This window comes from Amblyomma americanum, chromosome 10 (genome assembly GCF_052857255.1).
Source record: "Amblyomma americanum isolate KBUSLIRL-KWMA chromosome 10, ASM5285725v1, whole genome shotgun sequence".
In the NCBI taxonomy this organism is placed as follows: Eukaryota; Metazoa; Arthropoda; class Arachnida; order Ixodida; family Ixodidae; genus Amblyomma; species Amblyomma americanum.
The window spans coordinates 89,108,101-89,179,148 of NC_135506.1; the positions used below are offsets into that span (position 1 = coordinate 89,108,101).

Below are 71,048 nucleotides of genomic sequence, written 5' to 3' on the forward strand. Positions count from 1 at the left end.
TACCACATTGAGGAAGGAGTGGGAGTGCCAGAACCTTAGACACGCGCCCTCCGGGACTGACTCCATCCTCGCAACATGTCCAGAAAAGACCATAGCGGTCCTCGTCAGGCGAGCGCGGAAGCGTTGGAGCGACTATGGTCGGCAACAAGTGTAGTACGTGGTCGTTGCCGGGCCACGCCACGGGGGGTGGTACACGGCCGCAGTCGTATACAACACAAACACAGTGTGACGTTCCTTGTGTGTGCTACGAGGTTCCGCATTCGACGGCGCGGCGTAGACAGAGACCCAGATGACAGCGGCATCATCAATTACCCAGCCATGCTCTCTTGTGAGTGACGACCAGAACGAAGGGGTTTAAGCCCAACCGGACCCAACCGGACCCGCCGCCGCCGCCGCGGGGAAACGGGCTTTTTCCTCCCCAATTACCGTGGCGGTTCCAGGGGAGGCCTCCCGAGCACATCCCAGGACAAGGGACCACTTTCCCGGCCGGTGACCCGCGGGAACTGTCAGCGGGCCAGAGCGCGCCTTACCTTGAGGAGCGAGTGTCAGTTGATGGATGGAGAGCGGAGGCCGGTGACCCGCGGGAACTGTCAGCGGGCCAGAGCGCGCCTTACCACAGCCGACGCTATGCGCTACCTCGAAGACAACCTTCTTTCCCTCGGACTCAACACGTGAGGGGGGCGAGACCATAAGTGCGGTGGTATGTTTGTGCGCCCAAGTGAAAGCCCTAGCCCCCCCTCCTTCCCCTCCGGCGTGGGCGTCCTCACCCTAGGGAGTGTGGAGAAGAGGATATAAAAATCGACAAGCAGTACGGAAGAGGAACGCTCAGGACGACATCGTTCGCCAAGAGGGCCTTCAGCGCCGAAGCCCGACGGCGTGCAGCTTCTGCCAGCAACCGCTCGAGCCCAACTCCGGAGCCACTCCATCGCCCCCATGAAGTCGTCGGCACGTAAGCTCGGACGCCCCAGCCTCTGAATCTTAATCATGTATAATTATTGAATATATCTGTTTGTTTAAACTGAGCCATACGGTGTCTCTTTGCCTCTCCGTCCCGTGTGGACCTGCGCATTATGGGGGTCATCACAACAGTTAATAGGCTAAATTTCACAGCCCGCAGCTCAACACACGCGGAAGAGATTGCCATCAATTTGGCTCTCAGTAATTCTAAATCGAAACACGTTATCATCGACTCAAGCGGGGCTTGTCGGAACTATGAGCTGGGGTGGGCTACCCCGCTTGCCCGGCGCATACCGCAGTCTAGATGCCAATACGTTGATCCAACTCCGCGTGACCTGATGTCGGCCCCTGTCTACAGGGACTCCAGGGAAATGAACAGGTCGATCAGGCCACTCGCGCACTCTCTCCTTGTCCTTGGAAGCCCACTACCAATCAGACAATCTGGCCCTTACGTGCGAACACATCACTCATTTCTGCAAGGAGGAGCACCGGCGCTACCCGGCCCCTTGTGAGGGACTGGATCGCGCTGACGAGCACCTCCTTATCAAAAATTCTCACCGACACTGTACTTTGCTCAGTGGTGCTTAAGCATTTCAACCCGCCCTTTGATGGCGCGTGCCAGTTCTGTGTAGAGGTAGCTGACACCTTCCACGTGGCTTCGGCGTGCCGATCAAACCCATCTGTCCTCCCCCTCCCCCAACTCCAATCACACCAGAGAGGACTGGAAGGCGGCCATGCTCGGCTGTCAAGACCTCAAGACCCAAAGAGCCTTGGTTCAACGTACACGAGCGGCGTTGCTTGCCAATGGGACCGCGGAATAGGGGTTCCACCTAGTACTGTGAGGGGAAGGGGCCAATAGGGCCCTCACGCCAATCACCTCTCTGTAACCATTTAATGGTTAATGTGTGCCTAGAGCGCAGCAACTAGTGCGCATTGGTGACAGTTATCAAGGCACGGTGATAGCCGTGAGAGGTGCCTGAAATAGGAAAAAACACGAAAATTCGCCAAGGAGAGGGACAAGATCAGCTTAATATGCATGCAAGAGATGCCAGCGCACGTTTTAGGGCCTCCAACGCGCAAATTACAGTCGTCGAATGCTGTCGCTGCTCCGCGCAGAGGCAAAATGTTGCAAGTCGAGCAGTTAAAGATAAAATTGAAAACAGAAAAAAAATGGCAGTACGTATATACTGCCAGCTCCCATCGAATGGCATTTCAACAAAAGTGGCATAAGCAGGCGCAACCTAGAGGTTCGCAACTGAAAAAAAAAACGTTTAGTTAATTGCCCTTTGAAACCTCAATAACATAAAATAGCAAAACACGAGCGACAGTAAAAAGTAGGAGACGATAGAGGTACAACAGGAAACATTGGCGAGGCGATTTTATCACCTCTCTCGCTGGGAACATAGTACCACACGGTGGGTCCTCACAGTAAGGCTAAAAAATTGGCAGCGGCTTAGCTCGGCTATGCGAGGTTATACGTAACGTGAGCTACGCTGAGCCGCTGAGCAGCAATTTCACTCTCCTTCTCCATGGCTATACCACACTGGCAAACGCCCCGCTATATGTATACCCCCCACTGATAACTCTGCGCATTCGCACAAAATGAGCGGCGCTATCAAGCGGCTCCAGCGCAGCGTCACACTTGGCTACTGCGAAACGGAGGCGCACAACTGGGCACGCGCCAGCGCCAGTGCGTCTGCCGCGGCTTTAACGTCACTCCTCTGGAATGCACTGACCGGCGATGCGCGCGCGGCGGCAGCGGCTCCGGCGCGCCAGCTATGCGCCGTGTGACGTCACTGCTCCTCGCGCTTGCGCAACACGCTTCTCTCCAGGAGCCACGCGAAACTGCTCAATCTCGGCCAGTGTAGCTCACGCTACAAAGCAAGGAAGGTGCAGGGAAGCATGATCCCCATACCTCAGTGGAACAGCCGCTTTGGTGCATGACCAGACCAATACAGACGATTAAATCTTGCTGCACCCACGCTTTCCATGAATCCTTGCCATGTTTCCTTGCCAAATTGGCTGGAGCGCTGCAGCTTTGGGAAATTCCCACCAAATTGCATGCTTCCGCACTTGCTGCTTTAGCGGTTGTACAAGCACTCATGAAACTGCTTAGTAATGACTTCTTTCTTAACTAGGACTGCTACTGTCAAGCAGTGATGACGGCCGTCAAAAAGACAGCGAAAACGGCTTCTGAAAGAAAATGTTTATATGCGCCCACAAAAAACTGAATAACTCGGCGGCGGCGTAGCTACAAGCGTGCTCGGCTGTCATCCAACAGATTGCCCCCCGCTCTCGGCCGTGCTCCTGACAGCGAACTTTCCATATGCGACGAACAAAGTAATCACAACAGTATGGAGCAATGTAAAATCGGCTCCGCCTGGATGCGATCAATCGAGATAAATCTGGTCGCGTTTTGCATCGCAAACCAAGTGATAAAGCCGCGTGCCGGCAGCTTGGAAGAATGAACGAACAACCATTAAAAAACTTTGCGTCACTATGAAACGCACAAAGTTATACAGTTAAGTACCCGTTCACATCTGATCGCAGCTTCTCAACATTAATTCCAACGCTGATGCCTTCTGTTTTGCCGCTGTCTGATTGCTTGATGAGTTCCCGCACATAAGTCTGGCAACTTGTGCTCAATCGCCCCAGCCACGAGGACCGCCTTGTAGAGAAGCGAAGGTAGGCACTTCTTCCCAGGTTTCTTCGTACTGTAGAAATAAGTCCGACAGACCACCTTTTCTCCTGACGACAACTTCACGGTCACATCGCCTGCGTCACATGAACCCTGTTGCCCGAGTTCTGGAAGAAAAAGGTGAGAAGACACATTATATTGAGAAACAAAAGAAATTATAAGTATTCTCAAAATTCAAACAAATGCTAAACTTCCTTTTGTCTTGCTGCCATTAAAAACAGATTAAAAAGTAACAGTAAGCATTTGGTTAACACAAAATACATTTCAACCTAAGATGCAGCCCAGCCATACACAAAATGGTTTGGTTATGCAAATTTGCACTGTAAAACTACTTTAATGTAACCACAGTTGTCTTTATCAAAGATGCACCATGGTCATAAGATGAGTTCTTGATTTATGAAAGTCCAAAGTGACGTTGCATACCTGAGGATGCTGCACCACATTTAAAAACCATTCTTCTATTCGTGACGCAATGTAAACTTTTGCTTTACATACAACATTTATGCAAAACAAGCAATATTTTAGCAGTTACTAAGAGTTTTGCTACTGTGACACCTAGCATTTCTCCTTTTCTTATGTATCATATTCATCTTTTGACAGAAAATGAAATGCACGCAATTTACATGCACATCCAAAAAAGATCATCAAGTAGCTAAAACTTCTGCTCATACATAAGTACTGGATGAACAACATTTTAAAAGTAAAGAGGTCCGTCCGTGAAAAATCCATGATTAGAAAACGCGACGCGAAGGCAATATAGTTTTCAGATTAGTTTGGTGTAGTGCACATTACGCAAAGCTTTCACACAGTGAATAGTGAAGGTTTAATGCGCTACAACTAGGAAACTACACACAGGACAAAAGAGAAGACCACACGGCAAGCGCTTGTGTTGTGTTCATTTTTGTTTTGTGCGTAGTTTCTTAGTGGTAGTGTGTCGAACCCTTCAGTGTGTACAACAAGCCGCAATAGCCACCTTGCACTCACACAGCACAGAATGCTTTGTAGTTTCCATTAATTTTATTCATTCATGGTTTGTTGCAAAGCGCGAGCAGAAAATTTGGCACTTTTCCTTGTGGACAATATAACTCACTTGTCGAGGTGCTTTAATTCTTTCTTCAGAATTGTCCACACCACACCATGCGTGGTCCATTGATCCTTCTTCTCGAGTGCGGCACCTGCGCCTTGCTAGCTTTTCATTTCATCAACGAAATCTACGCGATGTCCCTGCAGAAAAAAAAACATTCAAGTTCTCAACTTCCCCCGTATGATTTACCACAAAAGCACTGTCTCATTCATCAGCAAAACTGCTGTAGCAGCCTCCACTAACTTCCATATTACCTCACGTTAGAGACTGTGCCAAAAATAAAAATTTACTGTCTGAGAATTTTAGCGCTTCTACAAACTGGGTCTCAGACAAATAAAAAAATACCGACCTGTAAAGATGGATAAAAAAGAATGAAAAAAAGTAGAAACACCTGGAAGGTCGTTAAAGCACCTTGGAAACCAACCCAGCATTAGAGTTGTGTTCCAGTTGATGTCAAGTTTATTTTGGAACTACCAATGCTTCTTTTGTTATTTTTCTTTCACTAGCACTTTACAGAGTAGCCCAGCTAAAAAACTAAACTTTGTTCTTAGTGTCAAAAATTAGCCACAAACGAATAAAGTATGACGACACTGCTTCAACTTGCTGTCGCAGGCTGCAAATCAGAAAAATACTTGAACAAAACTGACATAAAATTAGAAGCATTGAAATAAAAATGAAAACTTTATCATCATACCAAAATCTGTTTCGGAAGACATCCCCAGCTGTAGCACTTTGCGTCCACTTTGCGTCGAGTGTAGGGCCACCTATGACAACAGACTCACTCGTCTATAGGGTGGTGTGCGCTATGACTCATGTTTACAGCGATCAAAAGCAGGTAACGACAGCTGAATTCCGCAAGACCAGTGTCATGAAATGGTCGCTTACCTCACCTCAAGTTTTCACTTTTGCCCCTGCTAATTAGGGCTTTTTGTTTCTGGATTTTGTACATACATAAAACAGTGCGAACCAGACAAAAGACAAGAAAAATACATACATGCAGCGCACATTTGTATGTCGCCTGATCCGTCGTCTGGTTCGCACTGTTCTGAGTATAAATAACCACCACCCTGCCTAAGCTTCCATACTTGCAGTGTTGCAAATTGCGCAAAAATCAAGTCGGTCTTCAGTAAGTTGGAATATTTGGGGACATGTTTCCGAGCCAAGATAACTACCTACAGGATTATGGTTTGTCGTATGGCATAAAATCAGGTAGTTTGAGATGGCCTTAGCTACTCCAAGATTATAAAAACCTATAATAGCTAGGTTATAGCAAGAAAATCCTTACAAATATTTTTTTTCCATAAACCTTTTTTTCTGTACCTACTGAAGCACTGCATAAACTCTGCATCTACCCCGACTGTGAACACTTTCAAGAACCACAACTGCCAACTTGAATGCTTGACTGCTTCAAAACAACAACGGTTTTCATTTGACTAACCCAGATATGTAATTGCAACGTTATTGTGTTCAGACTTATTTATGAACAAGCGTTATGTGTATTTCTGTATGATGATAGTTGTATACTTACTATCTATATGTATTTTGTTCCCGCTGCTGTTGCCCCCAGTGGGGCCAGGGCCTCGTTAGGAGACTACCTCCTTTTGCCCTGCCCCAAGGGCAGTGCCATGTATAGCCCGTACAGTAAATAAATAAATAAATAAATAAATAAATATCAGCCTGTTCTCCGACCTACATGATGCTTTGGTTTGAGTGACAGAGGTTTAATGAAGGATGACACAGGTTAGATCACATGTAATTAACCGAGCAGGACTGTCTGAAATTATTATATGGCAGCTATCACATTGAATCAGTACATGAGTGCAGCTTATTGCACTGGGCTGATTGCGAAGTACATTTCGCAAATGTATATTTTGGAAACTATTTTAGCTAATCGTGATGTTTCTAAAAAGTTTGGCCGGGCTGCAGTGATCACGAAAATTGGGGTTTGCTCGAAAAGGGAGGTCCAAATGTGTGCAATCGCCTCTGTATAGGTCACTGCGCGATACTAAATAATTTCCAGTCCAGAATTCTTACGCCGAATGCGAACTAGATCGCACTTGCAATAACAAAGCATAACAAAGCCTTCGATTTCCCGCTCGTCCGGTAATAGCACGCCCCGGCTTTTCGAACATTCGTTTCTTATCGGATGCGACATCAGCTGCATGTCAGGCGGCAAATGTCGCGCGGTGCTTGCAAGATTGTTCAAGTCAGTCGGGCGCGCATGCACTTACCTCAAGCTCACCAATGTCGAAGAACTTGGCCGTCGGATTGCGTACGTGCATACGGCTTGACCACATGTTGCTTCCATAGGCGAAATAGAGAATTTCGTCCGGGGTGTGGGTCTTCTTAGCTGAAGAAGTCATGTTCGAACGAGATCTGGTACAGTGCAGTGTGTGGGTTTCGCCACCAAAATGCTCCCACCTTTCAGCACCGTCCTTCAAACTGCTACGAGCGAACGGAGAAAGCTTGTAAGCTCCCTCCGCGGCGATGGCAGACACAGCAACGCCTGAAGCATAACGCGAAGCTGATTTTACAGCTACGCTGTCCGCTAGCGCCTATCTTACATTACAGAGCGCCGTAGACAAAGGCAAACAAAAAGCGCACATACGACGGACACGTACACAGATAAGTGTTGGTAGAGTAGGGCGAAACACCGGCTGGGGGCATGGAGGAAGGAAAGGCAGGAAGAAGGAGAACGAGAAGTAAAGAGGAAGGCATGACGTCACGTCTTGCGAAGCCGCCTCGCAAGCGGAAGTTGCCTCGCCTCTTGTCCTCCGCTTTTTTCCTGGCCTCCTTCCTTCTATGCTGAGCTCCGAGGCGTTCAAGGCGCGAATCGCGTGCGGCTCGGGAAACGCTGTGTCGTATGAAAGCGAAACTTGTGAAAGTGTAGTGGAGAGTTCAGTCGTCAGCGTGCCGCAGCTTGGCAGTGGAGTGTCATAAGCCAGCTGTTGTGTTTCACGCTGTAAGCCGCATACACTACTTATCGGTTTCTCGAGTGAGCATTTCATCGATTCATCGGCTTACGCCAAGCGAAACGTGCTGCGCAACGTTCACATGCGCGCATCAAAAATAAGCTCAATTGAAAGAAGTGGGCCGATGCCGTGCACCCTTCCCATCGTCGCGTCTATTCCGGCTTACGAGTGGTGAAATCCTTACGCCCTTGGTGAGAGACAATATGACATCCAACTGAAATGCATACAGGCATGCATATGCAAACCGTGTCATTGAGAGCAGGATTAAGAAGGCTAGTAGTGCGGAATGTGTGCGCTGATAGTGAAGAACAGAACATCGTGGTGCAAATACGTGTGTCACGCCACGTATAATGCCCTGCTTTGCTCGAGTTAGATATTGTCACCGAAAGCCGGCAGAAAGGGCAGAAGGGCACACCAGGACTAGCCAGGCAGACACACCCAGCGAATGAACGCAGGAGCCGGGGAAGACAAAGAAGACCTGCGGGTGCTGTCCCACCGCATGGCGGCGCCAGTAAATGTCTAACACTGTGGCATTGCCCCTCCTCTTGGAAAGGGCATCGCCCCGATGCCGCGGGATCACGGAAATTCGGAATAAAGTATGTGGCGCCGGACTTGGCAGAATAAGTTCTAGTGGGCGCGGTAGGTCTTCATCCTGCCAACGTGGAGATTTCGAATGCCGCCTGCCGCCTGGAGGAGCGAACAGATTCTTGCGGGATTACTTCGTAGTTAACGTCACTAAGTTCGCGCAGTACCTCGCAAGGGCCGAAGTAGCGGCGCAATATGCAGCAGTGGCCAGTGGCGCAATACGTGTCCGGCCTCACCGCAGTAGAAGCACAGCGGCCGGTTGTTCGCTGTGCGCCACGCGTGTGCTTTGCTGAGGGGTGGTCGTGCGTCGAAGAGGGCAGGCGAAGTCGAAAAGCGTTGATGCGCGGCAGAAGGAGCAGGGCAGTAAAATGCCGGTGGTGCTGGCGCAGAGCTGCGCAACTCTTCACTGCACGTCATGACATACGGCTCAGGCAGCGGCTGGGGACAGGCCATTGGCTGCACCGCTCGACGGACTTCGTCGCGAATGACATCCGAGATGGCTCCGACACCGGGTGTTGCTCGACAGGGCGAAGCTTCTGTAGCTCCTCGCGCGCAATGCTCCTGACAAGCTCACGGAGAGCTTCACTCTCGGTTCCAAGCTGCGGCATGTTGGCGTCCATAGCTGTTATAGTCGCCGGACGGCCGTAATGCGCGAACCTCTGCTGCAGGGCGCGCTCCATGCTCGTCGCCTTCCGAGCAAAGTCAGCCGCTATGCTAGGAGGTTTGCGCACAAGTCTTACGAAAAGCTGCTCTTTCACTCCTCGCATAAGATGACGTACCTTCTTCGTTTCCGACATGGTAGGATCTGCGCGGTTGAAGAGCCGCGTCATGTCTTCTACGAACAAGGCGACGCTCTCATTTGGCCGCTGCGCTCGGGACTGCAGGGCGACTTCAGCTCGCTCCTTCCGTTCGTTGCTACCGAAGGTGTCGAGCGACTGCCGCCAGAAGTCTTGCAAGGTGGGGATAGCGGACTCGGGCTTTTCAAACCACGTCTTGGCGGAGTCTTCCAGGGCAAAATAGACATTTCGTAGCTTGCGGTCCTCGTCCCACAGGTTTAACGCAGGGACTCGGTCGTAGCTGGTCAACCAATGTTTCACGTCTTCCAACTTGTCGCCATGAAACGACGTGAGAGTGCGAGGCGCATGAAGAAGCAGCGGTGGGGAACTGACGGCATTCTGGGTGGTCTGACATGTCGAAGTGGACGTCATTGCGCGGGGTCGTGCCGTCACGGGTCGTTACTCAGGATTTCAGCCTCGTAAACGGCGGCTTGCCTTGTGGACAGGTGTCGTGTCCACAAGGTGTAGCTGGGCATTGTCGGAGGCTTTCGGGAGCTCTTCGTGCATTGGGAGATCTCCCAGCACCTCCACCAAAATGTAACCGGAAGCCAGCAGAAAGGGCAGAAGGGCACACCAGAAATAGCCAGACGGACACACTCAGCGAACCAACGCGCGAGCCGGGGAAGACAAAGAAGACCAGCGGGTGCTGTCCCACCGCATGGCGGCGCCAGTAAATGGCTAACACTGTGGCAATATTAAGTGAGCTACGATAGTCCGGAACAGCGGTTGAGGCTGCTGGAGGGGTACATTTACAATAGTAAAATGCATAGCAGTTAATTATACAAAATTTTCATGAAGCTTGCCCATTTTTTACCGATAAAGGTTAACGCCGACCAAAAGTATGGGTCAATAGATGAAAGTTTCGGCTTCCCTGCAAAAGCCTTGTTCACTGCGAACTAAGCTTGAGAAGCGTCCTTTCGATACATTTCAATAATCGCCCAAGTCGTCTTGCAAACACTGGTGGGAGATTACCTTCGTTGCGATTAAGTGTTCTCTTTGTGTACTGAATCACAGTGAGTCAAGGTATCGTTATGAATTCAGTTAAAGCATTTCTATTCTGCATAAATCACCGGGCTGATTCCACATTAAATTCTTCAAATAAATTCTTCATCTGACTGTCTGAAAATTGAGGTTCTTCAAAAAAATGTGTAGATGGATATTGTGTGTAATTTGCACATGTTGTTATTACACTACAGATATACTGCATACAGCGGGCTGACGACAGTACTATTCTTAGGCGGCGACGTATGTAGCAAGGAAGAATATATTTACAGGGAGACACATACCAGCAGCCGGAATTGCTGCGAGCAGCGCCGAGCGGACCTTCTTCTTCTTCTCCTTAGTAAGCATGGCGCATACCCACGCAGGGGGATTGGCCAAGGTTTACCGGATAATCCCAATGAGGCATTTGTGCGGGGAAAAATAGGCTTGAGAAGACTAAATCAATATAAAAATTGGAACAGTCAAATGCATCACAAAGGAGGTAGAACTGACGATATTACGAATTACCGACCAATCTCAGTGCTTCCGCTGTTTTCAAAGATTTACGAATGGTCTATCAATAACCGGCTATCAAAATATCTAACCAAGTATCATATAATATTGCAACGGATAGAAGAAGAGATGAATGAAGACTCTTGGAGGCGCGCGTGCTCTGGGATTCGGTGCTCTGTGCCTGGTGCTCTGTGCGGGCCGCCTTGTGCTCTTGACCTGTGTGCTGTGCCCGGGCGTTCTCGCGTCGTTCCCGCCTGGACCACGTAACATCTTTGGTGGAGGTGCGGATTTTACGCTGCGCACACCACGCAGCTTCGTAGTACTCGTCAGGCCGGGACTACCACCATGGCTCCACCCGGCCGGTCAAAGAGCCCCACTACCCCCACTACCCCTCCTTTCGTCATCATGGCTCCACCTCGCGACCCCGGCAAGTTTTCCGGCACAGATGGCTCCGACGTCGAAAACTGGATTAACCTTTACGAGCGTGTCAGCAACTACAACAGGTGGGACCCTACGCTAATGCTCGCAAACGTCATCTTTTACCTCAATGGCACGGCGCGCGTATGGTACGAGACCCACGAGGAAGAGCTAACAAGTTGGGACACCTTTAAGGAAAAGTTGAAGACGCTATTCGGTAGACCTGATGACCGCCAGCTCGCCGCCAAGAAACAGCTGGCTACTCGAGCACAGTCTTCTACCGAGAGCTACGTGGCCTACATTCAGGACATCTTGGCGCTTTGTCACAAGGTCGACGCCGCAATGAGTGAGACCGATAAAGTGGGCCACGTGCTCAAAGGCATTGCCGACGATGCGTTCCACTTGCTTGTTTGCAAAGACTGTACCTCAATTGACTCCATCATAAACGAGTGCCGTCGATTTGAGCAAGTCAAAGGCCGCCGCATTTCGCCGTCGTTTTCTCGCCTTCCCAACACGGCCGCGACATCTTCCTGTGAGGACCACCGATCTCCATCCCGCACGCCCTCGGACGCCCCTGCCGTCACCGATTCAGTCACCCGGATCGTCCGACGTGAACTGGAGGCCCTCGCACCTGTGATATCCCCGCCCTCCGTCCCTGATACAACCCTGCCCGCTGTGTCGCTGATTCAGGCCGTCGTGCGGCAGGAACTCGCTCATCTGAACCTCGCTCCAGCAGTGTGCGCCATCAGAAGCCCGGACACCCCCCAGCCCCCTCCCTGTGCTTTTCGTCGCACCTATTATTCTCTGCCCCGTTCCCGCAATCCCAATGACTGGCGCACGTCGGACGACCGTCCCATTTGCTTCCGGTGCTCTCGCATTGGCCACATCGCCCGTCATTGCCGTAGTCCATGGTCTTCAACGCCCCGCAACGTCTTCCCCTCCTTCTACAGTCCCGCCTCATCCCACAACTTCTCGACCCGCGCCCCGTCCGAACCGTCTGCACCAGCCGTACCCCCTCCACGCCGATTCTCCCGCTCTCCATCCCCGCAGGGCCGCCACTCTCGTTCCCCCCAGTCGCCTTCTCGCAGCCGCTCCCAATTGGAAAACTAAGTGATGCAGCTCCCGGAGGTGACGCTGCATCAACGATTCGGACTACAAATCCTCTCTCGACCACTCGACCTAATCTTCTGAACGTCACTATCGACCGTGTTCCTGTGCGCGCCCTGATTGACACCGGTGCTCATGTATCAGTGATGAGTGCTGCCCTCCGCCGTCGCCTCCGCAAAGTCCTAACGCCTGCAACGTCCCGTGTGTGTGTCGCGGATGGTGGCACGCCTGCTGTGGACGGTATGTGTACCGCGCGCGTTACTATTGCCGGCCAGAGTATACCAGTTCAGTTCACCGTGCTGACCACCTGTGCCCATGACCTTATCCTCGGCTTAGATTTTTTGACTGACCATTCCGCCCTCATTGACTGCTCGGAGGGTGTTCTACACCTCGCCCTTCCAATGCTGGATTCAGACCCACTTGATGTATCACTGCGACTATTTAGTACCGCATATGCTCGCCTGTCATCCCGAACCGCCTCTTTTGTTCCATTGACCCCATCTCACCCAGTTCCCGATGGCGACTATCTCGTTACTCCCAATCTTGACCTCCTCCTGGCCCGTAACGTTGCCCTACCTCATACCATTCCCACCGTCCAAGCCAACGCCCTCTCTCTGCCTTTCCTCAACTTCGGCCTCACTTCTCAAGTGCTACCGTCCGGCATATGCGTCGCTACGCTATCCCCTCTCGCTCCTTGCCACGTGGCTACGTTGCCCGCTACCCCAGTTCCAGAAACCGCCGCACCGCGCCGGCAGTCTCTTCTGTCGACCGACACCTTCACAACCATGATGGCTACTGACCTCCATCCCGATCAAACTGCCAAGCTTCGTGCCCTTCTCGAATTTTTTCGGATGTTTTTGACGTGAACAACACCGCGCTGGGTCAAACTCTCGCCGTCAGGCACCGCATTGAAAAAGGCGATGCCCCTCCCATCCGCCGCCGCCCTTACCGGGTCTCTCACGCCGAGCGTCAAGTAATCAATGCGGAAGTTACTAAAATGCTAGAAAAAAACATTATCGAACCCTCACACAGTCCCTGTGCCTCACCCGTCGTCCTCGTCAGGAAAAAGGATGGCTCATGGCGTTTTTGCATTGATTATCGCCACCTGAATAAGATCACTAAAAAGGATGTGTACCCCCTGCCGCGTATCGATGACGCGCTTGACTGCCTCCATGGTGCCAAATTCTTCTCGTCCATAGATCTTCGCTCCGGCACTGGCAAATTGCTTTAGATGAACAGGACCGTGAGAAAACCGCTTTTGTGACTCCTGATGGCCTTTATCAATTCAAAGTTATGCCTTTCGGATTATGCAACGCACCAGCCACATTTGAACGCATGATGGATGCTCTTTTGCAAGGCTTTAAGTGGTCCACCTGCCTGTGCTATCTCGATGACGTCATTGTCTTTTCGCCCTCGTTTTCCTCTCACCTCACTGACCTTTCTCAGATCCTTTCCCTCTTTCGTCATGCTGGCCTGCAGCTCAACTCGTCTAAGTGCCGTTTCGCGCGCCGTCAACTCGCCATCTTGGGTCATGTCGTCGACGACACGGGGGTGCACCCTGACCCTGATAAGATCCGAGCCGTTAAAGACTTTCCTCAGCCACGTTCTTGTAACGACGTCCGCAGCTTCTTAGGGCTGTGCTCCTACTTTCGTCGATTTGTTGAAGGCTTCGCCGACATCGCCCGCCCCCTCACCGACCTCCTGAAAAAGGAAGCCACCTTCATCTGGGGACCCGACCAAGCACACGCGTTTTCCACCTTGATATTGAAGCTTACTACCACGCCAGTTCTGGCCCACTTCGATGTGACAGCTCCCACTGAAGTCCGCACAGACGCCAGCGGCTATGGCATCGGCGCTATTCTCTCTCAGAGGCAATCCGAACAGCACCGTGTCATCGCCTACGCCAGCCGCCTCCTCTCCGCCCCGGAGCGCAATTACTCAATTACCGAACGTGAGTGCTTAGCCCTTGTCTGGGCGGTTGGGAAATTCCGCCCATATTTGTACGGCCGCCCGTTTACGGTTGTCACCGACCACCATGCGCTCTGCTGGCTCTCATCACTGAAAGATCCTACTGGCCGCCTAGGTCGCTGGGCTTTACACCTCCAAGACTACGACTATACCGTGGTATATAAGTCCGCTAGGCTACACACTGATGCTGACTGCCTCTCCCGATATCCCGTTGACTCGTCTGATCATTCTGGCAGTGACACCGCCGCTGACCTCTTCTCGCTCTCTGCTCTTACTCACCTTGGCGATGAGCAGCGACGAGATATCGAGCTCCGCTCTATAATTTCCCGCCTCAGAACCTCTCCATCTGACCCTGCCCTGCGCCGGTTTGTACTTCATCATGACACACTCTACCGCAGAAGCCTGAACCCGGCCGGCCCAGACCTACTGCTCGTTGTCCCGAAGCATCTGCGCAACGACGTCCTCCACGAGCTCCATGACCTCCCCACTGCTGGACATCTGGGTGTCTCGCGCACTTACGCCCGCGTGCGTCGTCGCTTCTTTTGGCCCCGTCTCTACCAGTCCGTCCGCCGCTATGTTCGTGCCTGCGACCAGTGCCAGCGCCGGAAACGTCCAGCCACGCTCTCCTCGGGTTTGCTCCAGCCTGTTGATGTGCCCCCTGAACCATTCTATCGTGTTGGCTTGGATCTTTTGGGCCCGTTTCCGGAGTCCACCTCTGGAAACAAATGGATTGCCGTTGCGACAGATTATGCTACTCGCTATGCCATCACGCGGGCCCTCCCCACCAGTACTGCTACCGACGTGGCCGATTTTCTCCTCTACGACCTCATCCTCCGTCATGGTGCCCCCCGCCAACTTCTCACCGACCGCGGCCGTTGCTTTCTCTCTAAAGTTGTCGACGACATTCTCCGTTCCTGCTCAACAAAACATAAGCTGACCACCGCCTATCATCCCCAAACCAACGGTCTTACAGAGCGCCTCAACCGCACTCTCACGGATATGCTCGCCATGTACGTTTCCCCGGACCATCGGGACTGGGACATTGCCCTTCCATACGTGACCTTCGCTTACAATTCTTCTCGCCATGACACTGTCGGTTACTCCCCGTTCTATCTGTTGTACGGTCGTGAACCCCAATTACCTTTGGACACGCTGCTTCCGACATCTCCTTCCCCGCCTTCTGAATATGCCCATGACGCTATTGCCCGCGCCGACCACGCCCGCCAGCTGGCTCGCTCCCGCCTACAAGCCTCGCAGGTTTCACAGCAGGACTACTACGACCGCCGCCACCACATGGTAACTTTTTCCCCTGGAGCCCTCGTCTTGCTTTGGTCGCCCACACGCCGTGTCGGGCTTTGCGAAAAACTAATGTCCCGCTATGTTGGCCCATACCGTGTGCTCCGCCAGGTCACCGCCGTCACCTACGAGATTGCCCCGGCCTTTCCGGAGACCACCTCCGGTGCATCTCAGAGTGACGTTGTCCACGTCTCTCGCCTCAAGCCCTACGTGTCGCAATCTCTTGCCCCGCCCTAATTTCCACCGAGACGGTGTTTTTTTTTTGCGACCGGGGGCCATGCAACGGATAGAAGGAGAGATGAATGAAGACTCTTGGAGGCGCGCGTGCTCTGGGATTCGGTGCTCTGTGCCTGGTGCTCTGTGCGGGCCGCCTTGTGCTCTTGACCTGTGTGCTGTGCCCGGGCGTTCTCGCGTCGTTCCCGCCTGGACCACGTAACAATATCATCCTCGCAGTGTGGTTTTCAGAAAAATAAGACAACTCAGGACGCTCTTCTTGGCATCAAGCAGCAAACAATCAGAAATTTTGAGTATCAGCTCTTCACCTTAGGAATATTTCTCGATCTTCGCAAAGCTTTTGATTCCGTTGACCACGACATCTTAGCTATAAAATTATATTGCTATTGGGTTCGAGGCACCACACTGGAAATTATCAAGAGCTACTTATCGTTTCTGCATCAGTTTGTTATTATAGACTTGGCATTAAAGTAGGTGTCCCGCAAGGTTCGATATTAGGCCCGTTACATTTCCTTTTGTATGGTATGTGAATGAACTTACGGAGCAACAAGAACACCCACAACAACCATTTTTGCAGACGACACTTGTTTATTCTTTACAGGTAGAACACTGCATGGATTTGAACAATAGGCCAATCTGTATTTAAATGATTTATCCCCATGGTTGAAATACAAAAAACTTCAGTTGAATGCAGTAAAAACGAAGTACATGATATTTAAGCCAATCAATAAGCATAAAAAATGATTGACTTGCAGTACAGAGGACACATCTTAGAACAAGTAAGTGTGCATAAGTTCCTTGGGGTATGGTTTAGTGAAGAGTTGTCTTGGACCCCTCATGTTGTTCATCTGCTGTCCGAACTCGCAAAGTCTGTTGGATGTATTAGAAAAATAGCTTCTCTTCTACCTCTGTGGCTAAAGCAATCCCTATATTACTCCCGGTTCTGTTTTATACTTTTCTATGGTATTCTGGTTGGGAAACAACGACAAAAGCGAACTATGATAGGCTACAACTGCTGCAAAAACGTGTCCTCCGAATTTTTGTGAGCCACACCGGCCCTACTAGAGTGTTGAAGACGCAACCACTTTTTCCCAGATTTGATGTTTTACCAGCAAGTAAAGTCTATTCATGGATACTGGGACAGCAAATATATAAAAAGAAAGTTCACAGTGTTTACACACATGTTTTGGCTCAATATGCTATTCGTAACCCGAAACGCAGAAAAAAAAGAACAAATTATGGAAAACAAGATCTGGAATACCAAGTAATAGACATGTTAAATAACTCTGCTTCTATTTTAGATTTCTGCCTACCCAGAAAAAGGTTCTAACGTGAACTGCGGGCAATTTTGTTTTCCGAGGAGATTGTTAAGTAGCAATGATAAATGTCAATTTTGTTTTCAATAGTTGACTTCTTTTTTACGTGTTTTTGTGATATTTGAATGAATCTTCAATGTGATTCTAAAAAAAGCTGTCCATAGTGCTTAAGTACAGCCATATGTTGTTTGTATGCGTGTACTATCAGTAACGCAGCTTCTCTTTTTTGAACTAGCTCTTTGCTGTACTGCTGTAGGTTGCTCCTTTTGTTATGGGGGCAAAGACCTCGTCAGGCAGCCATGCCTTTAGTCTCTGCCACACGCAGGATGATGTGATTTTCCTGCAAATGACTGGCTGTGATTGGCTGTGACTGGCTGAGACTGGCTGTGACTGGCTGAGACTGGCTGTGACTGGCTGAGACTGGCTGTGACTGGCTGAGACCGGCTGTGACTGGCTGAGACTGGCTGAGACTGAGACTGGCTGAGACTGGCTGAGACTGAGACTGGCTGAGACTGAGACTGGCTGTGACTGGCTGAGACTGAGGCTGAGACTGGCTGGCTGGCTGGCGCTGGCGCTGGCTGGCTGGCTGGCTGATGCTGGCGCTGGCTGGCTGAGGCTGGCGCTGGCTGGCTGGCTGGCTGAGGCTGGCTGGCTGGTAGGCGCTGGCTGGCTGGCGCTGGCGCTGGCTGGCTGGCGCTGGCTGGGTGGCGCTGGCTGGCGCTGGCTGGCTGGTTGGCGCTGGCTGGCTGGTTGGCGCTGGCTGGCTGGCTGGATGGCTGGCGCTGGCTGGCTGGCTGGCGCTGGCTGGCGCTGGCTGGTTGGCTGGCTGGCTGGCTGGCTGGCGCTGGCTGGCGCTGGCTGGCTGGCTGGCGCTGGCTGGCTGGCTGGCTGGCTGGCGCTGGCTGGCTGGCGCTGGCTGGCGCTGGCTGGCTGGCTGGTTGGCGCTGGCTGGCTGGCGCTGGCTGGCTGGCTGGCTGGCGCTGGCTTGCTGGCTGGCTGGCTGGCTGGCGCTGGCTGGCTGGCGCTGGCTGGTTGGCGCTGGCTGCTGGCTGGCTGGCGCTGGCTGGCTGGCTGTCGCTGGCTGGCTGGCGCTGGCTGGCTGGCGCTAGCTGGCTGGCGCTGGCTTGCTGGCGTTGGCTGGCTGGCTGGCGCTGGCTGGTTGGCGCTGGCTGGCTGGCGCTGGCTGGCTGGCTGGTGCTGGCTGGCTGGCGCTGCCTGGCGCTAGTTGGCTGGCGCTGGCTGGATGGCGCTGGCTGGCTGGCGCTGCCTGGCGCTGGCTGGCTGGCGCTTGCTGGTTGGCGCTGGCTGGCTGGCGCTGGCTGGCTGGTGCTGGCTGGCTGGCGCTGCCTGGCGCTGGTTGGCTGGCGCTGGCTGGCTGGCGCTGCCTGGCCCTGGCTGGCTGGCTGGCTGGCGCTGGCTGGCTGGCTGGCGCTGGCTGGCTGGTTGGCGCTGGCTGGCAGGCTGGATGGCTGTCGCTGGCTGGCTGGCTGGCGCTGGCTGGCTGGCGCTGGCTGGCTGGCTGGCTGGCACTGGCTGGCTGGCTGGCTGGCGCTGGCTGGTTGGCGCTGGCTGGCTGGCCATGGCTGGCTGGCTGGCGTGCTGGCTCTGGCTGGCTGGCGCTGGCTGGCTGGCTGGCTGGCGCTGGCTGGTTGGCGCTGGCTGGCTGGCGCTGGCTGTATGGCGCTGGCTGTTTGGCGCTGGCTGGCTGGCTGGCTGGCTGGCTGGCGCTGGCTGGCTGGCTGGCGCTGGCTGGCTGGCTGGCGCTGGCTGGCTGGCTGGCTGGCGCTGGCTTGCTGGCTGGCTGGCTGGCTGGCGCTGGCTGGTTGGCGCTGGCTGCTGGCTGGCGCTGGCTGGCTGGCTGGCGCTGGCTGGCTGGCGCTGGCTGGCTGGCGCTAGCTGGCTGGCGCTGGCTTGCTGGCGTTGGCTGGCTGGCTGGCGCTGACTGGCTGGCGCTGGCTGGCTGGCTGGTGCTGGCTGGCTGGCGCTGCCTGGCGCTAGTTGGCTGGCGCTGGCTGGATGGCGCTGGCTGGCTGGCGCTGCCTGGCGCTGGCTGGCGCTGGCTTGCTGGCGTTGGCTGGCTGGCGCTGGCTGGCTGGCGCTGGCTGGTTGGCGCTGGCTGGCTGGCGCTGGCTGGCTGGTGCTGGCTGGCTGGCGCTGCCTGGCGCTGGTTGGCTGGCGCTGGCTGGCTGGCGCTGCCTGGCCCTGGCTGGCTGGCTGGCTGGCTGGCTGGCTGGCGCTGGCTGGCTGGCTGGCGCTGGCTGGCTGGTTGGCGCTGGCTGGCTGGTTGGCGCTGGCTGGCTGGCTGGATGGCTGTCGCTGGCTGGCTGGCTGGAGCTGGCTGGCTGGCTGGCTGGCTGGCGCTGGCTGGCTGGCGCTGGCTGGCTGGCTGGCTGGCTGGCTGGCTGGCTGGCTGGCTGGCGCTGGCTGGCTGGCTGGCGCTGGCTGGCTGGCTGGCTGGCACTGGCTGGCTGGCTGGCTGGCGCTGGCTGGTTGGCGCTGGCTGGCTGGCCATGGCTGGCTGGCTGGCGTGCTGGCTCTGGCTGGCTGGCGCTGGCTGGCTGGCTGGCTGGCGCTGGCTGGTTGGCGCTGGCTGGCTGGCGCTGGCTGTATGGCGCTGGCTGGCTGGCTGGCTGGCGCTGGCTGGTTGGCTGGCTGGCGCTGGCTGGCTGGTTGGCGCTGGCTGGTTGGCGCTGGCTGGCTGGCTGGGCTGGCTGGCTGGCGCTGGCTGGTTGGCGCTGGCTGGCTGGCGCTGGCTGGATGGCTGGGCTGGCTGGCGCTGGCTGGCTAGCGCTGGCTGGCTGGCTGACTGGCTGGCTGGCTGGCTGGCGCTGGCTGGCTGGCTGGCGCTGGCTGGCTGGCGCTGGCTGGCGCTGGCTGTTTGGCGCTGGCTGGCTGGCTGGCGCTGGCTGGCTGGCTGGCGCTGGCTGGCTGGCTAGCGCTGGCTGGCTGGCTGGTTGACGCTGGCTGGTTGGCGCTGGTTGGCTGGCTGGGATGGCTGGCTTGCGCTGGCTGGCTGGTTGGCGCTGGTTGGCTGGCTGGGATGGCTGGCTTGCGCTGGCTGGCTGGTTGGCGCTGGCTGGCTGGCGCTGGCTGTATGGCGCTGGCTGGCTGGCGCTGGCTGGTTGGCTGGCTGGCGCTGGCTGGCTGGCTGGCGCTGGCTGGTTGGCGCTGGCTGGCTGGCTCTGGCTGGATGGCTGGGCTGGCTGGCTGGCGCTGGGTGGCTAGCGCTGGCTGGCTGGCTGACTGGCTGGCTGGCTGGCGCTGGCTGGCTGGCTGGCGCTGGCTGGCTGGCGCTGGCTGGCTGGCGCTGGCTGTTTGGCGCTGGCTGGCTGGCTGGCTGGCGCTGGCTGGCTGGCTGGCTGGCGCTGGCTGGCTGGCGCTGGCTGGCTGGCTGGTTGACGCTGGCTGGTTGGCGCTGGCTGGCTGGCTGGGATGGCTGGCTGGCGCTGGCTGGTTGGCGCTGGCTGGCTGGCGCTGGCTGGCTGGGCTGGTTGGCTGGCGCTGGCTGGCTGGCTGGCTGGTTGCCACTGGCTGGCTGGCTGGTTGCCACTGGCTGGCTGGCGCTCGCTGGCTAGCGCTGGCTGGCTGGATGGTTGGCGCTGGCTGTCTGGCTGGCTGGCTGGCGCTGGCTGGCTGGCTGGCTGGCTGGCGCGGGCTGGCGCTGTCTGGCTGGCTGGCGCTGGCTGGCTGGCGCTGGCTGGCTGGCTGGCTGACTGGCGCTGGCTGGCTGGCTGGCTGGCTGGCTGGCGCTGGCTGGCTGGCTGGCTGGCTGGCGCTGGCTGGCTGGCTGGCTGGCGCTGGCTGGCGCTGGCTGGCTGGCTGGCTGGCGCTGGCTGGCTGGCTGCGCTGGCTGGCTGGCTGGCGCTGGCTGGCTGGCTGGCTGGCGCTGGCTGGCTGGTTGGCGCTGGCAGGCTGGCTGGCTCTGGCTGGCTGGTGCTGGCTGGCTGGCTGGCTGACTGGCTGGCTGGCTGGCTGGCTGGCGCTGGCTGGCTGGCTGGCTAGCGCTGGCTGGCGCTGGCTGGCTGGCTGGCTGGCGCTGGCTGGCTGGCTGGCTGGCTGGCTGCCTGGCTGGCTGGCTGGCTGGCTGGCTGGCGCTGGCTGGCTGGCTGGCTGCCGCTGGCTGGCTGGCTGGCTGACGCTGGCTGGCTGGTTGGCTGGCGCTGGCTGGCTGGCTGGCTGGCTGGCTGGCGCTGGCTGGTTGGCGCTGGCTGGCTGGCTTGCCGGCTTACTGGCGCTGGCTGGCGCTGGCTGGCTGGCTGGCTGGCTGGCTGGCTGGCGCTGGCTGGCGCTGGCTGGCGCTGGCTGGCTGGCTGGATCTGGCTGGCTGGCTGGCTGGCTGGCGCTTGCTGGCTGGCTGGCTGGCTGGCGCTGGCTGGCTGGCTGGCTGGCTGGCTGACGCTGGCTGGCGCTGGCTGGCTGGCTGGCTGGCGCTGGCTGGCTGGCTGGCGCTGGCTGGCGCTGGCTGGCTGGCTGGCTGGCTGGCTGGCGCTGGGCGGCACTGGCTGGCTGGCTTGCGCTGGCTGGCTGGCTGGCGCTGGCTGGCTGGCTGGCTGGTTGGCGCTGGCTGGCTGGCGCTGGTTGGCGCTGGCTGGCTGGCGCTGGCTGGCTGGCTGGCGCTGGCTGGCGCTGACTGGCGCTGACTGACTGACTGACTAGCTGACTGATTGACTGACTGACAGACTGACTGACTGACTGACTGACTGACTGACTGACTGACTGACTGACTGACTGACTGACTGACTGACTGACTGACTGACTGACTGACTGACTGACTGACTGACTGAGTGAATATGAATTGCCAGGAATATAATTGAGCATTTTTGGACATGCGACAAAATTTTGTATACAGCTAACAAGGTAATCAATCAGTTGCAGTTGGCTGGCTGGCGCTGGCTGGCTGGCTGGCTGGCGCTGGCTGGCTGGCTGGTTGGCGCTGGCTGGCTGGCTGGCTGGCTGGCTGGCTGGCGCTGGCTGGCTGGCTGGCTGGCGCTGGCTGGCTGGCTGGCGTGCTGGCTGGCGCTGGCTGGCTGGCTGGCTGGCTGGCGCTGGCTGGCTGGCTGGCTGGCTGGCTGGCGCTGGCTGGCTGGCTGGCGCTGGCTGGCTGGCTGGTTGGCACTGGCTGGCTGGCTGGCCTACGCTGGCTGTCTGGCTGGCGCTGTCTGGCTGGCGCTGGCTGGCTGGCGCTCGCTGGCTGGCACTGGCTGGCTGGCTCTGGCTGGCTGGCTGGCTGGCGCTGGCTGGCTGGCTGGCGCTGGCTGGCTGGCTGGCGCTGGCTGGCTGGCGCTGGCTGGCTGGCGCTGGCTGGCTGGCTGGCTGGCGCTGGCTGGCGCTGGCTGGCTCGCGCTGGCTGGCTGGCTGGCTGGCTGGCTGGCTGGCTGGCTGGCGCTGGCTGGCTGGCTGGCTGGTTGCCACTGGCTGGCTGGCGCTGGCTGGCTAGCGCTGGCTGGCTGGATGCTTGGCGCTGGCTGTCTGGCTGGCTGGCTGGCGCTGGCTGGCTGGCTGGCTGGCTGGAGCTGGCTGGTGCTGTCTGGCTGGCTGGCGCTGGCTGGCTGGCGCTGGCTGGCTGGCTGGCTGACTGGCGCTGGCTGGCTGGCTGGCTGGCTGGCTGGCGCTGGCTGGCTGGCTGGCTGGCGCTGGCTGGCTGGCTGGCGCTGGCTGGCTGGCTGGCTGGCGCTGGCTGGCTGGCTGGCTGGCGCTGGCTGGCTGGTTGCCGCTGGCGGCTGGCTGGCGCTGGCTGGCTGGCTGGCGCTGGCTGGCTGGCTAGCTGGCTGGCGCTGGCTGGCTGGCTGGCTGGCTGGCGCTGGCTGGCTGGCTGGCTAGCGCTGGCTGGCGCTGGCTGGCTGGCTGGCTGGCTGGCTGGCTGGCGCTGGCTGGCTGGCTGGCTGGCTGGCTGGCTGGCTGGCTGGCTGGCTGGCGCTGGCTGGCTGGCTGGCTGGCGCTGGCTGGCTGGCTGGCGCTGGATGGCTGGCTGGCTGGCTGGCGCTGGCTGGCTGGCTGACTGGCTGGCTGGCGCAGGCTGGCTGGCTGGCTGGCTGGCTGGCGCTGGCTGGCTGGCTGGCTGGCTGGCGCTGGCACACTGGATTTTTCAGCCAGCGCTGAAAAAATTACTAAATTGAAGAAGGTCCAAATGGAAACAAAATATCAGGAACAAACTGTTAGGAGCGGCGGATGGCGGCTATTTTTAAAGCAGTCACAATTAAGCAATTATAGAAATAAATTTACAGATCTTTGTTTAATTGGCACTGTCTCTTTGCTAATTTGAATGGTTTGTTCGAAGCCACGCATAAGATCGTGCCATATCAGCTTTCGGAACGAACAAAAAGTCACCCTAGAAACACCTGCAGGGCGAGAAAATGCCTAGCTTTTTACCGTGCAATGCCTAACCAGAGTGTATGAGGCGCGCAGGAGGTTCACTGCAAGCGCAGCGTCCACCGCTCACGTATTGCAATTATGCAATCATCAAGGCGCGCAATTCGAATTTCCTGCCTGCACCTACTGTACAACGGATTGCATATTTTCTTGATCGCCGCTCAGTGCGAGGAAAAGGATTGTCTTCAGCTGCGTCACCGTGATTGGACGATTGAGACAAGCAGCACAGAGCGGTGCTTCAGCAATGGCTTTTAATATGTGTTTTCTTTTAACGTGAATGAAGAACAACGAAAGTGAGAGTACAATTGGGCTGCGATTGGAAGATTAATACGCGCTCCTTCCATTTGTGCTTCCTAGTTAATTTTGAAAACAAAGCTGAAGTTGATAGCGCAGTGATATAGAGAGGTTGGCTTTTGAGATCCGGTGATTTTGTTTACATTCACTTTGTGGACATCAACTTTTTTGCGGAAATACTGCGTCATTGTGACACGTTGTTCAAAGGCGTCAAATTTTGCCAGAAAGCTGATGTACTGTGATTCCAAGAGTAAGATCAAGTTTTCATTTTTTCTGCCACTATAACTGTGCCGCTTAGTTGTATATTTAACTCAATCACTGTTCTTTCCAGAATACTTGTGCTTGAAGACGGCCAAGTTCGAGAGCTCGATTCCCCAGCCCGTCTACTGTCAGACTCAAGCTCCATGTTCTATTCCATGGCTCTCGATGCTGGAATTCACAAAATTTGTGATGAAGGGCCAGACATCAACACCAATTTGTGACCAAGCTCATTTCGCTCATCTCTGATTTTCGTGCGTCGGTGCTTGTGCAACCACTCACACCTATGCGCCCTACACTGGTACTCATACGATTGCACTTGTATCATCATTGCTATTTACCTGGTTGAAATGTGTTTTTCCTAACACATCTAATACCTTACATTGTTTACTCATGAATACCGAAAAAAATATGTTTTATGCAAATCGGAGATTCTGGATTCACTTCATTGCCCTTTCGATCGTGAAGTGACAGACTCCTGTCTTTTCCTGTGTAGCAGTGGGCCTTCGCTGCTGTAGAATAAAGCATGCCTACTCTATATGGCTTCTTGTTTTTCTTTGTGATTATTTATGGGATTTAAAAATTCGCGATCGTGATTCAATAAAATGGTGCTGCCAGCCAGAAGTCCAGTTTATGTGCACATATAACAAAGGTGATAGTTCTTTGAAGTGTTTGTTTTCGAAAACAGTGCTGTCGCAGAAGCATTTACGAGCAGGACATACAAGCACCTAATGTTACTCAGGGTAAAATGAGCTACTGCAGGGAAGATGCTCCTTTGGAATGTTCTTAGATTATTCTAACATGCTATAATTTGTTAAGAATGGTTGGTAAGTCCATTGACTATGGCCTCAATTTTTGACAAGCTTCGTTGCAAGCAGATTTTCTCTGTGGGAAACATGAAAATAAATGCCTAAGGACAAAATCAGGATGAACACATGATTTACGAAATGGCATCAAACTTGACGAAACACTTCTGAATGAACAACGGCATTTGCATGAATTCAATTACAAATGATTGAACATACTTAGAATACAAAATCAGGCTAACTTTAAAGGATAATGTGAAGGACGAATAAGATAAGGAAATAAATGTTTTTTATGTATGCTAATTATGCCAAGGTTATCCCTTGCTTTTGCGCTTACAAGCCAACCAGTGCCGTTATCTGTCTTTGCATGGTTTTAGCGGGTTAGTTCTAACAGATATGCAACTAAAATTTCTGCCGGAATCCTTCTTTCCCCATACACAGAAAAATTTGAATAAAGAAAGTATTTTGCAAAAAAAAGTATGAACACCGTCTACCACAAGAAAACACACAACAGCGAGCACATGGATTATGTGCGGTGATCAGAACCTGTGCATGAGCGCATAACCGGAGCAGCAAGAAAAGGTATGGCGTAGCCCCTAGGTAGTGGACACTTAGCTGCCTCCGCATGTGCGGGAAAAAAAGCCCGATTTGGGACTTTACTAGATTCTCGTACCAAAAGAAAGGACTAAATAATTTGACCCCAGCCCATTTTGAATCATGGGGCTTATTAGGTGAAGCTACCAAAAGTAGCGATTCCATAAATAATAGCACACAAGAACGCCTACATAGTAGGCAACGTGTCTTAACGACGATCGTGCTGATTTATTAGAATTGTCCTGTTAAGCAACCAGGCCTAGTCAGCATTCCAACTGCGCGCTTCGGTTTTGCTTGATAAATAAGGAAGACTAGCAACTGTTACGGGCTCCGTCAGCTTTCTTGTGGTAATACTGTTCTTTGTTTTGTTTTTTTAAAAACGCGGAGAACACCACGCAACCAGTGTTCTCAGTAAAAATTGATTTCTTGGATCATTCTGGGAACGTTGACATTTCACCATCAGCTAAAGACACTTTAATCGCCTAGAAAATAGGATTTGAAGTTTTCACCAGTCGATTGACGCTCCTGATGCCCTTAGATAAAAGGATGAAATGCCACAGTTCTGAAGTGAACGAAGATGCAGCGTAGACTCCGGGATTCAAGAAGAAACAGCGGTGTCTACATGAGGATTTTATTTGCTAGATTTGCCAGGGGTACTGGCTCCTTTATTTTGTTTTTTGTTGTTTCGTAGCGTAAAGAAGTTTCATATTCGGCAAGCGTGGTCTGCCTGTGCATTTGCCTGTACACTGCCGCTGCGAGTGAAATTCTATTTGTCTTCACTAGATTTCTTCCCTTTAACTGCTGCGGCCGTAAAAGCACCACAAGGTACCCAAATGAGGGGGTGGGCACTGAAGATTTCAGCTGACCACCCGGCAGGGGATCATCGAAAACGAGGAAATCTCATATTTATTTATGTCAAAATCTCGCCATCTTGGCCGGAAGGATGCGCAGAAGAAGATGAGCGTACCAAAAGCTACCGCGAAACAAGGCACATCGAGACAGCCGCTACGAAGGATTAAGTGAGGCCCCTGCGAACCACTCACAGATGACTTCAGTCCGGTTAGGAATAAGGACGTTCCTAATCCGTATTCCCAGGCACAGCTTGAAATAAAGAATGTTTCACCGGCTTACCGCTTTGCTGGCTCATCTCTGATCACTGTAGCATGATTCCTCAAGTTCAAGCCATTCGACGGCCTATAGCTACAGACACAATGGCTGCTGGCTTGGTTTACACGACCCGTGGAATCTTTTTGAGTCCTTAGTGTATCCAGTATCCAGTCTTACTATTTTTCTGAGTGATTTCCATTGTGTGGCCCACTGTGGATAGACACCAAATGAAGCTAAGAAAGGTGCCACCGACTGTTGAAAAAGATTTAGGTTGGCAGTCCATCGCGTTAACTAGCTGGCCATTGGCAAAACAGGAAATTACTTTGTACGAGCACTGTTGATCCATGGTCTCGGCATTTCAGGATAACTCTTTAGCGCGAGACTTAAAGATGTCTAAAAAACGTTGGCTCCTTGTGGGTCAGTTCATCTATTACGTATAGATCTGGGTGCTTGGTACGCATTTAAAAGCTATAAAACTGAACAAACGATTGCGTGTTCTAAAGATGTAACCAGCCTTTGGTTCGCAATGCGCGAAATACAGAATTGAAGCAAATCGATCACTGTGCTCCCTGTGTAAAAAAGCAATGATGATGGCATGTTAGCCGTAGACAAATGCCGTAAATTGATCTGAAATATTTCCGAGCTCCACCCAAATGCAAGGTATGCACTTTTGTTAGATTACTTGTTTTCAAACGGCTCTTTCGAAAATCATTTGGTTGGCACCCAAGCAGAACCTGATGTTGAGCCGTTTAGGTTTATTCCGGCAGTGAAGGGATATGGGGCGACCAATATGGTCGTAACTTTCTCCGCTTCGATGGCAAAGGGTTAATTAATAAAGGGATAGACTTCTTATGTTACTGCCTAGAGACATGGGGCGGTACCTATAAAACGTATTTAGAATCAATCTTACGCCTGCAGAAACGTGCTGTTCTTACCATAACCTTTGCAAAGACAATTGACCCTAGCCGACCACTCTTTCAAGAACGGCGAATATTACCGGTGTCAGTTGCATACCAACTAAAGATAGCTCAAATAATAAACACAGTAATAAGAACTAATGACCCAATTCCTCTTATAATGTTTAGATCGCCCCTGAGACAAACAAGAGCCGCCACTAATAATAGATTTAACCTACCACCTTGTCATAACACTTACGGTCAAAGGTTATTAGAGTACAATGGTGCCCAGATATGGAATGAGATTCCCGACGACATCAAACTCAAAAATAATTTTTCGGCCTTATTGAAAAACATTTTTCTTGTCTGCCCAGAACTGTGGGACTGAATGCGTTTTTGCTTAGTTTTGTACATTCATAAACCTATTTTTTGCTGTTTTTCAGAATATGTATGTGTTTAACATATGTGCAATGCCGCTATTGTAGCATCTCACCTCTTTTTGAGCATGTATTTTGAATGTCTGCCATTCTTTAGTGAATATTATGTACTTGGACCTTTCACTAGCTGAGCTGGATATTGGTCCAATTAAGTTTTGATGTATTGGTTTTATAAAATACAATGATGACGATGATGAAAAAAAAACGTCCAGTGCAGTAACCTGATGCCTTTATATGGCGAGTTTAAAGGCATCAATTCTTCTTGTATTCGTGCTGCAGCTAGGACTCAACGTGGTGTCACGGCTTGGTCAGCCCTTCGGGCGGCCATATTCCCCAGGTAGCACCGAAATAGTACGACAATGTTACAGTTTTGTTACGGTCAAACGTTATTTCCATGTACTTAGCGTGCTTTTTTCAAAAGTTATTGTCATGTTGCATATAAACGTTAGATTAACATTCCCCGAACATTAATAAAACATGTAAACAAAATAAATGTAATATTCCCGAAAATGGTGAAGCAGCCCTGCACAATCATGCAGGCCTTCCAGTTGTGCTGGAGCACCACTTACAACGCTTTGCGAGAACCTGCAATGAGGGCGACACTTCAGTTCCTCCATACAGCAAAATATGCAACTCGTACACACTCACCTCCGAACGGATATCACAGAGTCAAGCTTATATGCCTATTAGTGAAGGATGTACAAATAATGATAGTGGCGAATGGGTAATGACCATTTTTCTTAAAAATTAATAAGGCTGTACATGCAACCTATGGCAACTACTAAGATACGTTGTTGCAAAGCACTGCTAGTTTAAAAACTTCTTTAAAGTGGCTCTGAAACGCCTTCCAAGGAGAGCACATTAACTCACTGCATCACATCAATGCACTGTGTTGGCATGAAAACCAGAGCCAAATAATACTCTTCTACACGCAGCAGACGACTCACAATCACGCGTCAAAGTTGGCGAGCCCTTCCCGGCGACTTTTTTATGCTCGCACCCTCTTCCGTCCCCACCCTCTGCGTAGACAAGGTGAGAGGTGGCCATTGGTTAGAATCTTTCAGACGTCAGGCAGCTACCGTGGCCGCGGCCAATAAGCCGCTTAGCTCCGGCGGGTCGGGGAGCTCTCCTCCCATAGGGGGGGGGGTTGGGGGGGGGGGGGGTTCGGCGAAGGAGCGCCTACCTTCCAGCGTGCAAAGAGTAACGAGAGGAGAGGGAAAGGCGCGAAGATGCTGGAATTCAAATTTTAACTGCAGATAACTCAGCTTCTACACAGCGGATTTAAAAAATTCTTGCTGGACACTACTCGTGAAGCGGCGTGCTTAATATCCCAGGCATGCAGTAACTTTATCAGCCCCTTCACAGCCCCTTTGATGTAAAAACAGTGGGAAAGGTTCTGGAAATCAGTGCTCGTAATATATTTGGAACGTTCTTCTATAGTTAGGACTCTAACATTATAGTAACGCTTCGAAGACTATAATAAAACAATGTTTAGAGCGTTAAAATCGGATTTTCTATATACCACACAGCGTTATATGTTAATTTTTAACGTTAATATAGGATTAGAATGGAACATGTAACATTACTGCAACTTACATAACATTTTACAACACTGTTCCGGACATCGTCTTCCAGTGGATACCGGGGCATTCTGGCATTGTTGGAAACGACGCAGCTGACGCTGCAGCTCGAGCGGCTCACGGCAGTGCCAACATTGTCCAGATACCGTTGACAAGAGCCGACGCAGCAAGACATCTGCGAATGGTTGGCCGAAGAGAGCTTTTAGCGGCATGGCCCTCTACTAGCAACTCCACATGCCGTCTGCACCGCCTAAAGCCGTTACTCCGACTCAATCCTCCTTCCGGCCTTTCGCGCTGCGATGCTACGCTGTTGTGTCGCATGTGGCTGGGAGTGGCGTTCACAGATGCCTACTCACACTTAATCGCAATGGCAGACTCTCCTGCGTGTGAGATGTGTGGGTGCGCTGAAACTATAGAACACCTTTTTTGTAACTGCCCTCGGTTTCAGCTTGAGCGTGCACTCCTGGCTGCAACACTCCGCCGTTTAGATCCTCGGCCCCTTACTGAAGCCAAGATTCTGGGTCCTTGGAGTAAGCCTTCATCGCAGAGGACAGCTTTGAAGGCACTTTTCAAGTTCTTGAAGGACTCAGGACTGAGTGCAAGATGGTGAGCAATAAGTGTGTGCCCTGTGTACCCTACAAGTAACGGCCAACGGACACGTGAAAAAGTGATCATATCCCTTTGTTCTCTCTCTTTTCTATCTCTCCCTCCGTTCCCCTTCCTACGTGTAGGGTAGTACACCGGGTGCTGCCTAGTTAACCTCCATGCCTTTCCGTCTTTCTCTCTCTCTCTACAACACTATTCTAATGTCCGGTGCTAACTGGGTCGGTAAGTGACGTCACGCAATGGCTCACACCTACCCCGCGGCACTTACCTGCCCTCCTGTTTTTGCCCGCGCGTGCGCACAATGAACTATCGCATTCTTCAGGAATGCGCTCCTCCCGTTCCTTTATAGGATGTCGCGCAGTAGGCTGCGGTGGCAGTGCAGCTATTACGGCGAGAGCCGTTACCGTGAAACTGAATCCCGTTATAGTTCTCGTTATCAAATAAATCCACATGGCATGAAAAGCGAAGCTTAGAGGTAACCTAAAAAAGGTGGAATATCGGTAGAGGCGGAATTCTAGTGGCCCGATTACTGTGCGATATGAGTGCACGTTAAAGAAATCCACGTGGTCGATTTTTCCGGAGCCCACCACTACGGCGCCCTTCGTAATCTGAGTCACTTTGAGACAAACGTCCATAAACCATATGCTAACAAGGAGGAGAAAGACAAGGTAAAAAAACAATACAAAGATCGACAAAAGAAAAAGCGGAAAAGAAGATGAGAAAAACGAAGCAAAGAGAGAGAAATTGAAATTAAAGAAGAAGGAGAAAGGAGACAAGAGGAAAGCAGAGAAAGATGGAAGTACATCATGGCTCTCACTGCATGTTGCAACTTGGCTGTAGTCTAGTTTATCCACTTTTTTACTGCGATTGCAGTAATACGCTAATTCCCCCAAGGTGCGGCGTCGGCTTGTCCGAGGAAATGAGTGAAGCCTCTACCCTTCATAATCACCAGAAGCGAAGTTTACTGCTGTCAGTAAATTCTGGGAGCGCTTTGCTGTCGATAGTAAATCGGTGAACGATCTTTACTGCCGGATACGTTTTCAGAAACATATAGGCAGTGACAGCCAGGCAGCTGATCGATGGCAGTAGTGTCGTTTTTCCGCTGCGGAACTCGTTAATAAAAATGAACTTAACAGCAAAACTAAAAAGAATGCCCTGCGGTTGAGCTGAACGAAACTCTGAAACATGATGTATGCTTCAAAAGCGCAAGGCAGAACGAATGTTGGGCCGCCATGGAGCCCTGCACTAGCACCATCTTCCGCATATAGTCACGGAAATCAACACTTCATGCTAATTTGACAGCGCTCGATTATTATGCAGTACTGTGCTCGCTTACGCCCAAAGCGATTATACAAACTCCATGGTTTACACGCAAAGGAGAGGCGCAGAAACAAAATGGCCATACGACCGTTTTTGCCGTAACTGCAGTATTGGCTTCATCAGCCCCAGCACGGCACTAGAATAAATACACCCATTGCTGGACACGTACCTTTGCCATAACTCTATACCTGTGTACTGTGCCAGCTCTGGGCACCCTATCCTGGAGAACTTCCTAATTTTTTCGGCCCTGTTGACTCTCTGCTACCCCCTGAATTGTTTGCCTTCTCTTGCAATTTACTCTCTTACCCTTAACCATTATCGATGATCTTTGCCATCGCGTTACATCACCTTCCGATGCCCATTTCCACAATTTGATCTCGAGTTGGCAGCAGCGGCAGATGTGTTCGGACGGAAGTTCACGTTTCTGCTTCTGCAGGTTGGTTACTATTTACTATGCTTGAACGCTTCTTGCTGCGTATACGCTCTGCCGCTACTGCAACAGCTTACTCTTGCTAATTTGTCGATGCTGTAGAACTACCCAGAACTCATATTTTTAGCAGCGCGAGTACATTCAAGAAGGGAATAGGCGGACAGGAAATAGCTCTCTTTCCTGTCCGGTTCTTCCGCCCATGGATGTGCTCGCGCTGCTGAAAATATGATCAAACACCAGCTAGCCCGACAGCATGTGTTACCCAGAAATGCCTGATGACTCGGACGATGTTTGTCTTGTATGCCATGGGCCTCTGGGAAATGTGGAAGGATTTGTGTTGTGCGCTCGGTTTTCTTAGAGCAACTATGGCAGTCAGGGCTCTGGCTTAAGATGCGATCTGAAACCACTTTTAAGAACTTCCATTACACTAGCGCAGACGAGCGGGGTAGTGGCTCCATAAGTGGCCAGTCAGGATGTCCCAGTTGCACTGGTTAGAATAAGCAAAAAGCTCAACGATGTCATGGAAATAAAGGTGACGGTCATGAAAACAGACAGACGGACGGACGGACGGACACACGGACGGACGGACGGACGGACGGACGGACACAGACAGACAGACAGACAGACAGACAGACAGACAGACAGACAGACAGACAGACAGACAGACAGACAGACAGACAGACAGACAGACAGACAGACAGACAGACAGACAGACAGACAGACAGACAGACAGACAGACAGACAGACAGACAGACAGACAGACAGACAGACAGACAGACAGACAGACAGACAGACAGACAGACAGACAGACAGACAGACAGACAGACAGACAGACAGACAGACAGACAGACAGACAGACAGACAGACAGACAGACAGACAGACAGACAGACAGACGGAGGGACGGACGGACGGACGGACGGACGGACGGACAGACAGACAGACAGACAGACAGACAGACAGACAGACAGACAGACAGACAGGCAGGCAGGCAGGCAGGCAGGCAGGCAGGCAGGCAGGCGGGCGGGCAGGCAGGCAGGCAGGCGGGCGAGCAGGCGGGTGGGCGGGCGTGCGAGCAGGCGGGCGGGCGAGCAGGCAGACGGGCGGGCGGGCAAAAGGGCGGGCGGGCGGGCAAAAGGTCGGGCGGGCGGGCGGGCGGGCAGGCAGGCAGGCAGGCAGGCAGGCAGGCGGGCGGGCGGGCAGGCAGGTAGGCAGGCAGGCAGGCAGCACTTTTATTAATGTCGATTTTCATACAGCATAAATCGGGCCTACGAAAGTCTCAAAGGGCTTGAGTGGCAGCGCCTGGCAGACAGCGAACCTTAGCAAAAAAATAGGGACTTTGCATCGAACTTGGCAAGAACTAAATAAAATTATCAACACAGAGAAACAAACATAGAGACAAAGACAAAAGGTCTTTCCTAGGCCTCTTCACCGGCGACAGCAATCTTTTACTGAGTCGCGCGCAATGCGTCACATTCCGTAAGGCTCGATTAAGCGAGAATAGACGCTGAGCTATGGCGCGCTCCACGGGATTGAGCAAGGAATTTGAAAACCCTGCGATGGATGGAGATCACGTGAACCTCTGCCATCGATCGTGATAAAGCGGGTCAAAAGGCTGCTGAAAAGTGACATGGACGAATTGTAAGCAGTGCGAAGGCCGGTGAGCGCTTGTCGGCGTCATAGCGCCTGCTAGATTTACTGTATCCACACAGCGAGTTTACAGAGGAAGGAGCACGACGTCACGCGCTCAGCCTCTGCAAGCCACTCTCCTCTGACGCCGCTACCGAGGGCCCTTTTGCGCATTAAGACTTGGGAAATAGGCCCTCTACAATTAGCAGACTGCCAACCATCTTGGATCTCGGTGCTTAAGCGGAAAGTTTCACTATGCTAGTCAACAACGCGCTTCACGCGTGCCGGCGTATGTCGGAGCACGAGTGATGTCACGCACGGTGCAGGTGGCCGCCGCCGACTCCGTCTTTCTCTCTCGCTCGCTCCCTATTCACTACTGCGCTGCGCCACTAGCAGCACTGAGACACAGGTGTACCGCAGCTGCGCAGGGCCGCGCCTTTGCTCAAAATCCAACTTTCAATTTTCATATTTCTCTTTCTTCTTTTCCTCTCTCCTTTATCCCTTCTTTTACGGCGCGGTTCGGGTGTCCACCGAGATATGTGAGATGGTTACTGTGCCATTCCCTTTCCTGGAAAACCAAACCAAACAAGTGAGCCGACGGCGTTCATAGAGTTCATTGGAGTTAACTTTGCAAGTTCCATTCATTTTAACGAAAGGAAAGGCACACAACCGGCTCCGTTGGTCAGTGGAGACCTCAATCTCGCTTTCATGTACATAACGTGGCGTCGGTGTCCAACTGCAAAAACCTGCTTTGATTGCGTTCCGCACACTGGATAGGCAGCGCGGCCTCCCTGCCACCATGGGAGGTGGCATGCTGTTAATGGTTGGTCGGGAGAGATTGATCGCCAAATGAACGCTGTAGCCTAGCTATTGCTGTAGTGCCGCGTGTCAGCCACAATCCTGTCAGCGCTAATGAATTCAGGCCACATATCTCTGTCACCACCGTCACACGTATCAAAACACGAATGAGGCGTATGCATATTCAGGGAGCCTCTTATGCACCCTATCTTTCTTCAAAGCTATCGCCGTCTAGAACATTGTCAACGCCAATGAACACTGTGAACGCCGACACCTTTCGCTTTGTATATCCTGGATTAGCTGAGCTAATCCACATTAATTTTTTTTTGTAGCGGGAGCTACACTAGGTGGCTCAACGTATGCGCCGAGCAGCAGTGACGAAGGTGGAGATAATAATAATAATTGGTTTTTTGGGGGAAAGGAAATGGCGCAGTATCTGTCTCATATAACTTTGGACACATGAACCGCGCCGTAAGGGAAGGGATAAGGAGGGAGTGAAAGAAGAAAGGTAGAATAGGTGCCTAGTGGAGGGCTCCGGCATAATTTCGACCACCTGGGGATCTTTAACGTGCACTGACATCGCACAGCACACGGGCGCCTTAGCGTTTTTCCTCCATAAAAACGCAGCCGCCGCGCAGTCGAGCATTTCGCGGTACACGCGAGAGGAAGGTTGTGCGCATGCGCCGTATTCATAGTACGTGGAAGAGGAAAGTTGTGGCATGCACCGTTACCACAGCAACCGGGGAGAAGTTGGTGCGCCGAGCGCTTCGTCGCCGCCGTTGCCTCTCTTTTATTTCCGGAGTCCCTCTTATCTCTTCTCTTATGGCGCGGTTCATGTGTCCGCCGATATGTGAGAAATACTGCGCCATTTCCTTTCTCCCAAAACCAATTTAACCTTACGGCAGCGACCCGCGGTGTTGTTCACCACGGCAGGCATCGCATGGATCACACCTACCGTTCCGCTGAACGCATCAAAGTTCACCGACGTTGTGTGAAAATTCGATTTTGGGGGAGAAGAAATGGCGCAGTATCGGTCTCACTGTTTCGGCGGACACCTAAACCGCTCCGTAAGGGAAGGGATAAAGGAGGTACTGAGAGAAGAAAGGAATAAAGAGGTGTCTTAGTGGAGGACTCCGGAATAATTTCGGTCGCCTGTGGGATCTTTAACGGTCTTTAGCGGTCAGAGTGCACCGAAGCCGCCGAACGCGTCAGCGGTCAAGCGCAGTTGGCCTCACGTTGTCGAAGTGACGTCGCCGTGCAGCGCACGCGTTTCACCGGAGTATAAACGCTCCTTAACAGAGCTTGAGCTTAACCGCTAACCAACGTAGTCGGTGGCGGCTTATATGGGAGCCACTGAAAGCCCCCGCAAACTCAATGAATACAAAATAACCTGTGCCGAGGCTCGGAATCGAACCAGAGCCTTGGGTGTTTGAGGCCGAGACGATGCCACTCCGCCATGACGGCTCAAACTTTAACCGTGAATAAAGGCGCATCTAGCGAATGCACTCTTCCGATGCAGGTCTACGCGCTTTCGCTACGTATATCTTGGCCTAACAGAGCTAGGTCATCAGCAATTGTTTCTTTGTGTCATTAACGTGCATTTCGCCTGCCATCGGAGAAGCAGTTTTCCTAGCCCAAAGATGCACGCGCTCAAAAAACCGCAGTGTGTCGACACTTCTAAACAGGGAGGAGCGCGACTGGAAGCTTCGCGCAATGATGTCCTCGTACTAGGGATGTCACCTAGCGTAGTTGGGCATTACACCCCGCCATCTGGGTACACCGGACACCTGGGTACTCTGGATCCTAGACCGGAAGGATTGCCCTTGTGTAAATGAGAGAAAGCCACCAGTCTAAATACTCTGTAGGCAGCATTGGGGCAACTGCGTGTTCCTTTACCGATCATTGGGCAGTGTTTATCTCTGTCAAAGGAATTGAATAAAGAAACAGTGTGTCTCACCGAATACTTCTTCAATGCTTAACATTTTAGTCGCAACAACAAACTCGACAACATTCGTAACCAGCGGAAAACTACAGCTCTCGCTACGCATATCCTGGCATAGCTGAGCTAAGCCACTGCCAATTTTTAGTGAACGTCCATGCTCCGATGTAGCGCAAAAGCGCAGCGCCTGTCTTGAAGCTTTGGCGGAATGCGTACTGAGGTTCTCTGAAGGCTCCGCATCTCAACACTTCTGTTGATTACACTCTTGTGTTTTTGGGTGCACTGTAGAAAAGTGCAGGGGCCGTATTCCGAGTTTGTCATAATAAAAAACGTCAATCTGCTGCAGCGGCCTCACCTCATTGGTCAAAAAACAGGAAGCGGATGTCGGTTATGTTGCGACTGTTAGCGGCGGCGGGTTGTCACTGCGTTGCGGTTGCCACAGCGAAACGTCCAGCGGCGCTTTTGCTCTTTGCCGAGAAAAAGAATGCGACCAATGCGGCAAATGGAACATTAGCCCCAAGTTTGGTTGCGCATCGAATTCCACTGTAGAGGAGTAATATCAAAGCTGCCTTATTTACCCAGCTGACTTCAGCAAATACAAACAATATAGTTCAAGCACTATTTTCTGTACCTTAAAGGCCGGAGGTGTGCTTAAAGAAGAAAATATTGTACGCAACCACGCATGGCTTTTAAGTGACAGAAGACGGCCTCTACAGCCGTCGATCGCCTATAGTTAATTAAAAGCAGCTAGCTTGTTCGCACAACATGATGTTTTACATTTAACTTGAGAAGGGAACGGAGAGGAAAATATGTAGCATGCACTCACCCGATGCACAATGCTCGCTTTGTGCTGGGCTGAACTAAGATGCCGTTAACACTTTCCGTCTGCAACATCGCTGAATGTAAATTGGTGCTGTTATCGGACGGTAATTTACGTTTTTTTTATTAATTTTATGGAGGCACTGCAAATAAATCAAAGAGATGAGCTGAAAAAATTTTATTGTGTTTCTCTTCACACATGCGTTGGGAAACTTTGCAGACGAAGTTTTCATAGGTTCCTCATGGTACGAAGCGCACGCATGCCCACTGACGCCTTAAAACTAACTTGGAAGCCAACTCGCGAGCTCAGTGATGCAGAGACACACCATCGCGGCGATCGCGAACCGTAAGAGACACCAAAAAACCACCTCTCGCATGTCAGACGCATTGGTGTAGCAGCGCGTCGCTGGCGACTGACCATCCGTGCTCGTGACTCGTGAGTGGTTTTATCCTGGCAGAAATTACACACGATCATGATTCAGGACGCTTCAACAGCTAATAGAGAGTTCTAGAAAATGAAATGCACGTTTGCGCGCAGTAAACGAAAGTATTTTGCGGGCCATTCTGCTTTATGTTACATCATTCAACATACGCGGACGATATAACTTGGTGTTGGTGGTGCCATCCCAGTTTGAATGAAGGGAACAATTTCTGCAAAAAACGGTGCTCGTTAGGCCTAGGAGCTTTCGAATCATCTAAAGAAATAAAAAAAAACAGGCCGAATTTATCGTCCATCCTAATTTTTATAGGCAAGACAAGACGAAGCGTAAGTCCCGTACCCAGTTTGTAGCCAGTTCACAAGCCGAAAACGCAGTAACATCGACGAGTTCATCTCGAAGCGAGGCTCCACTTAAGAGCGCGCCTCCATGTTGGCTGTCGAGCATCTGCTGCGTACGCTATGTGTCTGAGATCACCGTCCGGTTTGTTCGACCCTTTTCGCTGCATGCGAACCACCACATCCGCTTTTGGCGTTTCAACCAATCAGGTGTGCCCATTGCGGCAGAATATGCCGCTTTTTATTATGACACAGGCACGAAATACGGACCCAGATAAACTTATAAAAGGCTTCGTTGGGGGCCTGCGCATGTGAACTAACGTCGTCGTACACTATACGTGCATAGTACTCCAGTACCGACGTGAAGGGGCGTTTTCATGGTCTTGCTATAAATACAATTTGCACATGCCCGCTTTGAATGTCGCTAGAATTCAAAATTTTTCCCAGCGGCATGCTGCCGCGACTTCGTCACTGTTCAACTGTGGTTCATAAAAATAATGGCAAGGAATTCCTTTCGTCGTTATACACACATAAAGAGCCCTTATTTCAGCGCATGTTATATGTGGAGAACTCGAGAATAGGCGAAGAAAAAGAGCCTCTAAAAAAGCACGCAGTGGCTTCCAGAGCGCTCACGGCGGACGGACGCTCTTAACGAGTGCTCCGGCGCGCTGCGCAAGATTCTTTTTCTCGGGCAGGCGGACTTCGGCCCGTCCATGGGCCCGCCGTTCTCCGCTACCCTCGGTGGACAAGTCGCGCCGAATACGCTCGCGCACGTACGCGGTTCCGACGTGAAATGCAGCAGTAAAGTATTTCCCTCTCTCGCCGTTGAGAGAGCCGACGGCTTTACGTCTGCCTGACTGCTTCTGCGCAAGGTCTCTCGCCCCTCGTCATTAGCTTGTTGGTCGGTTTCGGAGCCTATGCTCGGAGTTGACGCGGTGCTGTGGGCTCACGCCGTTGCTCAAGAACTGGCTGCCCTTGTCGGAAGACGACGGCAGATATCGTCCTATAGAATAATGCAGCTTTCGTTACTGCAACCTGACAGGCACTGCCAATAATAACAGCACCCAGTCGAAACACACTAAAGGATTCTGACAGAAAATTACTGTAGTCTTGTCATATTTTGGACATGTCTTGTGTAGTCTGTCTTGTCTTTTGTAGTCTATCTTCTGTAGTCTGTCCTGTCTTCTGTAGCCTGTCTTTTCTTTTGTGGTCTTTCTTCTGTAGTCGGTCCTGCTTTGCGTAGTCGGTCTTGACTTCTGTAGTCCGTCTTGTCTTCTGCAGTTTGTCTTGTCTTCTGTAGTGTGTCTTGTGTAGTGCTCGTACACTGTCGCAGCAATTGCTGTGTCACCTGTCAATTAACAGTGAATTTGTGTATTCAGGAGTAGGCAATGCACAAAAATGCACAGCTTGTTAATGGTCGCCTGTCAATTAACACAAGCTTTGTGCATTCCAGAGCAATTCATGCACAAACCAACTAGACTTGAAACGAAAATGCTCAATTTTTATTTACTGTTATGTGCTTTTTTTCAAGCTTGCTGACGCACGCTGTCCAGCGTTGTCCTGGCCGCAGGTTTCTAAATACATCGCCCATGAGCCAAGAAAAATAGTCTTTGTCTCGGCTGAAAGAGAGAAAAGAGATCACCGCAGCTACTCGCGCCAATAGAATGTGAAAGCATTGACGCCTCCTCGACACCGGTCGCCTTTCAAATTTGGCGCAATGGTTGTTTTCTCGTTCACTTGACTGGTTATCAATAAACTTTTATTTTACCCTCATTTCATCCCAGCAACCATTTCGAGTTCTCAAATTTTCCGCCATGCATCGTTCCCGCCCACTCACTAAATACCTGCCCAGTCTATTTACCCATTCATTACCGTTTGCTTCTCATTAATTACCTAATTGCCTCTAATTTAGCATTCTTTTTCTATCTCCTGGTTATGTATAGGTCACTTATCAGTGGTCACGTGAATGCAATTTCGACTTTTAAAACTTGCCGCCATGCTTTGGCTTTGTCCACACTTCACTTTTTCAAATTTGGTGCTACGCTGTAGCTCCGCCTACTTTCAGCGTTTTCAAATTTCGCGGCACTTTTGCTCTGGCACGGCCACTTTTTGGATATTTTTGGCTGTAATTAATTGTCCGATTACGAAAATTTTTTTCGTGCAACATCCTCTGCCAATTACAACCACTCGTTTGAAGCTCTCTTCTGAGTTGACCACAACTGCTGCGGACACGATCCCAGGCAACACAGCCTAGTGAAATTCTCACTTTATTTAAAATGTTGTAATACTGAACAAGGCTCACGACTGGGCAAGTTGGTATTGACTCACCTTAAAACCAGACAGAAGACAGAACACACGAGGTGACAGGAGCTCAAGAAGAGGCTGGACGAAAAAACATTTTATTGAAGGAAAGCCGCAAAAGAAGAGCCGCAACGAGATACGTGCGCACAAGACCCCGAAGCAGTGAAAGGGCGAAAGCAATCGAAAGTCACTCGCATACTAATGAATCATCTCAAAAGCAAATTCCTTACAGTGAAGGTTTACCGGCGGCTTAGCCGCACGTGTCCATAGCCTTACCAATGTAGTAAGCCTCAACTATCTCACGACCGATTTCTCGCTTCCGTAAACCACTGATGTGTCGCACAAATTAGGCGTGGAAAGAGACTGGTCACCCTCAGATTTGCATTAAGAAGATTGAGCGTGCAGTGCCAGATTAGAATTTGCCTTTCCCCTATAGAGTGAAAGTGCTCAGTCAGGTGCAAATTCAGATATCTGCCTGTCCGCCCACAGTAGTTGCAGCGATAAGGCAGTGGAATGCAATAAACTCTATTACTTTTGCAAGTGGTGAACCTTTTTTAGTGTGACACTGTCCATTGTCCCAACCCGGAACGATACCACAGGCTCTACCCCGGCACATACCCAACAAATATTTGCAAGGTCTACCGCACGGATATCGCCACTTTAACCCACATGCTCTGGGACTGTAAAAAAAAAAACCTGCACGGTGCAAACTCCAGAACCCACCCGCCGCGGAGGGCCGCTGCCTTGCGCAGCCTCAGCCTCGGTGACTTACTCTGGACCGTCCAGCAGGCTCGCGAGGCGACGGCGACGCAACACCTCGGCGTCCTCACATGGGAGACCTAAAGCCTCGTCGGCGAAAACTCTACAGGACCTTAAATAAACTTGTTACCAACCAACCAACTGTCCATTGTGGATGATTACCAGTAGTTTTATCAAGCCTTTTTTAATGGCGGCGCAAATGCCTCTTGTCTTGCACTTCGCTGTTAAGACAACAGCAACATTATGCTTTGCCGCAACTTTCTTGAGACTGTGAAATACTGTGGAGGTAAGGTATATGAGCATCATTAGAGTATATGTACGTGTCCCTCGAGTGAGTGAAAACACGCTCTGACAGGTTGGTGAGATGCGCAAGTGGGAACCCAGCTGCCATTAGCTTGGAAACCTGCTACAAGAATGCATCCTCACCACAGTGATGGCATGACTTATGTAAAGCTGATGTCATGCATGCGATTGCACACCCATCAAGTGTTTCCATCTTTACTGACCTTAACCAGCGACAAGTACACCTCTCCACCATCCTTCCCCAGCCACGAGTGGTCCGACTCGTAGCTAAAAAGAGGCTTCCCCTATCTTGGGCTGTAGCCCCGACAAATATGGTCATCCACAAAGCGCAGGTATGAATCAAGGAACGGCTAACGGTTCTGCTTAGACAATTACGTAAAAGACAGGCCTTGACCGCACGCCTTAAATACTCCTAAAACATCTTGCGCCAGCTTATCTGAGCCCTCCATGTGCAGAAAAATTAGGTACTCATGAACATAACGAAATGCTACTAAGCCGAGGTCTTCAAAACGCCTTATTGACTTTAGACAAAAAAATGTTGCTGAGCAAAGGTACGACCTAGGTTTAAATACCGCCCTGCCAACTGACAAATGCGAATTTGCAGTAAAAGGACAACAGCCCCATGAATAATAATAATATTAATAATCATTGGTTTTGGGGGAAAGGAAATGGCGCAGTATCTGTCTCATATATCGTTGGACACCTGAACCACGCCGTAAGGGAAGGGATAAAGGAGGGAGTGAAAGAAGAAAGGAAGGAAGAGGTGCCGTAGTGGAGGGCTCCGGAATAATTTCGACCACCTAGGGATCTTTAACTTGCACTGACATCGCACAGCACACGGGCGCCTTACCGTTTTTCCTCCATAAAAACGCAGCCGCCGCGGTGAATCACGCAATCGTCTCTAAAAGCATGTTCATTGTCCACCCTGATGCAGTCTTGCACATGCCTCATAAGTCTATCATGTGACAATGAACAGTCAGGTCCTCCATGTCGATGCTCCCTGCAGAGGGCCTGCCCAACGCCGTTAAAGGGATACTCTACAACGCGGTATATTACCAGACACAAGAAGATATTTTTTCCGACCTCGTGGCGCTGAACCCCCGTCGCCACTTCACAATCGCCGACGCCCGCCAACTAGGCCACACCAAGACCATCTCGGTCACCTTTATTGGCACCACGGAAGTTCCAAGACAGCTCGTCTTCTACGGCACCCTCTACACGTGTCATCCCTTCAAGGCGAAAGTTTAAGCATGCTTCAACTGCCGCAAGCCAGGCCATCGTGCTGATGTGTGTCCGAAAGAGCGCACCGACCTTTGTCCTCGCTGCGGTTCGTCTCATCCCATCAAAGAAACGCCGGATTGCACTCCCAAATGTATCCTTAGTGATGGAACGCTCTTCACAGGGACGCGCAAATGCAAAGTACGCTTCGAACGCTCCGGCAACACCACGCCGGTCTCCACTCTATGGACAACGCCCCCGGCGAGTCCACCACCGTCTTCGCCACCCAAGAGTCCCAGGGCGTCGCGAAGCCGCCAACGCTCCACCTCCCGCCCAAGAACTGGTCGCAGTCGCAGCCGTTCCGTGTCCTTCTCACCACTTCCAGGCCAAAGGGTCCAGGACTCTTCGAAACAGGTGAGCTGGGGGCCGCAGTCTTCCTCGCTCGAGAAGGAAAACGCGAAGCTAAAAGCACAATTGTCCTCCCAGAGTTGCGAAATTGCTGCTCTAAAAGAGCAACTGCAAAACCTTTTAAGGCGTGAACACTCCCCACCGACATTGCCCCAGTGGTGCAAACCCCGACACATCCAAACGTGCCCCGTTCCTCCTCCGTCTCTTCCCTCTCCGCCTCCTCCTCGCGCGCCACGTCACCGGCACGTGGGCTCCGTGCTAAACGCAAGTGCGCCGAAGACGCCAATTCTCCCTCCCAACCAGTCACTGACAACCTTGTACACCAGGTGACGTCTTTCATGCAAGATTTTGAGAAACGCATGATGGAGACGCTAAACACGTTCCGCTTCGAAACTCAAACGTGGATGAAGAACATTTCTGACCGCATGGCGGCGCTCGAAACCAGCCAGAGCAATCTGGAGACCAATGTCGCGCAATTCCAAACTAAGATTCACGAGCCTCTCCCCAGAGGTCTTACGCCACCCCCTGCATCTTCCGCTCTCTCTGTCATTGCCCAACATGGCTGCGACACCCCAACGCATTAAGGTGGGACAGTGGAACTGCAGGGGTTTTCGCTCAAAGCGAGATAACCTGCAGCTTTACTTACAAATCCTCTCTAGCCGCGACGCCCCCGCGGTCATTGCGCTTCAGGAAACTCTGACGTCAGTCAAGCTCCGAAACTACACCGCATACGAACCATCTTCCCAGCCACAGACCAGGGTCGCCACGCTCGTACATCGCAATCTCACTGCGATAGAGCACCCATTAGAGGTAGACGACATGGACAGTCTCCTGCTGGAGCTTCTTCCTCCCACACGCAAGTCACTTAGCCTCTTCATCCTCAATCTCTATAGCCCCCCAAAAGATCCTCCTGCCCCTCTTCTTGCGGCTTTCCGCAAGATGCTCTCGATCAGTTCGAATAACTCCCTGTTGGTAGTGGACGACTTTAACGCCAACCACATAGGTTGGGGGTACCGCAAGAACTGTCGCAAAGGCACCTCCCTGTGGTCATTCATTCAGGACGAAGGTCTCTCCCTTTTGAATGACACCACGATCCCCACCCGTATTGGTTCCAGTGTTCAGCACAGCACCAGCTCAGATCTGACAATCAGCAAACATATTCGCGACAGCCGATGGTTCAACACGACACACTCCTTTGGCAGTGACCATTTGTGAAGGGCCGCATACGGGAGGCCCCAGCGTTGCTAAAAAGAACTAACCAGGTGACCAGTGCCCAAGACATTTTCCCTGCCTTCCAATTTATTGGCCCAGACATGTCGGCGAAGACGGTGGTGGGGAAGGCGGCGGCCGATGCAGAAGACAGATGTGCAAAGACCGCCAGACGGCTAAAGAGGAGAGGCTGCGCGCGGTGCCCTACGCAGCCGCAGTCTTCCCTGCGGTTTGCGCCGTGCTCCCCCCCCCCCCCCACACCGGCGCGCGAAGACAGGTTCGTTTGAGCGTTTGTGTGTGCAGGCCGACAGGCGACCTTACAAGCGGCGGACACGACGGGCTGCGTAATGGCTCGAGGTGGCGGAGGAGGTCGGCGGCTGGCACCGGACGGACTGACTGCAGAGAAGCGTCGCCCTCCGAGGGACACCTGATCCCCTTCGACCCATCCCCAACGGCGCCATCGGCCTTCCCGTCGTAACAGCCGCGGATTCCTAGAAGTTTGGCGGGTGCCTTTGATCGGCTGTGTGAGCAGCGACGGCGAAAAACCGTTGGGCGAAGATCACCCAGAGAGAGGGAGAGAGAGAGAGAGAGAGAGGGAATCTCCGGAGAGACGCGGCGGGGCCAGGGAGACAAAGAAGAGAAGTCGAGCAGAGACGGGCGAGGCGAACGGACGCAAGATTTCGCGCTGGTCTATAGTCAGCGAAGCCGGACCTCAACGTCCGTAGCAAACTGACCGCCAGCCGAAACGCCCAAGAGTCCTGTGGCCTCGACCCGTCAAAGCGCCGCCAGCCGAGAGACGCCGGGAAGAGAGGCAGACCCCGGGAGAGCCGAAGCAGCCGCGGCCCGCCGACGCGAGACGATTGGAGTGGAGCCCCGACCTGCCGGACGGACAACCAGTTCTCCTAAAAGCCAGCGGTGAGCGGACCACCAGTTACGCCTTCAGGCAGAGAAGAATAAATATTGTTTTGCCGGGTTACCGCCTTGTTGGCTCATTTCTCCTCGCTTCAGCAGGACCCGTAGATTATGTGACTGACCCCCGACAGGTGGGAACGTCACAAGTGGTGGCAGCGGTGCGATCTTGCTTAAGTTTTGGTGCGAGACCATTTACCCTTGCACCTGAGGAGAAAGGGGCCAACATGTCGTTACCGCAATCACAGAATGCTCACGACGGAACGTTGGGAGCTAGTGCACTAATGCTGGGCGGTATGATTCCGACGTTCACAGGGGACGACACGGGTCCCAAAATCAGGGACTTTCTTCAAATTTTAGAACAGGTGGCGAACTTGGGAGGATGGCAGGAAAAACAAACGATTGGGATGGCGCGGTGCAAAATGGTCGCGGCGGCTCAGGATTTTGCATGGAGAGATGAGGAGGTGGCTAGCGCTGCCACTTACAAATCGTTCAAAGCGCTCGCATTGAAGCGTTTTGATAACGAACCGGCGAGCACAAAAGTTGAAAAGTTCTTGAACGCGCGCCAGAACTTTAGTGAAGATGTACGCTCTTTCGCGAGCCGTTTGAAGAGACTCGGGACGGAGACCCTGAGGGACGTTGATGGCGAGGACACGTCGAAGAAAAGTGCTAGGCGCGAGATCCTAAATGAACAACTTCTCTCCCAGTTCCTTACTGGCCTTCGTGACCCAGTCCGGCGGTTCGCTCTGTCGCGAGACCCCCAAAACTTTTCTGACGCTGTGGAAGTGGCGGCCAGGGAGGAGGAAATTGAGAAGACTTCCCGTACACGCGCTGCGGCTGTCAGGCAGCTTGAAGACTCGAGGGAGCAGGGCGGACTCGGCTTGCGTTTGGAACGCCTAGAAAGACTCCTAGCGGAAAGCCTCCGAATGCGCAACCAGCCCGAATCGAATGGGGAACCCCGCCAGCGCGATAACTTGCGGCAGGCCGGGACATTTCGCTCGCTTCTGTCGGACACGTCAGACGCCCCGCTGGTCCAAGCAAGGGTCGAGGACCCAGTTTAATAACCGTCGCGATGAGGACCAGACGGCAGCAAAGATGCAGGGAAACTGAGTACGGCCTCCGTCGTCAACCTGGGCGAACGGGGGCAGTGCGAAGCAGTGGTGAATCTGTGCCGGGAGACGAGCCCGATAGTCGAGTGCAGGGTGGCAGGCAGCTCTGTGAAGTGTCTCGTGGACACAGGTTCCAAAGTCAGCCTGTTAAAACGCAGTGCACTAACGAGTATAGACTCAAACTGGGAGGATGTGTTCGAAAGGCGCGAGAGCCGGGTAACCCTTATCGGCATCACCGGAGACCGCATAGGCACGTTCGGCGTCTACCGCATACCCTTGGCACTTGGAAGCCACTCGTTCATTAGCAGTTTTTTTGTGTGCGACGACAGTGTCATGCTGCCTGTGGCCGGCATCATCGGACAGGACATCTTAAGAGACCAACGGATCGACATGTTGTTCAGCCAGGGCATGATTCGGGTAGCCGGAGCTTATATCCCGATCGATAACTGGGCGCGCGATGGGCCCGCGATACGGGATAACGCGTGCGATGGGCCCGAAGGGAGCATATCCGTCGCGCTGATCGAGACTACGGTGCTTCCGGCGATGAGTGAGTGCCTTCTGGCCTGTAGACCTTTGTCGCCCGTATCAAGCGGACAGATGAAGGTGATAGAGGTGTCTCGACTGGAGGTAAATGGACTTGTGGGAGCGCCCGCCCTAATTACAACACGCGAAGATGAGCCTATCCCCGTCAGGGTGGCCAACCTAACCCTTCAGGACAAACGCCTTGGGAAAAACAAGCTACTCGGGGATTTGGTAGACGTGGAGGTGGACGAGCCGATTCTAAACGTTAACTCTAAGGAAACAGCAGGTGCGCGGCATAATGTGCTGAGGATGTTTGAGCTCTCGCACATTGGGGAACCGCAGAGGATCGAGATCGAAAGTCTAATTTTGGAGAATAGCTCTATATTCTCAACCAGCAGAACCGACCTCGGCCTTTGCCAGGCCATTAAGCAGCGGATACCCACTGGGGACGCTCCCCCTGTCTACCGTCGAGCCTATAGGATCCCTTTCGCAAAAAGACAGGAGATGGAAACACAGATAGAAGACTTGCTTGGGGCCGGCATCATCGAGCACTCTACGCCACCATGGGGCGCACCAGCCTTACAGGTGGCGAAGCCCGATGGAAGCTACCGTTTCGTGGTGGACTATAGAGACCTTAATAAGGTCACTAGGGTGGACCCCTATCCGTTACCAAACATCCACGAAACCCTGTCGCAGCTTGGGAAAGCGAAGTATTTCACTGTTGTGGACATGGCGAGTGGATACTGGCAGATAGAGATGGATCCCCGAGACAAAGAAAAAACAGCTTTCAACACTCCTTTCGGGCACTACGAATGGAACCGTATGCCAATGGGACTAGTAAACAGCGCGGCAGTATGGCAGCGAACGGCTGACGTCATACTCGCTGGGCTACTGGGCAAGCTTTGTCATGTGTACCTCGATGACATCATTATTTACAGCGAGTCTTTTGAGAGCCACTTGCGTGATGTGAAGCAGGTGTTCAGTCTTATTAGCGAGGCGGGCCTTAAGCTGAAACCGGCCAAGTGCCAGTTCTTGAAACCACAGGTTAAGTACCTGGGACATGTTGTTTCGGCCACAGGTGTCCGGCCTGATCCAGAGAAGCTGGAGTGCGTGAGGAGTTTTCCGCGACCGAAGAGCAAAACCGAAGTCCGCCAGTTCCTTGGTCTTGCCACCTATTATAGGCGTCACATTCCCAATTTTGCTGCAGTAGCCAAGCCACTGACCGCACTAACGAGCAAACAACCTTTTCTGTGGTCTTCTCAGGCTGAGAGAGCTATTCAGGAACTAAAGGACAAACTTGTAGAAGCACCTGTTCTTCGCTTCCCAGATTTCAGCCAACCATTCATACTAGCCACTGATGCATCGAAGCATGCCCTCGGCGCAGTCTTGTCACAGATACACGACGGCGAGGAACATCCGGTGGCTTACGCCAGTAGACAGCTTAACGCGGCGGAGCAGAACTACGGTGCGACCGAGTAAGAATGCCTAGCAGTGGTGTGGGGAGTGCGCCACTTTCGTTGTTACCTCTTCGGACGACCTTTCAAAATTATTACTGACTGTCAACCGCTGAAGTGGCTAATGAATGTTAGAGACCCGAGCTCTAGATTGGCTCGTTGGAACCTGCTGCTACAGGAATATAGTTTTGAAGTCCTTCATCGCCCGGGGAAGACAAATCAGAACGCTGATGCGCTCAGCCGCTCTGCCGTAACTCGCGTAACCGAGTTTTTCCCCTCGGTGGAGAGGGCTCATCTACACGATGAGCAGAGGAGGGACCCGACAATTAGGAAAATTGTAGATAAGTGTGAGAACTCTGAGGGAAAGGAAGCTGGCCGATATTGTCTGGATCAGCAAGGTATTCTAAGGTTCAAGGAGAGGGCACACGACACGGGTCGGAGCGTTGTTCCGTCCTCTATGAGAGGGGAAATCCTGCGGCTGCATCACGACATACCCAGCGCGGGCCACCAAGGCTTCCGAAAAACCCGTCAGAGGGTCAGCAAAGGATATTTCTGGCCTGGCATGAGGACATCGCTCAGTATTGTAGGAACTGCGAATCCTGCATGCTTCGAAAAATCCCGAAAGGAAAGAAACCCGCTCCACTGCAGGTTTTTCAGGACGTACACAGACCGTTCGAGAGGGCTGCCATGGATATCGTAGGGCCTTTGCCGAGCACGACTTCCGGCAAGCGCTACATTCTCGTAATTGTGGATCACCTGACGCGGTATGCCGAAACGTTCGCTCTGGAGAACCAAAAGGCTGAGACAGTGGCGAGGGCATTTGTCGAAGGGGTGGTCTTGCGTCACGGAGTTCCTTCACAGCTACTCACTGACCAGGGGACTAATTTCACCGGAAAGCTGATGCAAACTGTTTACCGCTTGATGGGCGTCAAAAAACTCCAGACGACAGCCTACCACCCTGAATGCAACGGGGCCGTCGAGAGGTTGAACCAAACGCTGATTAAGATCCTTTCACACTACGTGCATAGGGATCAGCGTGATTGGGATCTTTGGCTGCCGTTCGCAACATCGGCATACAATTCTTCCGTGCACGATGGAGCTCGGGAAAGCCCCTTTATTCTACTTTACGGAAGGCAGCCAGTGCTCCCCGGGGCCGCATACGAGGAACCGAAAGGCCACTATGGCACCTTAGACGACTACCGGGCTGAGCTCGCGCAAAGATTGAGTGACGCACACAAGACGGCAAGAGAGGCCCTCCGGTCGGCCGCAGAGTCAAGAGTAAGGCGTCTGGAAGGCGCTAGTAGGGAGGCAGATTTCAAGACAGGCGATAGAGTGTATCTGCGTGCTGGGGTCCCAACAAAGGGTCTCGCGAGGAAGCTGTCGCCACAGTGGGTCGGCCCATATCGAATAGTGGAGAGCCTGTCCAACGTGACCGCTCGCATTCGCCACACCCAGTCTGGAGTCGAGAAGATAGTCCATGTTAATCGGCTGCGTCATGCCGGAGGTGCCGAAGCCTCCCCCACTGCGCTAGGAAGTTCTATGCGACCACGCCTGACGGTGAATTCCGGGTCTCCGCCCCTCGATGTCTCCGAAAATGGTTTGCAGAGCGTCCCACCAGGGGTGTTGTTCGAGCTCGCCAATAAAGACGAGACTCGCGATTCAATGATACCTCCGCCAACCCACGACTACGCCCTAAGAAGTCGCGGGCCGCCTATATACCCTCCATAATCACTTATAAACTCTCTAATACGTTTTGGCAATCTAGCGTATTCCTGCGAGCTGCTGCGATTATAAGTTTTGCATGCTACTGGAATGGGAAGAGCGTTTCCTTTTACCTGCTCCCGTGGCTTTTCTGTGGTTGCGTGTTTTACGTGAAGGACAGAGTTGTCCGCAGTGTGAAATATAATCCTCTGCCTGGGGGGGACTGAGGGTTCGCCCACATTGTGCCGTACCACGCAACTGGTGCTACTTGTGCGCGAGGACGATGTTTAGCGGTTTTGCCGTACTCGCACTGTGACTGTAGCTAAAAGATTGAGTTGGGAACTTTGCTACGTACTGCCGGGTGTGAAAGTGAGGTGTCCACGAATTTTTCGTAGAAAATTTCTTTGTAAGAAGAGGGGGTTGTGAAGGGCCGCATACGGGAGGCCCCAGCGTTGCTAAAAAGAACTAACCAGGCGACCAGTGCCCAAGACATTTTCCCTGCCTTCCAATTTATTGGCCCAGACATGTCGGCGAAGACGGTGGTGGGGAAGGCGGCGGCCGATGCAGAAGACAGATGTGCAAAGACCGCCAGACGGCTAAAGAGGAGAGGCTGCGCGCGGTGCCCTACGCAGCCGCAGTCTTCCCTGCGGTTTGCGCCGTGCTCCCCCCCCCCCCCCCACACCGGCGCGCGAAGACAGGTTCGTTTGAGCGTTTGTGTGTGCAGGCCGACAGGCGACCTTACTAGCGGCGGACACGACGGGCTGCGTAATGGCTCGAGGTGGCGGAGGAGGTCGGCGGCTGGCACCGGACGGACTGACTGCAGAGAAGCGTCGCCCTCCGAGGGACACCTGATCCCCTTCGACCCATCCCCAACGGCGCCATCGGCCTTCCCGTCGTAACAGCCGCGGATTCCTAGAAGTTTGGCGGGTGCCTTTGATCGGCTGTGTGAGCAGCGACGGCGAAAAACCGTTGGGCGAAGATCACCCAGAGAGAGGGAGAGAGAGAGAGAGAGAGAGAGAGGGAATCTCCGGAGACGCGGCGGGGCCAGGGAGACAGAGAAGTCGAGCAGAGACGGGCGAGGCGAACGGACGCAAGATTTCGCGCTGGTCTATAGTCAGCGAAGCCGGACCTCAACGTCCGTAGCAAACTGACCGCCAGCCGAAACGCCCAAGAGTCCTGTGGCCTCGACCCGTCAAAGCGCCGCCAGCCGAGAGACGCGGGGAAGAGAGGCAGACCCCGGGAGAGCCGAAGCAGCCGCGGCCCGCCGACGCGAGACGATTGGAGTGGAGCCCCGACCTGCCGGACGGACAACCAGTTCTCCTAAAAGGCAGCGGTGAGCGGACCACCAGTTACGCCTTCAGGCAGAGAAGAATAAATATTGTTTTGCCGGGTTACCGCCTTGTTGGCTCATTTCTCCTCGCTTCAGCAGGACCCGTAGATTATGTGACTGACCCCCGACAGGTGGGAACGTCACAATTATATCATTTCCACAGAGGTCAATATCTCTTTCATTACCTCGCCAAAACGACGAGGGACACAGGTGGTGGATTGGGACAAATTCCGCCAACTTAGGCGCCTAACCCCGAACACCATCACGGACCTCTCTGAATGGACCGCCAGTCTCAACCGCGATGTCGCCCGCGCTACCTCCACCATTCCCGAACCTGAGGACACGTCGGCTGCTGACAGCCGGCTCCCCAGCCTGCAAAGGCGCTGGCTCAATCAAAAGCACAATAGGCCCCTCAAACGCCGTATCGCTCATCTCGTACGCGAGATTGAAACATATGCACGCCACCTGGCCCATCAACAATGCGGACAGGTCTGCGATCCCATGAGTGGCAATTTAGGCCTCAAAGACAGCTGGGCATGGTGGCACCGCAGTGAACATGTCGAGTAATCCATTCATCTGATTGGGCATGGTGGCACCGCAGTGAACATGTCGAGTAATCCATTCATCTTCTTGCTCCAGGCGCTTGGTCTGCTGATTTCTTGCGATCGTTTCGTGGACGGCACCCGGACAATCAACCGTACCGCATCAGCACCGCTTGCTCCGCATTGTACCGAGTGCTGCAAAGCCCCGCTGAACGAGCTGGGTCCCGGCGCATTTCTTGGACGGCTGGATCAACTGGTCTACGCCCCCCTCGGAGGCACAGCGGCTTCCACAGCGCCGTCGTCTTCACGTGCCTATAAAGGGCGCGATGCGACCGACGGCGGCATTGGGCATGGTGGCACCGCAGTGAACATGTCGAGTAATCCATTCATCTTCTTGCTCCAGGCGCTTGGTCTGCTGATTTCTTGCGATCGTTTCGTGGACGGCACCCGGACAATCAACCGTACCGCATCAGCACCGCTTGCTCCGCATTGTACCGAGTGCTGCAAAGCCCCGCTGAACGAGCTGGGTCCCGGCGCATTTCTTGGACGGCTGGATCAACTGGTCTACGCCCCCCTCGGAGGCACAGCGGCTTCCACAGCGCCGTCGTCTTCACGTGCCTATAAAGGGCGCGATGCGACCGACGGCGGCATTGGGCATGGTGGCACCGCAGTGAACATGTCGAGTAATCCATTCATCTTCTTGCTCCAGGTGAGAAAACGGTTTGGCAAATGTTACAGAAGTAGCGACATTTTTCTTGTGGTGCTGCCTTGCCCAGGCGAAGTGTATACAATTATTTGTGATAGCATAGTCTCTTTGAGGTACTTGCTGCTGCTTGCTGGGGATGTGGAAAGTAACCCCGGACCTAACATGCAGGAAGTCCTGACTGAAATCCGCAAATTGGCTGGTGAGATAGCTGTAATAAAAAAAGACAACAAGGCTATAAACGAATCTCTGGAAGGCATTCATGCGAAACTGGACACGTTGGCTCATCTCGAAGGCAGAATCGCAGGTGTTGAGGAGAAAATGGAGACATTTGAAAACATCATTAGTAGGCTAGCTCTTCAGGTTGATGACCTTGAGAACAGAAGTAGAAGATCAAACTTAATTTTTTATGGAATTACGGAAGAAGAGGACGAGAAAACAGATGACCTGAATTCAAAAATCACAGAAAAAATTAACGGTACCCTTGGTGTCACAATCTCGGGAATCGAGAGAGTGCACCGCCTAGGCACCAAAGCTGAAAACAAAACCCGACCAGTTATTCTGAAGTTGCAAAGCTTCAGAGACAAGGCAAACATAATGAAGAATTGTTACAAACTAAAGAATTCCGGTGTTTCGGTTGGCGAAGATTTTTCTTTACGTGTACGTGGCATTCGAAAAAAACTTTGGGATAGCAGCAAAGACAACCGAGATAGGGGTGAAAAAGTATTACTTATGTACGACAAGATTAAAATCAATGAGCAGGTTTATGTCTGGGACGACGATAAAGAAGCCAGAGTACCCGTGGCAAAAAACCAGCCATTCAAAGGGGGAAAAAACCGATCAAGCACGTAATACCACCCACCTTAATCATAGTGAACATAAACGCCAGAAGTGTCGTCAACAAAACTACAGAACTTGAAGCATTCATTCTCGAACACTCTCCTGATATTGTCGCAATCACAGAAACATGGCTTTCTCCTGATATTTCAAGTAGTGATGTCTTCCCTCCTGGTTACACTGTCATGCGCAAAGATAGGTGCTCTCGCGGCGGTGGTGTGGCAATCTTGATCAGGGAATACATTTACGTCACACCCATGCCAGAAATCATAGGCGCTGAAGCACTTTGGTGCAAAATCATGGTAGACACATCCGTCTTTTTTTAGGCACTATGTATCGGCCCCCTAATGCTACCCTAGATATCTTACACGTGCTAGCAAATTATATGGAAAGTCATTTCACCCACAATACTAAGATAATCCTTACGGGAGATTTTAACCTGGCTGGCATAACCTGGGACACGCTTGATAAAAAAAATGCCGATACAGCTCATACAGATGCACTGCTTGATGTAAGCTTTAACTTCGGCCTTAGACAGCTTATCCAGGAACCTACACGTGTTACCGCAGTAAGCAGAAATGTACTCGACTTGATTTTTGTGAGTGATAGCATTGCAAATGACAGAGTTTCATGGGAAGTTGTGGATGGCGTATCAGACCATAGAGCAGCTAAGTGCTTCTTGCTGCTGGGCGTGCCATCACCTACGGTAAAGATGAGTGCACGAATTTTCGACTGGACAAACGCCGACGACGTTAGTGTACTGGATTATCTAGATGAATCGTATTCCACCTTTAGTTCTCTCGCCATGAATAGTTCAGCTTCAGTAGACACATTATGGTCAGCGTTTGAAAGAATTATTCAGCACTGCTTATCAGCATATATTCCCACAAAGGTCAAGCCGGTGCATAAGAAAAACCCTTGGATAACAAGAAAAATTATACAATTAAAGCGCCAGACTGCAAGACATAGGAAACTGAGGAATAAACTGCCGCTACCCGTCTACACTGATAAATTACGCGAAAAGTCTCATGCACTAAAGGCAGCTATAAAAAAGGCTAAAGATGAGTACATGAACGTCACCCTAAGTAATTTTATCAAAGTATCTCCTTCCAAGTTTTGGTGGTACCTCAATTCGAATTCACGTCAGGACAGTAATCCACCACCCGCCGAGGCTATCGCGAAGGCTACAGACTTCAATGATTACTTTATATCAGTATTTACGCACGACAATGGAAAAAAACCTGACCTAGAATATCCTCCGAGTAACACAGCAAAAATAGATGATTTGATCATAAATGAATCGGGCATTCTTTCCCTCTTACTTGAAATAGACCCTAAAAAATCCGGTGGTCCCGACAACATACCAAATGCATTTCTTAAGCGTTACGCGGAATGGATGTCAAAGTTCTTGCTGATTATTTTTGAAAAATCACTGCAAACAGGCGAAATCCCGGAGAAATGGAAAATTGCCAAGGTCATTCCTATACATAAATCGGGCAACATTACCAACGCATCCAATTATCGACCAATCTCGCTTACTTGTACAACATGCAAAATCCTCGAACATTTAATTCTTAAACATATCCTATCATTTCTAGAAAAAAATAACATAATTGTGCCTAACCAGCATGGCTTTAGCAAAGGTTTGTCTACGACTACTCAATTAATAGAGACAATTCACGACCTAGCGTTTACAATAGACAAATGTGGCCAAACAGACATGATATTTTTAGACTTTTCGAAAGCGTTAGATCGGGTCTCCCACCCTAAGCTCCTCCAAAAACTTTTCCATTATCTCGGTGACAATAATATTACCAAATGGCTGAAAGGCTACCTTACAGGCCGGCGCCAATATGTACACTTTAAAGGGCATTCTTCAGATTGCGGCGATGTGATGTCTGGCGTGCCACAAGGCTCCGTTCTGGCCCCTGTCCTCTTTCTTCTTTTTATCAACGACCTGCATAATAGTACTAACATAACAGTAAGAATGTTTGCAGACGACTGCATCATTTACAAAGAAATAACCTGCCATGCAGACCAAGCAATTCTAAATAGTGCCCTTGAAAGCATAGCACAATGGTGTGAAACATGGCAGATGACGAATAATGTAGAAAAAACGGTTTGCATGACAGTAACAAATAAGAGAGCGGCAATAAATCTCCCTTATTATCTACAAGGACAGATGTTAAGGAAAGTAGAAGAATATAAATATTTAGGAGTAATAATTTCCTCGGATCTTAAATGGAACAAGCAGGTAGCCTATATTACTAATAAAGCACTGGCAGCTCTCTACTCGATTAAACGATCGCTTAAATCCGCATCAGTCGACACTAAGCTCTTAGCATACACTTCACTTGTTCGCTCCATAATGGACTATGGAATAATATGTTGGCTCCCCTTCCGCAAACAATACATAGAAAGATTAGAGGGCGTACAACGAAAAGCGGCCAGATTTATTTTTAACAAATATCGCCGTCATGACTCCCCTACACAGCTCTTAAGACAAGCCGACCTTCCCACTATACATAACCGAGCCAGACTACTGCGCCTCAAGTTTCTTTTCCTTCTGCTTAATGGCGGTATGAAAATCGATACGAGTAAGTACTTAATAAAGTCAAACACGCGCACTACCAGAACAAAACACCAACAGCACTTAACCGAGTACAGATTTCACAACGATATATTCAGGTACTCTTTCTTCCCACAAGCAATCCGTGAGTGGAATAGTCTGCCTTGCGATGCTGTCAACTGCGCATCACTCAAAGATTTCATCGCCAACATATCACGCTTTATTTTGCAATAACAACTACGATGCTGGTGCGCTAACTCTTGCAGTCTTTTTTCCTTGCTGACGATGACATCCCGACTTTCTTATCTGACTCTCGCTTATTATATTTTTTAACCATGTTGCTCGTTTCTCATGACAGTATCATTCTTCAGCAGCTATTGTTTCATTTTTTGCTCCTTAAAAACTTGTCTGCATTTTTGTTACTGTTTTTTTTTATCGTGCCGAAGTCCTCAAATATGCTACTTGCTCCTGTTTTGCTATTTTGTTTTACCTTTTGTATAATGCATATTGCCTTGTTGGACTACGATCGCCTTTGTGTTGGCACTTACTTGACCTGTGTTATTTTGTGAATGTGATGTCCCACTCCTGCGACGGCCTCAAATGTGAGGCCAGCAGTATGTTCAAATAAATAAATAAATAATAAATAAATAGATATCTCCTGGACCCGGGTCACACGAAGGCCGCCCAACGCAAGCATGTCACACGCATTTTGCACTAGCTCCCCCTCTCAGACGATGCACTCCTCCAAGCCCTCAAAGATCAATATCTCACCACCACCCCTTCCACCCCCCTGCCCAAGTACACGGGAGACCCCGACCCGGAACTCGACGCGGACATCTCTCCGGCGGAGGTTCGGGCGGCCATGCACAAACTTCGGACCACGACCGCCCCCGGCGCTGACAGAGCCACCAACAAGGCGCTCCGCAATCTCGACGGCCAGTCCGTGGAGGCTGTTGCAGACTTGTTCAATCACTGCTGGCGAACGGGAACCCTCCCTTCGCAGTGGACTCATGCCCGCATAACTTTCATCCCCAAGCCAGGAAAGCCTCTTGAGATAAGGAATCTCCGTCCCATTTCCCTTACGTCTTGCATCGGCAAGCTCTTTGAGCACGTCGTCCTTGGTCGCCTCCAGGAGCACATGGACGACAACCTCCTCTTCCCAAAACGATGGTTGGTTTCCGTCCCCACCTCTCCACCCAAGATATCATGCTTCAGCTCTCAGAAGTCGTCCTCCACCCCCGAAACACGAGGCGCACGCGCGCGGTCCTGGCCCTGAATCAAAAACAGGCATTCGACAATGTACATCATTCGGCCATCTTGGACGCCCTGTCGTCCCTACACGTCGGCACTCGTACCCATAAGTACATCTCAGCCTTCCTCCGTCACCGCACAGCTGAAATCACCTTTGGCTCACTCTCCTCCCCTCTTTTCACCCTCGGTAGCCGAGGTACCCCTCAGGGATCGGTACTCTCCCCGCTTCTATTTAATATAACTCTCATCCCCATGGCAAAGGCTCTTTCAGCCATTCCCGCCCTCTCGCACTCTTTATATGCCGACGATATCACCCTGTGGACCTCCACGGGTAATGTCGGCACCATTGAAGAGACACTACAAGCGGGGGCAGATGTGGCGACCTCTTATGCCCATCAGGTCGGCCTTGCATGCTCTCCTACAAAATCGGAACTTCTGCGTTTCGCGGATCACCACGTGTGTTCGCGCCACAGCTCAAGGTCGGGAAAGCCTCTTATTTATGAGCCGAACCACTCGAGGCTGGTGAAGGAAGGGTTGGCAATCGCATGCATCACGACCGCTTTACGGATGCCATCACAGTGTTGAGAATGCATTCTCGGAGCAGGTTTCCAAGCCAATGGCACCTGGGTTCCCACTTGCCATCTTGCGCACCTGTCAGTGTTTTCACTCGCTCGAGGGAAAGGAACACCACTCGGATGATGCTGAAGTAGTGGAGCAGCACAAAAAGGTGACCTCTATACCTTACCTCCACGGCACTTCGCACCGTCTCAAGAAAGTCGCACCAAAGTATGATGTTGCTGTTGTCTTGACAACTAAAACCGAGGTAGGAGCCCTTCACGCCACCGTTCGCAAGGCCTTTGACGGTATTTGCCAAGATCACATCCTTTGTCAACTCGCCTCTTTGGATTGTGGCTCCCGCATGTACTCCTATATCCACTCATTCCTCTCTAAACGTGTGGCTCGCTTTCGAGTAGATACCCACTTGTCTAACTCACACCACCTCACCCGTGGCACTCCTCAAGGTGCTGTTCTCTCTCCTACCCTTTTCTATCTCGCTATGGCCCCTCTCGCCTCCCAGCTAGCTTAAATTCCCGATCTGCATCATATATTTTACGTCGATGACATCACTCTCTGGTGTTCATCTGGCGCTCCCGGTCCCGTACAGGACACCCTGCAACGTGGCCTAGATCTCATCGACTCCTTTCTCACCACCGCTGGCCTCTCTCCTGCTCCTGAGAAATCCGAGCTTCTCCTTCTCAACCATTCCTCCTACCAGCGCTCACACAACCACTTCGTCTCTCTCCACCTTTCTGGCTCTCCCATTCCTGTCGTCACACAGTGCAAAGTTCTTGGCTTCCCTTTGCATGCGGCCAAGAATGTGCAAGCCCTCCACCACGCTGTCACCACCTGCCACTCTGTAACTCACCTCCTGCGGCGCGTGGTCACTCGACGCTCAGGTCTCCACGAGGCTCACGCGTGCCGCGTTGCTCACGCGCTGGCCCTCAACAAGGTCTTGTACTTTGCACCCTACGCTTCCTTCACTCAGACTCAACTTAACGCTCTCGAGACTGCCCTTGTGGGCCTCTACAAGGCAGCTCTCAAACTCCCTATCACTACCTCTACCACTAAGCTCTTTGCCACAGGCCTCTTCCATCCTCCTCGTTCTCTTCTCAGTCTCCATCGTGACTCGCAGCTTGCCCGGCTTTCCCTTACCCGTCAGGGTCAGTGGTTATTGACTCTAGCGGGTATCTCGCCCATTCCAATCTCCCCGTTTACCTCTCCTATTCCCACCCCCGCTCCCAATCTTCGTATCCTTCCCCTCCCGACCAACATGTCCCCCGTCCTGCACGCCGGACGTCGTCATGCGGCCGCTCAGCACCATTCCCCTCTATTTGATACCCAGGGTGTAGCTTACACGGATGCCTCCTTCGTGGCTCCTCGAGGTTCCTGCGGCTACGCCCTGTACCATCCACACCTCCCTGCTCCTGAAACCGACACCAGCGGGCCGTATCTACACCCTCCAGACGTATTGTCCCTCGAGGTCCTCGCCATTGCGCATGCCCTCCAGTCATTTGCCCTCCTTCCCTCTCTCCAAGAGTACACAGTCTATTCAGACTCACAAGCCGCTATACACCACATACAGAAACGCACCCTGACCCCTTCTCTCCAACAGGAGGTCGAACGAGCGGTCTCCGCACTGCAGCCTTCCATCGTTTTCCTCCGCTGGGTCCCTGGGCATTCAGGGATTGACGGCAATGAGCTGGCCCATCAGCTCGCCCGCGACACACTTTTCCGGGCACCGTTGATCCTGTGACATTCCTTGTGTGTGCATCGAGTTGGGGCTTAAGGCCGCCCCTCTTTTCCAGCTGCATACCTTTGCAGAAAGCAGGACGCCGGCACACGCGGAAACCGCTCCCCAGTATAAGCGAGAGCCCCGAGTACATACCGGGAACGAAAATTGTCGCTTGACGCACGGACCCCCCACCCCCTTACGACGTGGGCTATCGCCGGGAAGGCACCCACAGCTTCCCGCGGTGCCTCGTGAACAAAAGCGCATTCCCAGAAGGGCCGTGACGGACACCTGTCAGACAAACAGGCAAGACTCGCCAAGAATGTGGGAAAACAGAGGCGACCCTTAATCTGGTTTCCCGGAGCGACAGACGAACCCCTTCAGGATTATTAGCTGTGTCCCGCCGTCGGTAGCGCGGCAGCATCGAGGGCGCTTTCGCCCCCTCCTCTGTTGCTGACGAACGACGCGGACCGATGGTGGGTGGCGGTATGCATGCCTGAAGCAAGGATTAGCTCCGAAGGGAGAGCCTGTGGATACTCTCACTTGAGAGAGAGTGGTGACGTTTTTGTTGTTTATTTAGTTTGTATTGTTAACAAGAATCTGGGTTCGAGGCTAAGCCCAACCCAAGGGGTTGTCCCCATCTCGCATGTTATTTTTCATTGGAGAATTGATGCTTTGGGCGGGCCACTGAAAATGACCGCCCTTAGTCCTTTGTTAATCAAGTGCTTAAAAGCGCATGTAAACGGATGCAGTCCAGTCTGAGCTGGGGCTCCATGCTTAGCATGTAATGTGATGCTACTTAGGCACTAACCTGCCCGGTCGATGAGTAAAGTAGTGCAAAGTTTGTTCTTTTGTAAATTCAGTTCTGCTTTTTCCAGTTTAACTCTCTGTATATGTATGTTGTAAAATTATGCTCTGCTGTCATCATCTACAAGCTCGCCTCCTGTTCATCTTCCAAGCCGAACGACACTAGAGGAAGGGTTTGTGAACCATCCTCGAAGAAACGGACGACTATTGAAATTCTACTGCATACACGCTCAGGACGACATCGTTAGCGAAGAGGGCCTTCAGCGCCGAAGCCCGACGGCGTGCAGCTTCTGCCAGCAACCGCACGAGCCCAACTCCGGAGCCACTCCATCGCCCCCATGAAGTCGTCGGCACGTAAGCTCGGACGCCCCAGCCTCTGATGTATAACCTTAATCATGTGTAATTATTGAATATACCTGTTTGTTTAAACTGAGCCATACGGTGTATCTGCCTCTCCGTCCCGTGTGGACCTGCGCATTATGGGGGTCTTCACACTGGTGTCAGAAGTGGGGTCTCAAAAGCAAATGTCCTCTGAATGCTGTGACATTCATGACTTCAAAATTGTAATCAAAAGGGAATCACGGGACTGATTGTGGGACTTTTACCCCCATTTGAGAGGCTTGAGGCACCGGAGGGCTTGAAAAAAAAAATGTCTTTATCTGAGGGAGCTCCCACTCCACAGCCGTCGCTCGGAGCAAGCATGCTGGCATTAGGAAGCGTCATTCCGACGTTTACGGGAGATAAGACAGGGGTTCCAATCTGCGATTTCTTTTCCATGCTAGAAGAGATTGGGAAAATGGGAGGATGGTCCGATGCTCAAATGCTGGGAATGGCGAGGTGTAAGATGGCAGGAGCTGCTCATGATTTTGCATGGCGAGACGAAAAAGTAAAATCCACAAAATCATTTGCGGAATTTAAGAAGCTCGCGTTTGAGCATTTCGACACTGAACCACGTCACGTGCGGGTACAGAGGTTCCGTGACGCCGTACAGATGGTAGGGGAGGACGTGCGAACGTTTGCGTCGCGGCTTCAGCGCTTAGCGCGCGATACGTTAAGCAGGGAGGAGGAAGGAGACCAGCTAAAGAAGAAATACGCGGAGGATATACTTAAAGAGGAAATGACCGCTTTGTTCGTGGCTGGTCTGCAAGACCCCGTGCGCCGGTTCGTGCTCTCGCGCAAGCCGAGCAATTTCGACCAAGCCGTGGAGGCCGCATTGGATGAGGAACGAAATGAGGCGTTAACGACAGCCGCAGCGAGAGTGCGCGTCATAGAGAGAGCGGTGCTCAACCCTGAGGTTGCTACCTTGACAGAGCGATTAGATCGCTTAGAACAGCTGCTATCTCAGCAGGTAGAACGCCAGGTTGAAGCGCGCGCTCAACAGCGCTCATTCGCTGGAAACCGGAGACCGCCACAAAGCTACAGGCGCGGTATGCGAGATTTTGAAGAAATCGTATGCTTCGCTTGCCAGGGTCGCGGACACATCGCCAGGTTCTGCCAAAACGTGCGCCGTGGGGAGCCACAAAGAGAAGCAGGCGAGACACGCCCTAAGCAAGCCTACAGAGGGGCTCCAGATACCGAGACAAAAAAACTAGTTAGTCCTCCCCAGCCTGAGGAGCGTGGGGAGGGAGCAGTGGATGATGAGGTGGTGGTAGTTTGTGTGGCCGACGAGGCATGCCCTGTTGTGCGTTGCAAGTTAAATGGTTGTTGCATGGAATTGTTGATAGATACGGGGTCAAAGGTGACATTGCTTAAGGAGAGCAGTTTTAACACGCTTCGAAGGAAGGGGGACCGCGAGGTGTTGGAAGCGTCTGGTGGTATGGCAACCAAATTTGTAGGCATAACGGGGGATCCTCTTGGCATAAGTGGACTCTACCGGTTACACTTCTCTCTCGGCGGAATTGCATTGGAGCACCCCTGCTACGTATGCCCGGACACGGTGTCTCTGCCAAACGGAGTGTCAGGTATATTAGGGCAGGATTTTTTGAGAAAAGGGAAGGTAGTAGTCTCATTCTCAGAGGAAGAGGTTAATGCGGGCGGCTCAAAAGTTCCGTTTTTGAACAGGAGAGGGGCTGAGATTCGCATTACCGATATTGACACCCGTCAAACAGTGGGATCATTGGAGAAGGTATATTCGCGGGTTGCCGTCCGGCTGGTCGAGGACGCGGTCGTCCTTCCTTGGTCGGAGCACATTTTGTACGCGTTTGTGCCTTCAGATGTAGAGAGCGGCGCCGTGGGAGTGCTTGAGCCGGTCGACTCTCTCAGCAATGGCCTGAAGGCGGCCGCGTGCCTCGTGACAGTTAATGACGCCCACAGAGTGCCCCTACGGGTCGTTAACTGTAGCCAGCAGCCACTGAGCCTTCCCAAGAACAAAACATTGGCTTTCTTCACCTCTGCGATAGAGCAACGTGAGCCCACCGATACGGTACTCGCAACTGTAGAGCATGCTAGTCCTTCGGCTGCTCCAAAGGTGTCGTTCGATCTTTCTCACGTTGAATCCAGAGAGAGGGAGGCTCTGGCTGGTTTGCTGAACGACTACTCGGAGGTATTCGCCGCGTCCAACCTGGATTTGGGCTGCTGTGGCGTTATAAAGCACAGGATAGAAACCGGCACTTCATCGCCCGTTTACCAGCGTGCGTACAGGATTCCTTACTCCCAACGTGAGGAGATGGAGCGGCAGGTGCAGGACCTGATTGATCGCGGCATTGTCGAACACTCAAAGTCACCCTGGGGAGCACCAGCACTATTGGTGGAAAAGCCAGATGGCTCGTATCGATTGGTAGTGGACTACCGCAAACTAAATGCCGTAACTCGCATCGATCCATACCCCATCCCCAATATACAGGAGACGCTTTCTCAGCTGGGCTCTGCCAGGTACTTCACGGTAGTGGACATGGCGGCGGGATTCTGGCAGTTAGCAATGGATCCGGCAGATGCCGAGAAAACGGCATTCAACACGCCCTCAGGGCACTATGAATGGAAAAGAATGCCGATGGGTCTGGCCAACAGCCCTGCTGTCTGGCAGAGAACCGCTGATGTTATCCTGGCAGGTCTTCTGGGGAGGCTGTGCTTCGTGTATATGGATGACATTATCATATACAGTGACAGTTTTGATAACCATTTGCGCGATATTGAGCAGGTTTTGGTGCGACTAAGAGCAGCGGGTCTCAAGCTGAAGCCCTCTAAGTGCCAATTCCTCAAAAACGAGGTGAAATACCTCGGGCACGTTGTTTCAGCTTACGGCGTGCGACCGGACCCTGAGAAACTAAGGTGTGTCTCGGATTTTCCATCCCCGACTAGCGTCCGCCAGGTCCGGCAGTTTCTCGGCCTGATCGGTTACTACCGAAGGCACATAGAGGAGTTCGCCAAGCTCGCTAAGCCGCTCACCGCCTTAACAGCCAAAAATGTCGCCTTTCGCTGGGACGAAAACGCGGAGAATGCTTTTGGGGCCCTGAAAAGGAAGCTAATGAGTGCACCGCTGTTGCGCCACCCGGATTTTAGTTTGCCCTTCGTGATGGCCACAGATGCGTCAAAGTTCGCAGTTGGTGCCGTGCTATCTCAGGTTATCGAGGGCAAAGAACATCCCGTTGCTTTTGCTAGCCGACAGCTGAGCCCCACAGAGCAAAAGTACGGAGCTACGGAAAGGGAGTGCCTCGCCGTTGTCTGGGCAGTAAAGCACTTCAGATGCTACCTTTACGGCCGCAAATTCAAGCTAGTCACAGACTGCCATCCTCTGAAATGAGTGATGAGTGTCAGGGACCCTAGCTCGCGACTCGCTAGATGGAATCTACACCTGCAGGAATACTGCTTTGAAGTTGAGCACAAGTCAGGAAAGACACATCTGAATGCTGATGCACTCAGCCGCACAGCTGCCGTGGCAGCTATAGATGAGTTTGTCCCCGTAGTCGACCCCGCCGAATTACGCACAGAGCAGTGCAAAGATCCTGACCTGAAGCGAATAATCGAAAGCTTAGAGGGCGCACCGTCTCACCCCGAACAGCTAGGTTATTTCATTGGCAAAGACGGCACCCTGTGTCGGCGCACGAGGCCAACCAGGAAAGGGAGACCAGAGAAAACCGCTTGGGAGAGAGTCGTCATACCTCGGTCGTGGACAGAAAGGGTTCTTCGCGCGTTTCACGATGCGCCATCCGCCGGTCATTTTGGCGTAGCGAAGACACGCAGGCGTGTGGAGCGTTTGTACTTTTGGAGTGGCATGCGACAGGATGTTAGAGACTACTGTGCGAAGTGTCATTCCTGTCTCGAAAAAAAAACACCCAAGGGACGAAGACCAGCTCCAATTCAGCCGTTCCCTGAGGTTTCGGCTCCCTTCGAGCGGACAGGTATGGACATAATGGGCCCCTTGCCCACGACCACTTCCGGAAACAAGTACATTTTAGTATTTGTCGATCACCTTTCAAAATACGCGGAAGCGGTAGCACTCCCAGATCAGAAGGCAGACACGGTTGCAAGAGCATTTGTCGAGCAGATCGTGCTCCGACATGGACCCCCGAGGCAACTCTTGACAGATCGGGGAACGAACTTCGTGTCGCAGCTAATGAGGAGAGTTTGCGAGCTGCTTAAGATCACTAAGAAGCAGACAACACCGTACCATCCGGCTTGCAACGGCGCGGTGGAGCGACTGAACCAAACCGTGGCCGGGTTCCTGTCGCATTTTGTTTCGCGCGACCAGCGGGACTGGGACTTGTGGCTCCCGTATGCAATGTTTGCCTACAATTCCGCAGCACACGAAAGCACGGGCGAATCGCCATTCTTTCTTCTCTACGGCCGAGACCCGGACCAGCCTAGTGAAGTGCCAGAGGGCCCCCGTCGTGTCCCATACGCTTCACTGGACGACTATAAGGTTGAGCTAGAATCGCGCTTGCAAGTGGCGAGGGACATCGCAAAGGAGTCCTTAAAGAAAGCGGCGAAGCGCAGGAAGGAGGTGCACGATCGCAGTGCTAGAGACGCGCCGTTTAATGTGGGGGACAGCGTGTACATTGAAAACTGCCAAAGGCAGATTGGGCTAGCTCGTAAGTTCCAGACGAAGTGGAGAGGACCGTGCGAGGTTGTCGAGAAGCTTTCTCCGGTAAACTTCAGAGTCCGAGACGTGAACCGGCGTTTGATAAGGATACACGCAAATCGTCTCAAGTCGGCACCGGTTCAGTATTCACGAAATGAGGAAAGGGAAAGCGCGGATTTTGATGGGGACAGAAGTGAAGCGGAGCGCGCAGATAGTTCGCAAGAAACGCCCTCTCCTGCATTTGTTCGGCAGGCGCCCGAGGTGACGGCCGGAATGCCACCGGATTTACTTCATGCATTGCTAGAAGAAGAAGCGCGCGAGGTTGCCGCGCAGATAACGCCAGGAGAGGCTCCTGCCACGAGCCCTCGCGAGTCCCAAAGCAGACAAAGGGGCACAGACTTACTTAGTATGACTCATGAAGGCCGATATCCGCTGCGAAATCGGAAAGCTAAGTCGGACTTATGGCGTAAACAGAGCGGAGTTGTGAACTGGTTAGAATTGTGTAATGCCGCAGCTCATAACATTGCTATGTGCTTATGTGTTAAGTTATCGGAGTTGGTAGTTAAACCTTTCTGTCATTAAGTAACACCTTCACAGGAGAGCATGCGGAGCGCATGCAGAACCTGCCCTACTTCCTTTCGTTATCTATATTTTTGTCTGTGCCGTGATCGTGCTAGAAGTGGGAGCTCCTTTGTAACTGTGGTAAATTTATTTCGTCCAGTTTGGACTAGAAAAGAGAGGCTTGGGTGCTGAGTTTCATGTTTATCTGTAAAAGAAGATCAGTGCTGCCCCTGGAGACGCCAGTTATGACAGCGGAGGCATATGGTGTTGTGCAGTGGTGTTGAGTGCAGCGAAAAGTGTTTTGTCGGACGCACTGTGCGAGGCGATTCAGAAAGACAAGGGGAGCTGCAGGGACTCAAATGTTCGGAGAACATTCTTCTGGAGGGTGAGCGAGTGTGACATTCCTTGTGTGTGCATCGAGTTGGGGCTTAAGGCCGCCCCTCTTTTCCAGCTGCATACCTTTGCAGAAAGCAGGACGCCGGCACACGCGGAAACCGCTCCCCAGTATAAGCGAGAGCCCCGAGTACATACCGGGAACGAAAATTGTCGCTTGACGCACGGACCCCCCACCCCCTTACGACGTGGGCTATCGCCGGGAAGGCACCCACAGCTTCCCGCGGTGCCTCGTGAACAAAAGCGCATTCCCAGAAGGGCCGTGACGGACACCTGTCAGACAGACAGGCAAGACTCGCCAAGAATGTGGGAAAACAGGGGCGACCCTTAATCTGGTTTCCCGGAGCGACAGACGAACCCCTTCACGATTATTAGCTGTGTCCCGCCGTCGGTAGCGCGGCAGCATCGAGGGCGCTTTCGCCCCCTCCTCAGTTGCTGACGAACGACGCGGACCGATGGTGGGTGGCGGTATGCATGCCTGAGGCAAGGATCAGCTCCGAAGGGAGAGCCTGTGGATACTCTCACTTGAGAGAGAGTGGTGACGTTTTTGTTGTTTATTTAGTTTGTATTGTTAACAAGAATCTGGGTTCGAGGCTAAGCCCAACCCAAGGAGTTTTCCCCATCTCGCATGTTATTTTTCATTGGAGAATTGATGCTTTGGGCGGGCCACTGAAAATGACCGCCCTTAGTCCTTTGTTAATCAAGTGCTTAAAAGCGCATGTAAACGGATGCAGTCCAGTCTGAGCTGGGGCTCCATGCTTAGCATGTAATGTGATGCTACTTAGGCACTAACCTGCCCGGTCGATGAGTAAAGTAGTGCAAAGTTTGTTCTTTTGTAAATTCAGTTCTGCTTTTTCCAGTTTAACTCTCTGTATATGTATGTTGTAAAATTATGCTCTGCTGTCATCATCTACAAGCTCGCCTCCAGTTCATCTTCCAAGCCGAACGACACTAGAGGAAGGGTTTGTGAACCATCCTCGAAGAAACGGACGACTATTGAAATTCTACTGCATACACGCTCAGGACGACATCGTTAGCGAAGAGGGCCTTCAGCGCCGAAGCCCGACGGCGTGCAGCTTCTGCCAGCAACCGCTCGAGCCCAACTCCGGAGCCACTCCATCGCCCCCATGAAGTCGTCGGCACGTAAGCTCGGACGCCCCAGCCTCTGATGTATAACCTTAATCATGTGTAATTATTGAATATACCTGTTTGTTTAAACTGTGCCATACGGTGTCTCTTTGCCTCTCCGTCCCGTGTGGACCTGCGCATTATGGGGGTCTTCACAATCCCCTGGCCCAAGCCCTCGGAGGACGGTGGGAGACTCACCCTTCGCCGCACCATAAAAGAGGTCTACCTTGAGCTCAGCCTCGACAAACGCCTTTACCCTCCCCCTCATCCATCATTCACGGTGCCGGAGTCTCGCCTTCTTCGGCACATTCAGATGAATGCAGTTATCACCCCGTCCCGCCTCTTCCTCTATCGCTATCGATCGGACCCTTCCTGTCCCAACTGCCCCTGTATCTATGCGGACCTGGCCCATTGCCTCTTCTATTGCCCGGCTTCTCATCAGTCGGGTTCCTTCCCCCCACCCTTTCTATCCATCACCACCTGGCTCGACTGGCTTGGCGCTGAAGGGGAAGAAGAACAGCGGCTTCTGGTCGCCCAGGCGGTCGACATGCTCGGCCTATAAATTATGATCGAATAAAAGTCTTTTACTACTACTACAACTACGGGTAATCATCTGCTATGCACAGTGGCAGATAAAAAATGTTCACTACTTGCAAAAGTAAAACGGTTCCTTGCGTTCCACTACCTTGTAGCTGAAACTACTAGGGGCAGACAGGTAGATGTCTGAATGTGCACTTGGCTGAGAGCGCTTTCACTGTATAGAGGGGAAGGCAAATTCTTACCTGATATTGCACATTCAATCTCGTGAATGCAATCGGAGGACAACCTGTCTCTTTGCACGCCTGATTTCCGCGGCACATCAGTGGTTTGTGGAAGTGATAAATATGTCCGGATAGAGTTGAGGCTTACTACATCGGCAAGGATAAGGACATGTGCCTGGTTAAACCGTCGGTGAACCTTCATTGTAAGGAATTTGTTTTTTAGATGGTTTGCTAGTACGTCTGTGCCTTTCGATTGTTTTTCGCCCTCTCACTTCTTTGGGGTTTTGCATGCGAGCATGTCTTTTCAGGTCGTCTTTTGCCGCTTTCCTTGAATAAAATTTCAATTGTTTAACCAGCATCGTCTTGTGCTCATCTCTTCTCCTGCGTTGTGTCTTCTGGCTGGTTTTATTATTTAATACTGAATGCGGGAAGACAGCCATTTTAGAGTCAAGCGCACTTATAATGGCAGCAGATATAATGAATGTTCATCTATTGCCAAAAATACTGCTTACTTCATTAATTTTTGCATGAACTAAATGATACTGCATCACAATAAAAATGAATAACCCTCATGGCCAAACTGCAGTTACAGCAAACAAGGGGGCACCGTAAACCTGCCCCACATGCAAAAGCTTGCACTACAGGCGAATGCAGAAATCAGATCAGATTACTTCCCAAACCACATGGCACCGCCACGCAAAGAATGTGACATCCGCCGCGGTGGCTGAGTGGTTATGGCGCTCGACTGCCGGCCCGAAAGACGTGGGTTCGATCCCGGCTGCGGCGGTCGAATTTCGATAGAGGCGAAATGCTAGAGGCCCGTGTGCTGTGCGATGTCAGTGCACGTAAAAGAACCCCAGGTGGTCGAAATTTCCACAGCTCTTCACTACGGCGTCCCGCATAGCCTGAGTCGCTTTGGGACGTTAAATGTGCTACCAGGACGATATTCTCGTCACGGGCCGGAACGAAAAAGAGCCCCTAGTGAACCTGGATGCGTTACTAAACCGGTTGCACGAAAGGGGAGTGCGGATTAAGCTAGAGAAGTGTGAATTTTTGAAACCAGAATTACAGTTCCTGGGTCATGTGGTCAGTAAACAAGGAATTGCAGTATCGCCAGAGAAGTTAAAGGCCGTATTAGAAGCCCCTGCCCCAGCCGATAATTTAAAATAGCTGAGAACGTTTACGGGCATGGTAACATACTACGGAAAATTTTTGCCAGAGTTATCAACAGTCATCTTCCCACTAAATCGGCTACTGTGCAAGAATGCGCCGTGAGTGTGAAATGAACAGTGCGGCATGGCGCTTAAAAAGATAAAAAGGTTGCTGACAAAAGCGCCGGTGCTGGCACATTACGATCCAGAAGCCCAGCTTCAGGTAGTGTGCGATGCCTCATCTTATGGTCTGGGGGCCGTCTTATCGAAAGTGGAACAAGATGGTTTCAGCCAGCCGATCATGTTTGCATCACGCACATTATCGTCGAGTGAACGGAACTACGGCCAGTTAGAGCGGGAAGTGCTAACCTTAGTTTTCGGAATTAAGAAGTTCCATTACTATATTTATGGCAGACAGTTCAGCTTGGTAACTGATCACAAGCCCTTACAGACGATACTCGGCCCCAAAAGAGCAATACCAAGCATTACCGCTGCGCGTTTGCAGAGGTGGGCAATTACGCTGTCGGCCTACCGTTACGATGTCGTCTATCGTTCAGGGGAAAGCAACGTAGAGGCAGACTGTCTGTCGCGTCTACCGCTGCCCGGGAGTGGCGAGAAGGTAGAGGACGACGAAGTAACGGCTTGCTACGAACTTCGGTGGGAGACTTTTCCAGTAACAATCTCGGACATTGCGCGAGAAACATCACGCGACCACACCATACGGCGAGTTCTTCACGCGGTAACGGGACAATGACCCGAGCGGGGGACTGATGAAGAGATGAAACCATTCGTTTCAAAAAGACGAGTTATCGGTGAACCAAGGATGTTTATTTTGAGGAATGCGCATTGTGGTTCCCCCGTATTTAGAGAAGACAATCCTGGACGAGCTGCACGAGGGGCATCCTGGAGTGGTACGGATGAAGGAGGTTGCCCGGAGCTACGTCTGGCGGCCAACAGTTGACGCAGATATGGAGAACACCGTGAAAATGTGTGCGGCCTGCAAGCAGCAACGAGCGCTCCCTACTCAAGCTCCCCTTCATCTGTGGGCTTGGCCTACGAGGCCATGGGTCCGACTCCACTTGGATTTTGCTGTCCCGTTTCTTCAGCGCAATTTTTGGTGGCGATAGACGCCCATTCGAAGTGACTGGAGGTGTTTGTGATGCCCTCGACCTTGCCAGAAGCTACCGTAGGTAAGCTGCGTGACTTCTTCGGTCGTTTTGGATTGCCCGATGTTATCGTGCCAGACAACGGGCCGCAGTTTTGCAGCGAAGAATTTCAGTTATCCAAGATGAATGGAATAAGACATGTACGGTCTGCGCCATATCACCCGTCAAGTAACGGTTTGGCTAAAAGATTCGTCCGAACAGTGAAAGAAGCCCTGCGAAAGGACACCAGAGCCCGGCCCATTGAAGAGCGACTAGCCAGTTTCCTTCTAGCGTACCAGAATACACCACACGCAACCACCCAGCAATCTCCGGCTTCGCTTTTGATAGGGCGGCCTCTTATAACTCGACTCGATTTACTTAAACCTAGTGCTCGTTCAGTGGTCGAGCAAAATAAGTTTCGACAAACGCGCAGTCGCAGAAAACTTCAGAGAAGCTTTGTTGTTGGTGACAGAGTGTTTGTGAGAAACTCTAGAGAAGGACCAATATGGTTGGAGGCAACGGTGACATCACGTTCGGGACCAGTGTCTTATGTGTTACAGGTGACAACACCACGTGGTGCCATGGAATGGAAAAGGCATCAAGGCCACATACGCGTAAGGCAGGCAGAACCAGGGGTACTGCCTGCCGACCACGGTGGCGGCGCCTATGGTGAGGACTCCTGGCAGCCGTGGCCACCATCTGGATCACCGACGGGTACTGATGACCACAGTGCCGTGCAATCGCAGAAACAAGCAGCGAGCACAACTGAGGAAGATCCAGGGGCAGCTACCACTCCTGGATTTTTCGCTTGAAGAAGTTTGGCAGAGATTTGGAATATTCTGCGCTCTGCATTCTGCTAAACCGTCAGCTACAGCCTTGCTGAAGAGCTGTCCAGCAAGAGAGACTTTCATCGACTGACTTTTCCAATCCATGTGCGACTGGCTCAGCTTATTAGCTAAATGGACCCCTTCTGCATACTGAACACCATGGAGGTCCTCAATATGCTTCCAATTAACCATTCCACCGTCTTCATCTACAAGGATTTTTTTTG

At 52.2% G+C, this 71,048-nt stretch overlaps 3 protein-coding genes across 3 annotated transcripts; 2 read left to right on the top strand and 1 right to left on the bottom strand.

Annotated features, from left to right (window-relative positions):
* Positions 1-4,723: 4,723 nt before the first annotated feature.
* LOC144108886 (gamma-glutamylcyclotransferase-like) lies at positions 4,724-7,346 on the bottom strand. Its single transcript, XM_077642119.1, has 2 exons — positions 6,971-7,346; positions 4,724-4,879 (listed from the first exon to the last, which is right to left on the bottom strand). Exons 1-2 carry the CDS (start codon positions 7,100-7,102, stop codon positions 4,841-4,843), a joined length of 171 nt encoding a protein of 56 aa, XP_077498245.1. The 5' UTR covers positions 7,103-7,346; the 3' UTR covers positions 4,724-4,840.
* A 3,625-nt stretch (positions 7,347-10,971) lies between these two features.
* LOC144108538 (uncharacterized) lies at positions 10,972-42,230 on the top strand. The gene is made up of 2 exons (XM_077641750.1): positions 10,972-11,893; positions 41,989-42,230. The coding sequence occupies exons 1-2, from the start codon at positions 10,972-10,974 to the stop codon at positions 42,228-42,230; spliced, it is 1,164 nt and encodes a 387-aa protein (XP_077497876.1).
* A 2,699-nt stretch (positions 42,231-44,929) lies between these two features.
* Positions 44,930-45,787, top strand: LOC144108539 (uncharacterized). Its single transcript, XM_077641751.1, has one exon. It carries the CDS (start codon positions 44,954-44,956, stop codon positions 45,785-45,787), a length of 834 nt encoding a protein of 277 aa, XP_077497877.1. The 5' UTR covers positions 44,930-44,953.
* The last annotated feature ends 25,261 nt before the right edge of the window (positions 45,788-71,048 follow it).

Bases quoted from the DNA above. Each gene is read 5' to 3' on its own strand.
- LOC144108538 (XM_077641750.1), top strand. From the start codon at position 10,972: ATGGCTCCACCCGGCCGGTCAAAGAGCCCCACTACCCCCACTACCCCT. The intron at 11,894-41,988 runs GTCCCATTTGCT...TGCTCCCTGCAG, and splicing joins CTGGCGCACGTCGGACGACC to AGGGCCTGCCCAACGCCGTT.
- LOC144108886 (XM_077642119.1), bottom strand. From the start codon at position 7,102: ATGACTTCTTCAGCTAAGAAGACCCACACCCCGGACGAAATTCTCTAT. The intron at 4,880-6,970 runs GTAAGTGCATGC...TTTTTTCTGCAG, and splicing joins TCGACATTGGTGAGCTTGAG to GGACATCGCGTAGATTTCGT.
- LOC144108539 (XM_077641751.1), top strand. From the start codon at position 44,954: ATGTCGTTACCGCAATCACAGAATGCTCACGACGGAACGTTGGGAGCT.